At 39.6% G+C, this 72,089-nt stretch overlaps 2 protein-coding genes and 1 pseudogene across 2 annotated transcripts; 1 reads left to right on the forward strand and 2 right to left on the reverse strand.

The window, feature by feature from the left end:
* Nucleotides 1–864: 864 nt before the first annotated feature.
* LOC147368522 (olfactory receptor 7E178-like) lies at nucleotides 865–1,815 on the reverse strand. The gene has a single exon (XM_086413462.1). It carries the CDS (start codon nucleotides 1,693–1,695, stop codon nucleotides 865–867), a length of 831 nt encoding a protein of 276 aa, XP_086269588.1. The 5' UTR covers nucleotides 1,696–1,815.
* Nucleotides 1,816–13,141: 11,326 nt separating this feature from the next.
* Nucleotides 13,142–28,186, reverse strand: LOC147368523 (putative gustatory receptor PTE01; annotated as a pseudogene).
* Nucleotides 28,187–42,600: 14,414 nt separating this feature from the next.
* LOC147368524 (putative gustatory receptor PTE01) lies at nucleotides 42,601–43,562 on the forward strand. Its single transcript, XM_086413463.1, has one exon. The coding sequence runs from the start codon at nucleotides 42,726–42,728 to the stop codon at nucleotides 43,560–43,562; it is 837 nt and encodes a 278-aa protein (XP_086269589.1). The 5' UTR covers nucleotides 42,601–42,725.
* The last annotated feature ends 28,527 nt before the right edge of the window (nucleotides 43,563–72,089 follow it).

Consider the following 72,089-nt stretch of genomic DNA (forward strand, 5'->3'; position numbering starts at 1 on the left):
TTAGGACACCCTAAGTCTAACATTGTGAAGGAATTATCCTCCTTTAAAATAAGTAAATAAATTTAAAAATAAATAAATAAGAATAAAATAAATAGACTCTTTGGCAGTGAGACTCAGTTGTCAGTTTATTTTTTAGTTTATTTTATTGTAGTATAGTTGATTCACAATGTTGCAAAACAGTGAGTATTTTTAAGCCTCCCAGATGATTTTGAGAAAAGCCAAGGCTGAGAAGCAGTGACATGTATCCTAACACAGTGTGTTCATGTGTGCTCAGTCACTACAGTCATGTCCAACTCTCTGTGACCCCATGGACCATGGCCCACCAGGCTCCTCCATCCATGGGATTCTCCAGGCAAGAATACTGGAGTGGGTTGCCATTTCCTTCTCCAGTGATAAAGTATGAAGGGAGTGAAATGAGGGAAGTGAAGTCGCTCAGTTGTGTCCGACTCTTTGCGACCCCATGGACTGCAGCCCACCAGGCTCCCCCGTCCATGGGATTTTCCAGACAAGAGTACTGGAGTGGTTTGCCATTGCCTCCTCCACATAGACTGCATACACAGATTTAAAACATAGTAATCTGTAAAAATGGAGTTGTTCATTTTTCTAGTATGTGGGTCACCACGATAAATGAGAGACTCCTCCTTAAATACAATAAGATTCAGTTATGCAGTATTTTTGACATCTACAGAATCCCAGAAGACCCGTCCAGCCCCATCAAAACATATCTAAAAAGCAATATTCAGGTATAAAACAAGGAGAGGCAAGAAGGCCCTAAGGGCTACAAATGATGTCATCAGAGAGATAGAATTTTCAGATCCAGGTGTTAATTTTGCTACATTTTCCAACCCACACTCCAAATGGAGGTTAGATTGTTTTGTTGAGGAATCTGCACAAGGCCCTTTTGATGTCTTGGTTCCTCAGGCTGTAGATGAAGGGGTTCAGCATGGGGGTGACCACAGTGTAGATAACTGAGGCCAGTGAATCCTTCCTGGGAGACTGTGAGATGGCTGAGCTGAGGTACATACCAAGGCCTGTTCCATAATATAAGCAAACAACTGTCAGGTGAGAGCCACAGGTAGAGAATGCTTTATACCTCCCACCTGATGATGGGACTCTCAAAATGGAGGAAATAATTTTGTAATAAGAGAAAAAGATCCCTGAGACAAGGACAAAAGCAAAAATGGCACCAGAAAAATACAGGATTATATTATTGGTGAAAGTGTCAGAACAGGCAAGCTTAAGGAACAGAGAAGGGTCACAGAAGTAATTATAAATTTCTACATCTTTGAAGCAGGTAAGTTGTAGAACAATCAAATTGTGTACCTGGGAGTCCATAAGGCTACCAAAAAAAGACACAAAAACTAAAGAGAAACAGAGGTGTGGGTTCATGATGACTGGGTAGTGCAGTGGGTGACAGATGGCCACAAACCTGTCATAGGCCATCATAGACAGCAGCATACCATCCATACATCCAAAAAGGATTAAAAAAGACATCTGTGTCAGGCAGCCCCCATAGGAGATGACTCTGCTGTGAGTTAGGATGTTCACAATCATCTTGGGGACTGTGGTGGAAACGAAACCAATGTCAGCCAAGGACAGGTTGGAGAGGAAGAAGTACATGGGGGTGTGGAGGTGGGGGTCAGAGGTGACAGCCAGGATGATGAGCAGGTTCCCCAGCATGGTGACCAGGTACATGTACAGAAACAGGACACAGAGCAAAGGCTGCAGTTCTGCATCATCTGAGAGGCCCAGGAGGAAGAATTCTGAGACACTGGTTAGATTCTGTGTTAGATTTTGTGGTTGTATGTACCTTGGACACCTTTAAAAAAGAAACGAGATTTGGAAGAAAGAAAACAAGTAAATGACATGCAGTACTGTGTCCATATTTTGGATTCAAGCAATTCATTTCTAAGATCATACACCCCATTTCCTTCAGCAATATTTCTCAGTGTGACAAATACTATCTGCTTAGAATTCTTTCTTCATTGGTTTCTGTGTTATTCACATCTGTCTATGCACTCTTTATAAAACTTCACTGAAAAGTGAAAGAAATAAGAACGTCAGAGGTAATATATTCATGACCTCAGTTAAATACAGCCTACTTCTTTAGAGATGATAAGAGACTCCCTTATAGAATAAGAGATCCCCTTCCCAGTCTAAGAAATATATAATAATTCAAATATAAAAAAATTAAGTCATTTATAAAGATCTTATTTTCTCAAATACAATTCTAGATATTTCTCTCACTTTTCTATTTACAAATCTCTATGAAATTCAAGACTATGTCACCTGGATTCTAAATCAAAGATGAATGTTCATAATTGGAAACATTTTTTTGATCTTCAGAGTTTTATTCACCCTTTGTTTTTCTGTCTTCCTTCCTTCATGAAATAGAGATTACTCAAATATCAGAGCTGTCTTTCAGAAGTCATTTAGTATATACTCCATATCTTTGACTTTGGTGGACTTGAAATTCTAATCAACTTTGTTTAATTAAGAGGACAAGATCTAATGTGTTGGTGACTACATAGATAATGTTCATGTGCACAGTATTTTCAATGATTAAATGATAATGAAATTTAAGTAACCCTCTTGAAATTTTTTATCTTATACAGGATTATTTGTTTCGAACCATCTCAGTAAAATGTCTGAAGTATGAGACCACTTTACATTTCTTGAACTCTGTTCTGTACTGACAGGATAATACTACTTCATTGTTTTTCTTTTTTTCAGTTTATTGACGTGATTGACAAAATGGCGTATATTTGGGTGGGTTGTGTGAGATGAAACGTTTTAAAGATATACAAAAGGATGATTTAAATACATATACACACAGGGAATGATTACCACAGTCAAGTTAATTAATATATCTGTCACCTCGCATAGTTTCTTTGCATGTGTGTATGTGTGTGTGTGTGTGTGTGTTAACAGGTAAGCCAACCTCTCTTAGCAAATCTCAACAACACAGTGCAGAATTATTAGCTATAATCAATTATAGCTAATAATTCTGCACTGTGTACATTAGATCCACAGAACTTACTCATTTTATAACTGAAAGTTTATACCCTTTGACCAACATCTCCCCACTTTCTCCACCACCAATCCTCACAACTACAGTTTAAACTATAGTGCTAAGAGCTTGATATTCTTCGCTTCCATACATAAGTGAGATCATACAGTATTTGACTATGTCTGGTGTATATATTTTAATGTGCAAATATTTCTTAGGTCCATCCATGTTGTCACAAATGGCAAGATTTCCTTGTTTTTATGGCTAAATAATAGCCCATCATTTATATATACACAGCATATTTTCTTTATTCATCTGTCAATAGACACATATCCACATTTCACTATTTAAAATAATATCATAAGGGAGGAGCTAAGATGGCGGAGGAGTAGGACGGGGAGAACACTTTCTCCCCCACAAATTCATCAAAAGAACATTTAAAAGCCGAGTAAATTCCACAAAACAACTTCTGAATGCCGGCAGAGGACATCAGGCACCCAGAAAAGCAACCCAAGTCTTCGAAAGGAGGTAGGAAAAAATATAAAAGACAAAAAAAGGGACAAAAGAGAGAGGGATGGAGTTCCGTCCCGGGAAGGGAATCTTAAAAAGAAGTTTCCAAACACCAGGAAACCTTCTAACTGCTGAATCTGTGCCGAGCCTTGGAAGCACAGAGGGCAACATAACAGGGAGGAAAAATAAATAAACAATTAAAACCTGCACATTGCAAGCCCTATGGTAACTCCCCCAGCGGAGAAGCAGCGCAGACACCTGCATCCACCATTAGCAAGCGGGGGCTGGGCAGTGAGGCGCGGCGTGGGCTGCATCGCAAGAATCTGGCCTGAATACCCCGAGCCCTATCTGAGTGAAATAATTTGGACTAGCAAACCAGACTGTGGGATATCTACCACGCGAAAAGCCAGCCCTAACCTATGACACCGCTAGGCCCGCCCACGGAACAAAGGACTGAACAGAGATAGCCGGCAGCAGACCATCCCCCTCCGGTGATAGGCAGCCAGAGCCAGAAGGGGACAATCGCAGCCCCAGAGAGACATTATCTATAAAACTGTAAACAGGCTTCTTTGCTAACTAAAACTTCTTGGGGGTCTGGACGGTCAACATCTGCCTGAGAAGGTGTGCGGGTGCACATCTAGATAAACGAGCGGTGGGGAGGCGATAAGTCGCAGCAATCGCGCTTGCTAAACACCTCATCACCTGAGCTGCTCGGATCTGGGAAGAGCACAAAACGCATGCCCAACTGAGAGTCTGTGCCTCTGAGAACTACCCGAGTGCCTGAACCTGAGCGGCTTGGACCTGGGAAGTACAGGCAGCCCAGGGCCAGCCACAGATGGTTCCAGGCGGAGCAACCTAGAGCCTGAGCAGCGTGGGCAGAGAGGCTACACGTGCCGTGAACGGTGGGGGGGTGGGGGGGTGGGGGGGTGGGGGGGGCGGGGGTGGACCCAGTGTGGCTGAGGTACTGAGAGCACACGCCAGTGTTATTTGTTTGCAACATCCCTCCCTACCTCCCCACAGCGCGACTGAACAAGTGAGCCTTAAAAAAAAAAAAAGTGTCCTCCACCGTCCTCTTTGCGTCAGGGTGGAAACCAGACACTGAAGAGACCAGCAAACAGAAGCTATAACAGAGGGAACCGCCTTGGAAGCTACAGGCAATAGATTAAAACCCTGTGGTTACAACCAACTACATAGGAAGGGGCCTATAGATCTTGAGAAATATAAGTCGGACCAAGGAACTAGCCAAAATGAACTGAACCCACAACACTCACAACAAAACCGGAGAAAGTCCTAGATATATTTTTACTATTTGTATGATCATTCTTTCATTTTTTTAAATTATTTTTTTTTAATTTTTAAAGAAAATTTTTAAGTCATCTATTATTCCTTTAATTCCCACTTTTATAACCGAATACTTTGCAAAAAAAAAAAAAAGACCGTATTTATTTTTAAAGCAAACTTCATATATGTATATATTTTATAATTTTTTGACCTTTTTTTTCCCTTCTTTTCTTTAACATTGTATTTTTGAAATTTCAAACTCTACTCTAGATTTTTAATTTATGCTTTTTCATATTTGTTATCAACTTTGTACCTGTATTTTTTTTATAATTTATGCAACTTTGTTTGTTCTTGTTTGGTTTTTTTTTCTCTCTCTTTCTTTTTCTTCTTCTTTTTTTAACATTGTATTTTTGAAATTCCAAACTCTACTCTAGATTTTTAACTTTTGCTTTTTGTATTAGTTATCAATCTTGTACCTATATTTTCTTTATAATTTTCGTGACCTTGTTTGTTTTTGTTTGTTAGTGTTTTCTCTCTTTCTTTTCCTTCTTCTTTTCTTTAACATCGTATTTTTGAAATCCCATACTCTACTCTAGATTTTTAATTTTTGCTTTTATGTATTTGTTACCAAGTTTGTACCTTTAATAACCCAAACTTCAGTACCCATTTTTCACTAGGGAGCGAGATTACCGGCTTAACTGCTCTCTCTCCCTTTGGACTCTCCTTTTTCTCCACCAGGTCGCCTGTGTCTCCTCCCTAACCCCTCTCTACTCTACCCAACTCTGTGAATTTCTGTGTGTTCCAGACGGTGGAGAACACTTAGGGAACTGATTACTAGCTGGGTCTGTCTCCCTCCTTTTCATTCCCCCCATTTATCCTCCTGGCCACCTCTGCCACCTTCCTCCTTCTTCTCTTCTCTGTATAACTCCGTGAACAACTCTGAGCGGGCCAGTTGTGGAGTGCACATAAAGAAGAGATTACTGAATAGCCCACTCTCTCCTCTATTGATTCCACCTCATCTCATTCGGGTCACCTCTAACTCCCTCCTCCCTCTTCTCTTCTCCATATAACGCTGTAAACCTCTCTGGGTGAAACAAGTTTCAGGGTAAGACATACCAAGCAAATTCTCCAGCAGCAAGGAACACAGCCCTGAGCTCCAAGATACAGGCAGCCCAAAGTCACCCCAAAACCATAGACATCCCATAACTCATTACTGGACATTTCATTGCACTCCAGAGAGAAGAAATACAGCTCCACCCACCAGAACACCGACACAAGCTTCCCTAACCAAGAAACCTTGACAAGCCTCCTGTACAAACCCACATAGAGCAAGGAAACGCCACAATAAAGAGAACTCCACAAACTGCCAGAATACAAAAAGGACACCCCAAACTCAGCAATTTAAACAAGATGAAGAGACAGAGGAATACCCAGCAGATAAAGGAACAGGATAAACGCCCACCAAACCAAACAAAAGAGGAAGAGATAGGGAATCTACCTGATAAAGAATTCCGAATAATGATAGTGAAATTGATCCAAAATCTTGAAATCAAAGTGGAATCACAGATAAATAGCTTGGAGACAAAGATTGAGAAGATGCAAGAAAGGTTTAACAAGGACCTAGAAGAAATAAAAGAGAGTTAATATATAATGAATAATGCAATAAATGAAATTAAAAACACTCTGGAGGCAACAAATAGTAGAATAACAGAGGCAGAAGATAGGATTAGTGAATTGGAAGATAGAATGGTAGAAATAAATGAATCAGAGAGGATAAAAGAAAAACGAATTAAAAGAAATGAGGACAATCTCAGAGACCTCCAGGACAATATTAAACGCTACAACATTCGAATCATAGGGGTCCCAGAAGAAGAAGACAAAAAGAAAGACCATGAGAAAATACTTGAGGAGATAATAGTTGAAAACTTCCCTAAACTGGGGAAGGAAATAATCACCCAAGTCCAAGAAACCCAGAGAGTCCCAAACAGGATAAACCCAAGGCGAAACACCCGAAGACACATATTAATCAAATTAACAAAGATCAAACACAAAGAACAAATATTAAAAGCAGCAAGGGCAAAACAACAAATAACACACAAGGGAATTCCCATAAGGATAACAGCTGATCTTTCAATAGAAACTCTTCAAGCCAGGAGGGAATGGCAAGACATACTTAAAGTGATGAAAGAAAATAACCTACAGCCCAGATTCTTGTACCCAGCAAGGATCTCATTCAAATATGAAGGAGAAATCAAAAGCTTTACAGACAAGCAAAAGCTGAGAGAATTCAGCACCACCAAACCAGCTCTCCAACAAATACTAAAGGATATTCTCTAGACAGGAAACACAAAAATGGTGTATAAACTCGAACCCAAAACAATAAAGTAAATGGCAACGGGATCATACTTATCAATAACTACCTTAAACGTAAATGGGTTGAATGCCCCAACCAAAAGACAAAGACTGGCTGAATGGATACAAAAACAAGACCCCTACATATGTTGTCTACAAGAGACCCACCTCAAAACAGGGGACACATACAGACTGAAAATGAAGGGCTGGAAAAAGATTTTCCATGCAAATAGGGACCAAAAGAAAGCAGGAGTAGCAATACTTATATCAGATAAAATAGACTTTAAAACAAAGGCTGTGAAAAGAGACAAAGATGGTCACTACCTAATGATCAAAGGATCAATCCAAGAAGAAGATATAACAATTATAAATATATATGTACCCAACACGGAAGCACCACAACATGTAAGACAAATGCTAACAAGTATGAAAGGAGGAATTAACAATAACACAATAATAGTGGGAGACTTTAATACCCCACTCACACCTATGGATAGATCAACTAAACAGAAAATTAACAAGGAAACACAAACGTTAAATGATACAATAGACCAGTTAGACCTAATTGATATCTATAGGACATTTCATCCCCAATCAATGAATTTCACCTTTTTCTCAAGTGCACATGGAACCTTCTCCAGGATAGATCACATCCTGGGCCATAAATCTAGCCTTGGAAAATTCAAAAAAATAGAAATCATTCCAAGCATCTTTTCTGACCACAATGCGGTAAGATTAGATCTCAATTACAGGAGAAAAACTATTTGAAATGCCAACAATTGGAGGCTGAACAACACGGTGCTGAATAACCAACAAATCAAAGAAGAAATCAAAAAAGAAATCAAAATTTGCATAGAAATGAATGAAAATGAAAACACAACAACCCAGAACCTGTGGGACACTTTAAAAGCAGTCCTAAGGGGAAAGTTCATAGCAATACAGGCATACCTCAAGAAACAAGAAAAAATTCAAATACATAACCTAACCCTACACCTAAAGCAACTAGAAAATGAAGAAATGAAGAACCCCAGGGTTAGTAGAAGGAAAGAAATCTTAAAAATTAGAGCAGAAATAAATGCAAAAGAAACAAAAGAGACCATAGCAAAAATCAACAAAGCCAAAAGCTGGTTCTTTGAAAGGATAAATAAAATGGACAAACCATTAGCCAGACTCATCAAGAAACAAAGGGAGAAGAATCAAATCAATAAAATTAGAAGTGAAAATGGAGAGATCACAAAAGACAACACAGAAATACAAAGAATCATAAGAGACTACTACCAACAATTATATGCCAATAAAATGGACAACGTGGAAGAAATGGACAAATTCTTAGAAAAGTACAACTTTCCAAAACTGGACCAGGAAGAACTAGAAAATCTTAACAGACCCATCACAAGCATGGAAATTGAAACTGTAATCAAAAATCTTCCAGCAAACAAAAGCCCAGGTCCAGACGGCTTCACAGCTGAATTCTACCAAAAATTTAGAGAAGAGCTAACACCTATCCTGCTCAAACTCTTCCAGAAAATTGCAGAGGAAGGTAAACTTCCAAACTCATTCTATGAGGCCACCATCACCCTAATACCAAAACCTGACAAAGATCCCACAAAAAAAGAAAACTACAGGCCAATATCACTGATGAACATAGATGCAAAAATCCTTAACAAAATTCTAGCAATCAGAATCCAACAACACATTAAAAAGATCATACACCATGACCAAGTGGGCTTTATCCCAGGGATGCAAGGATTCTTCAATATCCGCAAATCAATCAATGTAATACACCACATTAACAAATTGAAAAATAAAAACCGTATGATTATCTCAATAGATGGAGAGAAAGCCTTTGACAAAATTCAACATCCATTTATGATAAAAACTCTCCAGAAAGCAGGAATAGAAGGAACATACCTCAACATAATAAAAGCTATATATGACAAACCCACAGCAAACATTATCCTCAATGGTGAAAAATTGAAAGCATTTCCCCTAAAGTCAGGAACAAGACAAGGGTGTCCACTTTCACCATTACTATTCAACATAGTTTTGGAAGTTGTGGCCACAGCAATCAGAGCAGAAAAAGAAATAAAAGGAATCCAAATTGGAAAAGAAGAAGTAAAACTCTCACTATTTGCAGATGACATGATCCTCTACGTAGAAAACCCTAAAGACTCCACCAGAAAATTACTAGAACTAATCAATGATTATAGTAAAGTTGCAGGATATAAAATCAACACACAGAAATCCCTTGCATTCCTATACACTAATAATGAGAAAACAGAAAGAGAAATTAAGGAAACAATTCCATTCACCATTGCAATGGAAAGAATAAAATACTTAGGAATATATCTACCTAAAGAAACTAAAGACCTGTATACAGAAAACTATAAAACACTGGTGAAAGAAATCAAAGAGGACACTAACAGATGGAGAAATATACCATGTTCATGGATTGGAAGAATCAATATAGTGAAAATGAGTATACTACCCAAAGCAATTTACAGATTCAATGCAATCCCTATCAAGCTACCATCGGTATTCTTCACAGAGCTAGAACAAATAATTTCACAATTTGTATGGAAATACAAAAAACCTCGAATAGCCAAAGCTATCTTGAGAAAGAAGAATGGAACTGGAGAAATCAACCTACCTGACTTCAGGCTCTATTACAAAGCCACAGTCATCAAGACAGTATGGTACTGGCACAAAGACAGAAATATTGATCAATGGAACAAAATAGAAAGCCCAGAGATAAATCCACACACCTATGGACACCTTATCTTTGACAAAGGAGGCAAGAATATACAGTGGATTAAAGACAATCTCTTTAACAAGTAGTGCTGGGAAAACTGGTCAACCACTTGTAAAAGAATGAAACTAGAACACTTTCTAACACCATACACAAAAATAAACTCAAAATGGATTAAAGATTTCAACATAAGACCAGAAACTATAAAACTCCTAGAGGAGAACATAGGCAAAACACTATCTGACATACATCACAGCAGGATCCTCTATAACCCACCTCCCAGAATATTGGAAGTAAAAGCAAAAATAAACAAATGGGACCTAATTAAACTTAAAAGCTTCTGCACAATAAAGGAAACTATCAGCAAGGTGAAAAGACAGCCTTCAGAATGGGAGAAAATAATAGCAAATGAAGCAACTGACAAACAACTAATCTCAAAAATATACAAGCAACTCCTACAGCTCAACTCCAGAAAAATAAATAACCCAATCAAAAAATGGGCCAAAGAACTAAATAGACATTTCTCCAAAGAAGACATACAGATGGCTAACAAACACATGAAAAGATGCTCATCATCAATCATTATCAGAGAAATGCACATCAAGACCACTATGAGGTACCATTTCATGCCACTCAGAATGGCTGCGATCCAAAAGTCTACAAGCAATAAATGCTGGAGAGGGTGTGGAGAAAAGGGAACCCTCTTACACTGTTGGTGGAAATGCAAACTAGTACAGCCACCATGGAGAACAGTGTGGAGATTCCTTAAAAAACTGGAAATAGAACTGCCTTATGATCCAGCAATCCCACTGCTGGGCATACACACTGAGGAAACCAGAATTGAAAGAGACACGTGTACCCCAATGTTCATTGCAGCACTGTTTATAATAGCCAGGACATGGAAGCAACCTAGATGCCCATCAGCAGATGAATGGATAAGAAAGCTGTGGTACATATACACAATGGAGTATTACTCAGCCATTAAGAAGAATACATTTGAATCAGTTCTAATGAGATGGATGAAACTGGAACCTATTATACAGAGTGAAGTAAGCCAGAAAGAAAAACACCAATACAGTATACTAACGCATATATATGGAATTTAGAAAGATGGTAACAATAACCCTGTGTACGAGACAGCAAAAGAGACAGTGATGTATAGATCAGTCTTATGGACTCTGTGGGAGAGGGAGAGGGTGGGGATATTTGGGAGAATGGCACTGAAACATGTATAATATCATGTATGAAATGAGTCGTCAGTCCAGGTTCGATACATGATGCTGGATGCTCGGGGCTGGTGCACTGGGACGACCCAGAGGGAGGGTATGTGGAGGGAGGAGGGAGGAGGGTTCAGGATGGGGAACAGAGGTATACCTGTGGCGGATTCATTTCGATATTTGGCAAAACTAATACAGTATTGTAAAGTTAAAAAATAAAATAAAAAATAAATAAATTAAATTAAATTTAAAAAAATAAAATAATATCATAAGCACAAGGGAACGCATATATGTCTTAAAGCTTTTGAGGTCATTTTATTAGCACGTACTCTGAAGTGCAGTTACTGGGTCCTGTGGTAGTTCTATTTTAGTTCATTGCAGTTTTTTCTTTTTTAGGCCACCTCCATTCTGTTTTTCTAGTGTCTATAAATATTCATTCCCACCAACCAAGTACAAAGATTCACTTACCTCCATATCCTCAGCAACATTTGTGTTTTTTTTTAATATAATACCCATCCTAACAGATATAAGATGATATTTAATTTACATTTGTCCTTGCATGTCTTCATATTAAGTGATGTTGAGTGCCTTTTACCTGGTGATCTTGTTCTCCTGATCATAAACTCTCTTATTTATAGTTGAGGAGTTTCAGGGGAGGTTTCACAGCCAGGTCAGAACTCAACCTACTTATCGCGACGCAACAAATTTCCATGTCAATCCTTCCTGATTCAGGGATTGCAATTCTTACACTTCTGCCTTTAAAAGGTAATTCTGGTTCATTATTTTGGTATTCAAACTATAATTTATTTGTTTAAAAGATCAAAATAGAATAATGAAAACACATCTGGGCAGTTTCGTTATCCATGAAATTATTATAGTAATTGAACCTACCAAATAGGACTATTGCAAGAACTTTTAAAGAAAAATCATTAATGTTGCTTAGACCAGTGGTTTTCAGATCCAGTTGATCTATTATTTATATGTGCATATTTTAAAAATACTCAGTTACCCCAGCCTCAGTCTAGAACCAGTTCCAGGATGTCTACATGTGAATTTCTTGGTCTCCCTTCTGTGAAGCTGGGCTTGATAAACGCCACCTTAGAATACTGCACAACACTGAGAAGAAGGTCCATGACTATTATATCTATTAATACTATCATGAATACTTCACCTACTTTGAAAATATGGACATTAATAATATTCGCTTCAGATGTCACATATTATAAAAATTTAAAACATTGAAATTTTCATGGCATCTCAGTTCAATCCCATCTTCTCCATGCACATCCCCGAAAGCAACCAGTGTTGTGAGGTTGATGGATTTGTTTCCTTGTAAATGTTTCCATAATGTCAGTATTCATTTATGTATCCAAAGCCAGCTTTCATAAAATCTTCTCTAAACAGAATACTATCCATATTGCCCCTGAAATGCACTTCTTTACATGACATTTTGGTTCCATCTCTCTGTAAAATACATACAACTACCTCATTTTCCTGACACACATTTTTGCATAAGGAAAGACAACATTTCATCAGTTCATAAATTTACATTTATAGAAAGCAATATAAATTTAACAAATGTAAAATATATCTTTGACATATGTATTAAAGGCAATAATACATACTTTAATATAGTTTATATATAAAGTGAATATTTAATTTATATTATATGTATTATATTTTTATTCATATCAGTTCTGCTAACAACAATCCTATGAAAATTTTTGTACCTCTCTCTATATCAAACAAATGAAGATTTGTATGTAATATGTGAGTGGTAATTAGTCGTTCAAGTTCTAATAATTGATTCATAATCAGTTTTACTAATTAATATTAGTAATTACTAATATTTGTTTCAATGAAAAAATCATTTTTGACAACTGCACTGTCTTTTAATAAGGTATCTTTTGAAAAGATCTTTGAAGTGTGTCTTGTGATAATTTCACGTTAGCTGCACATTTTCATCTTATATAAGAAATCTTGTCAACCTTAGATTTCAAAACTGGACAGCAAAATGCATGGCTAATCATTGAAAACCCTATAATCCTCCATTTTAGGGTCATTATGGCCTCTGTAAACTGCTGTGTCACTTTCATAATTCACAGATACACCCCCTGAACCAAAAGAAGATGAAACCGTTTATCTTCCCTGTCACTTCTGGGACCCAAGTAGATTTGAGAAGAAACTCTTACTAGGTACAGTGGAGGTGACTGAGAACTTTTGTAAGAATGAGCAGACCAGGGTTTGAGTCCTGGGTCTTTCACCCCCTGTAAGTGGAGTATGTGCAAATCTCCACTCTCTGTGTTTCTGTTCCTTCCTGGAAATTCAGTCCAATATTTGCCTCTACAGTGTACATCACACCTAAAGGGAAGTGTGGAACTTAATAAATAATCAATCATTTGTATAAAGAATTTCAATCATTATTGGGACATCATACTCATTAATAAAATAAACTCCCCCCAGTTTAATGACCTTTCATGGGCTCCAAGGCAAAGAGATCAAAGCCTTTCCTGTCTCAAAGCTGGAGTATAGAAAACACAAAATCCTAAAATACATCTTGGCTCATGCATCAAGATGTGCATGTCCTCTTCTTTTCTGACTCTTTTTTCCCATATGTTCATGAAAATTTCTTCAATGACTTCTCAGAGATTGAATGCTGTAGAGGCTATTGAATAGAAAATGATAGGTCCCAAAGAAAGCCCTAGGATACAGGAAAAAACAAGCAATGTTTTAACTTGTCTCTCGTCCTATGGGACATTCTGAAAAGGATGAAAACACTAGCGTGAATGGTCCACTGTGTGGAAGCTATATTGCCAACACATTGTTTCAATGAAAACTGGACGGGTTTATTCAGCACTAAAATGGGTTTTTCACCTTTGTTGCCTCCACTGTGCTACCAAGATATAGGCTCTGAGGAATCAGAAATAAATAAGCCTCAGTCATTTCTCCTCATTATGAAGAATGTACTTGTACCAACAAAAATCACAATAAACTAAACAATAAAATAAGCAAAAATCTCCAGTCAGGGATGTGAGGAAACCATAGCATAAGATGAAGAGACAATTAAATCTGATGACAGGAGAATTAGCCTTATCATTATTAGTAACAAAATTTAAAAAATGTATTTTTCCTTTTCTTCATCCATCATATAGTTATTGCACAGAGGACTACCATTATTTCTTTAGTCCTAATTCAGTGGGTTTGTATCAATGAGGAATCAAGTCTGTTGACAATCCTAAGTCTCACAGATTCTAAGAAATTTCCCTATAACACACTAAGAATTAGTGGAGCATAAAAGATTCAAAATAAAGTTTTTCTTCTCTGAGTCTCATACCCCAAATTTCACTGTTTTCAGACTTTCTGAAAGTTTTCAGCAAAAGTACAGAGATATAGCAACATATACATCTGGAGTATATTATTTTAAACTGTTTTCATTTACCTGAGTAGGAATGGACCACAAGACTCTGATTTTGTATCTGCTTTCATGACTGAGTCAGCTGATCATCAGTGCAGAGGAAAAAGTGGACAGATGAAGTGAAATCCAGAAACAATGTCAACAGAGAGATCTACCCTGGAGTATCAGGTGGCAATCATTTCTCTGGTCTTTGCCTGTGATCTCATATGTTCTTCCTAAAGCTGACACAGCAATAGCTACCTACTGCTCTCCACTGTACCCTCCAGAAAACTCCAAGGGGAAGGGCACAGTGAGCAGGGAATCTCTGCCGGGACTGACAAGGAAGTGGCACGATGGTTTGAGGTGGCAGAGGGACTTCCCTACCTTGCATCTGCAGTCAGTCTGTCTAAAATCATTGGCTTCAAACTTGGTTTTAACATTGTCTAACTCATGGTCTGGTTGCTGTTGTTTAGTCCTTAAGTTGCATCTGACTCTTTGAGACCTCATGAATCGTAGCCTACCAGTCTCCTCTGTCCATGGGATTTCCCAGGCAAGAATACTGGAGTGGGTTGCCATTTCCTTCTCCAGGGAATCTTCTTGACCCATGATTTGAACCCACATCTCCTGCATAGGCAGGTTCTTTACCACTAAGCCACCAGGAAAACCCCTTGAACTGGTTCATGTTACATAAAATATTTCACTTCTCTATTCTAATTAAAATAATAGTAATGTGCGTACATAAATTGGGGAGAAATTATGCAGATGTACTCAAGCAATAAATATAAAACAATTCCAAACCCATGCAGATTGTTCCCAAACTCCCTTCAGCATCATTATCTCCCTCAGCACTTACTGGGCTGGGCTGCATCTCTGCCGGAACATGACCAAGGAGCACAGACTCACTGCCTCTCTCCTGCCTAGTGTGTGATGAAGTCTCAGGGTCCCTCCTCAGGACGGACAGGAAGACAGACTCAGGCTGGACATTCTGTTGTAGGTTCCTACAAAGGATGGAGATAGAGGTGTAGATTCACAACATGAGAACAGGCAAAGCAAAGAGCTGGAGGCACTGGCCAATTATTTACAAGGATATGACCTTAGGGCTCAATGCATAAAGCTCATCATTAGCTAGTTAGTCTATATTATTCCAATCTCTGGGGACTTGTTAATATTAATAGACCAGGAAAGGAGAAAAGTGAATGTCCTAGGATGAGTCTGTGTCCCTCTTCTCCTCAGGAGGAAATTTCCTGTACTCTTGCTCCTTACTTCCAAGTCACAGGATCTTAACATAAAGTCCGATTTTTTCTCATTTTGCCACTCAGTGTGTGGTTTTGAGAGCTGAAAATCCATGTATCAATCATGAAATCTATGCAGCATGAGGTCCATGCCAAGGATGTGTACACTTTCCATTTTCAGAGTTAATCATTGTTTCTAAGGATAACTTGTTTTCATTTCCTTACTTTAGCTCACACTTGATGTGAGGAAATACCCAATGGAATGAAAACCAGAAGTTGAGATCAGTGAGAGCATCTCAGATCCTGCCCACCACACAAGCCTCATGCTCTGTAAAGACTGTGTGCTCCAAGCCATTCAAGGCTCAGGTCCTGCCCATCTGCTTTGTAATATGTCCCCAGATTCACTGCACCAACATGATCTCAACAAAAATTCCCTGGAAACAAACTAGAAATGGGTAGACTTTCCTCTCTACTGGGTACTGCAGACCCCACTGTACAGCTCAGGTCATGCAGTTTCCAATGACCGCTGGTTTGTGATACACAGGAGAGCCCCTCCATTAGCATCAAGGCAGGTGTGGAGCCACAATATTAGAACTGGCAAACTAATGAGCTAGAGGCACTAGCCAATTATTTACAACGATATGACCTTAGGGTTCAGTGCCTGAAGCTCATCATGAGCCAGTTGGCCCATGTTGTCCCGATCTCTGGAGACTTGTTAATATTAGTGGAACATGAAACAGAGAAAAGTGAATGTCCTGGGAACCATCTGGGTCCCTTTTGTCCTCAGGAGAAATTTTTCCTACATTCTTGCTTATTACTTCTCACTTGCCGGATCTTAACACAAAATTCAGACTTTTCCCCTCAATTTAGCCATGCAATGTGTTATTTTGATATCTATAATTTGATAGTATCAATCATGAAATCTACAAAGCATTAGGTATATACTATGGATATGGCATAATTTGCATTTTCACAGTCTCTGAAATTAAATAACTGCTCCTTGGAAGGAAAGTTATGACCAACCTAGACAGCATATTAAAAAGCAGAGACATTACTTTGCCAACAAAGGTCCGTCTAGTCAATGCTATGGTTATTCCAGAAGTCATGTATCGATGTGAGATTTGGACTGTGAAGAAAGCTGAGTGCCAAAGAATTGATGCTTTTGAACTGTGGTGTTGGAGAAGACTTTGAGAGTCCCTTAGACTGCAAGGAAATCCAACCAGTCCATTCTGAAGGAGATCAGCCCTAGGATTACTTTGGAAGGAATGATGCTAAAGCTGAAACTCCAGTACTTTGGCCACCTCTTGCGAAGAGTTGACTCATTGGAAAAGACTCTGATGCTGGGAGGGATTGGGGGCAGGAGGAGAAGGGGACGACGGAGGATGAGATGGCTGGATGGCATCACTGACTCGATGAATGTGAGTCTGAGTGAACACCAGGAGTTGGTGATGGACAGGGAGGCCTGGCGTACTGCAATTCATGGGGTCGCAAAAAGTCAGACACGACTGAGCAACTGAACTGAACTGAAGGATAGCTTCTCTTATTTTGGCCAATTTTAATGAAACTTCACATGGGGTTACAAGAGTTAAACATGATTTAGCAACTAAATCACCACCAAACAGATGAATCTTGAGTTCTAAGGTTTTTTTTTTCTTTATTGACATTGGCATATTCGAAAACTATTGATCTTTACTTACAATTTAATAACTGATACTTTAATTAAATATTTCAGTATATCTCCCAGAAGGTCGCAATCAAGGTGACAGCCAGGGCTGTAGGCATCTCAAGGCTGGATCAGCAAGTGTCCATTTCCAAGCACATTCATAAGGTTGTTGATAAGAGTCACCTGTTCACACAATATTATCCAGAGAATTCCTTCAGTTCCTTGACACATGGCCTCCTGGTGGGGCAGCTGGGTTTTATCAATGTGAGCCATCAAGAATACCAGAGAGAGGCACCAGGAAAATAGCCAGATTATTGTACTCTGTTCCCTATTACTTCCCAACATTTCTTCCTCATTCTTGTTGTTGGAAGTGGGTCTCTATGTACATCTCACACTCAGTGGCAGGGAAACACACAGGGGTAGGAAAACCAGGAGTTTGGAGGACCTCAGATAGTGCCCACCACACAGAAACCTCACTGTCGATGAGAGGAAGACACTGAATGTTGGGACATCAAAAATAATTCATCCACAGCAAAATGTATTACTATGCATGTGGGCTATGCATGTCCGCTAAGTCACTTCAGTTGTCTGACTCTTTTCAACCCTTTGAACTGTAGCCTGCTAGGCTCCTCTGTCCATGAGATTCCCCAGGCAAGAGTCCTGGAGTGGATTGTCATGCTCTCCTTCATAGGATCTTCCCAACCCAGGGATTGAACCCAAGTGTCCCTCATTGCAGGTAGACTCTTTACCAGCTGAGCTACCCGGGAAGCCCTGAGTTATCTTTGAAGTGAAGTGAAGTAAAATTCACTCAGTCATGTCTGACTCTTTGTGACCCCATGAACTATACAGCTCATGGAATTCTCCAGGGCAGAATACTGGAGTGGGTAGCCTTTCCCTTCTCCAGGGGATCTTCCCAACCTGGGATCCAACCCAGGTTTCCTGCATTGCAGGCAGATTCTTTACCAGCTGAGCCACAAGGGAAGCCCAAATGGTGATTGAGTAGAGTTGATTATAGAGAGATGAGGGGAATATTGGGGCTCTATAAGATATGTGGGCAGTGGTAAAAGTGTTAAACTGAAGTAACAGCATTGTGGGGAGAGGGAATCAGACATTAGAGTCAGTGCTAAGGATGAGTGTAGAATACACGGTGTATATGAAAGATGGATATTGGTCTTTACGTAGTAAATTAGTGATTTGCTTTGCACTTGCCTTGGTTTTCCTTACATGATGACTATCTGTAAAGAAAACAGTAATCTACTCACATTCAGTGTTTGATGTGTCATTGAGAAATTTCTGTCCTCACTTTTTATCCCTTTACTATGTGCACAAATAGTCAAACCCCACTCTTTGTTCTATGAGTCTTAATCTTGCAGTTACCATTAGAGCAAAAAAGATTCTATTGAATGTCCTGATAATAAACGCAAACCATATTTGTATGATTTTAAAGCAAACCATATTTTTTTCTCTCTTTTGCAAGTCTTCCTAGAGTGTCTATAGAAATTTCAAGACAGAAGAAAAATACTGGATGTATAATTGTTAAATTGACTTTACTCTTCCTTATGAGGTACTGGGTAATTTGTTCAATGTTGTACAAAGTAGAGCTGTGCCTAATCTCTGCCCTTGCTGTACTACACAAGAGTACAAATAGACAAATTTCAGTTTCTATCCTCAACCTAATGAGAACATGCTGCATAGCACAGGGAACTCTACTCGATGCTCTGTGGAGACCTAAATGTGAAAGATATCCAAAAAAGAAGGGAGCTATGCAAACATATAGCTGATTCACTCTGCTGTACAGCAGAAGCTAACACAACATTGTAAAGCAAATACTCCAATAAAAATTAATTTACAAAAATCTAAGAGTGTTTTAAGCTCCGTGTGGTTAGCAAAGAAAAATTAGAATGAATGAGAATATTTTAAAAAAAAATTTTTTAAACAGATTGTTTTTCTGAGGAACCTCCACATGGCCCTTTTGCTATCTTGGTTCCTCAGGCTGTAGATGAAGGAGTTCAGCATAGGGGTGACTACAGTGTACACCACCGAGGCCACAATTCTTCCTGGGAGATTGTGAGATGGCTGAGCTTAGATAGACGCCAAGGCGTGTTTCATAAAATAAGTAAACAAATGCCAGGTGAGAGCCACAGGTCAAGAAAGCTTTATACTTCCCACCTGACGTGGGGACCCTTAGAATAGAGGAGACAATTTTATAGTAAGAGAAAAAGATCCCCAATATAGGGAGAAAACAAGAGATGGCACCAACAAAAATACATGATTATGTTATTGGTGAAAGGGTGAGAACAGGCAAGGGTGAGGAGTTGAGAAGGGTCACAAAAGAAATTAGAAATTTTCACATCTTTGAAGTTTTATCACCACATCTTTGAAGTTTTATTTCCACATCTTTGAAGTTTTTCCACATTTATGAAGTTTTATCATGGTGAGTTTTATCACCATGGAATTGTGCATCTGGGAAACCAAGGGACTGATGAAAAGTGATACCAAAACCAATGAGCCATGGAGATGTGGGTTCACAATGTCCAAGTAATGCAGAGGGTGACAGATGGCTACAAACTGGTCGTAGGCCATCACAGTCAGGAGGAGACCATCCAAACACCCAAAAAGCATAAAAAAGGACATCTGTGTCAGGCATCCTGCATAAGAGATGACCCTGCTGTGAGTCTGAATGTCCAGAATCATTTTCAAGATTGTGGTGAAGGTGAAATCGATGTCAGCCAAGGATGGGTTTGAGAGGAAGAAGTACATGGAAGTGTGGAGATGGGGGTCAGACGTGACAGCCAGGATGATGAGTAGATTCCCCAGCACGGTGACCAGGTATATGGACAGGAACAGGATAAAGAGCAAAGGCTGCAGTTCTGGATCATCTGAGAGTTCCATGAAAAGGAATTCTGAGTCAATTGTTAGATTCTGTGGCTCCATATAGCTTTGACACCTTTTGAAAAAGAAGAGAAGATTGAAAGAAAGGAAACAAGTAAATGGCCATGCAGCACTATGTCCACATTTTGGATTCAAGCAATTCACAAACAAAATATTCACTCTTGGTTTAAAAGTCTGTTCTTTATGTCTGTGTCTCCTTTGCTGCCCCTCATGTAGGAGTGTTGGTACCACCTTTCTAAACTTCATATATATTTATTAATAAACAGTACTTGTCTTTCTCTTTCTTTCACTCTGTATAATAGGCTCTGGGTTCATTCATGTCAATAGAACTGACCCAAATATGTTCCACTTTATAACTGAGTATTGAGGCAATATGTCCTGGTACCTCAGCAATATTTCTTTTTTTTTTTAACTTTACATAATTGTATTAGTTTTGCCAAATATCAAAATGAATCCGCCACAGGTATACATGTGTTCCCCATCCTGAACCCTCCTCCCTGCTCCCTCCCCATACCATCCCTCTGGGTCGTCCCAGTGCACCAGCCCCAAGCATCCAGTATCGTGCATTGAACGTGGACTGGCAACTCATTTCTTACATGATATTTTACATGTTTCAATGTCATTCTCCCAAATCTTCCCACCCTCTCCCTCTCCCACAGAGTCCATAAGACTGTTCTATACATCAGTGTCTCTTTTCTGTCTCGTACACAGGGTTATTGTTACCATCTTTATAAATTCCATATATATGCATTAGTATACTGTATTTATGTTTTTCCTTCTGGCTTACTTCACTCTGTATGATAGGCTACAGTTTCATCCACCTCATTAGAACTGATTCAAATGTATTCTTTTTAATGGCTGAGTAATACTCCATTGTGTTTATGTACCACAGCTTTCTTATCCATTCATCTGCTGATGGACATCTAGGTTGCTTCCATGTCCTGGCTATTATAAACAGTGCTGCGATGAACATTGGGGTACACGTGTCTCTTTCAATTCTGGTTTCCTCAGTGTGTATGCCCAGCAGTGGGGTTGCTGGATCATAAGGCAGTTCTATTTCCAGTTTTTTAAGGAATCTCCACACTGTTCTCCATAGTGGCTGTACTAGTTTGCATTCCCACCAACAGTGTAAGAGGGTTCCCTTTTCTCCACACCCTTTCCAGCATTTATTATTTGTAGACTTTTGGATCGCAGCCATTCTGACTGGTGTGAAATGGTACCTCATAGTGGTTTTGATTTGCATTTCTCTGATAATGAGTGATGTTGAGCATCTTTTCATGTGTTTGTTAGCCATCTGTATGTCTTCTTTGGAGAAATGTCTATTTAGTTCTTTGGCCCATTTTTTGATTGGGTCGTTTATTTTTCTGGAGGTGAGCTGTAGGAGTTGCTTGTATATTTTTGAGATTAGTTGTTTGTCAGTTGCTTCATTTGCTATTATTTTCTCCCATTCTGAAGGCTGCCTTTTCACCTTGCTAATAGTTTCCTTTGATGTGCAGAAGCTTTTAAGGTTAATTAGGTCCCATTTGTTTATTTTTGCTTTTATTTCCAATATTCTTGGAGGTGGGTCATAGAGGATCCTGCTGTGATGTATGTCAGAGAGTGTTTTGCCTATGTTCTCCTCTAGAAGTTTTATAGTTTCTGGCAATATTTCTGAGTGTCTCAAATCCAGTTCTGTTTTTGTTTTTTTTTCCTTGTTACTGTTTTTTCAATGGTTTCTATGTTATTCACCTCTTTCATTACACTGGCCTGAAGAATGTTAGGAAAGCAAGGAACTTTTATGATAACAATCTATGATCACAGCAATAAACTTCTCTGGTGGCTCAGATGGTAAAAAATCCACCTGCAATGTGGGAGACCCAGGTTCAATTCCTGGGTCGGGAAGACCCCCTGGAGAAGAACATGACAACCTACTCCAGTATTCTTCCCTGGAGAATCCTCAGAAACAGATGAGCCTGATGGGCTGCAGTCTGTTGCAGGAAGGGGGACACCTTCCAGGGCTCGAAAGCAGACTCTTGTCTAACACAGAAATGAATGATCTGAGGAGACACATTTACTGACAAAGCAAGAGATTGTATTGGGAAGGGGCACCCGGGCAGAGAGCCTCTTGGGTAAGGGAACCCAAGAAAATTACTCTGCCACATGGCTCGCAGTCTCAGGTTTTATGGTGAATGGATAAGTTTCTGGGTTTTCTTTGGTCATTCATTCTGAGTCCTTCCTGGTGGTGCACACATTGCTCAGCCAAGATGGATGCCAGTGAGAAGTATTCTGGGAGGTAATTGGACAAGTGGTGTCACATTTTGAACTTTCCCAAACTCTTCCAGTTGGTGGTGGCTTATTAGTTCCGTGTTCCTTACCAGGACCTCCTGTTGTAAAATAACTCATGCAAACGGTTACTATGGTGTCTGGCCAAGGTGGGCAGTTTCAGTCAGTGTGCTTCCCCTAACAGTTCATGGAGTCACAAAGAGTCAGACACAATTGAGACTAAGCACAAGCACTCTTAATGAAATATATTGAATAAGAAATAGACTTCTCCCTCTGAAATGAAAATATCTCTTGACATATCAATAAACTATAAATGGCACAGACATCAGCAATTTCTTGCCCTCAAATGTGGATGAGGGCTCCCAAAACTGCGATACACCACCACCAACACCCCCACAGTGATTGCTGAGGAGCTGGGAGGGGTTCTGTGCTGTGTTTAGTCGCTCAGTCTTGTCCGACTCTACAACCCCAAGGATGGTAACCCGCCAGGCTTCTCTGTCCATGAGATTTCACAGGCAAGAATACTGGAATGGGAGGGCAGGGAAATGCAAGAAGCAGCCTTCTGCCACATTGCCACTCCTTAAGGTGAACAGAGAAACAAGATTTGGTCCCAGAGGGCTGAGGTGCATATGAAAGGAATGAATTCGCTGATCCTGGAGGCTTGCACCTTCCCATATATAGAATGCTAAATTCCTTAATTTGCTGTCTGATCTCTGATGTTCAGACTGCCTGCTCCCTTTGTTGCAGACTTGTATATAGCCTGCAAACTTGTATTTAGCCTTCCCATCACAATAAACTGTGGAAAATTCTGAAAGAGGTGGGAACACCAGACCATCTGACCTGCCTCTTGAGAAATCTGTATGCAGGTCAGGAAGCAACAGTTAGAACTGGACATGGAACAACAGACTGGTTCCAAATAGGAAAAGGAGTATGCCAAGGCTGTATATTGTCACCCTACTTATTTAACTTATATGCAGACTTCATGGCAAATAGATGGAGAAACAGTGGAAACAGTGGCTGACTTTATTTTTCTTGGCTACAAAATTAACTGCAGATGGTGATTGCAGCCATGAAATTAAAAGACGCTTACTCCTTGGAAGGAGAGTTATGACCAACCTGCTGCTGCTGCTGCTAAGCTGCTTTAGTCATGTCCAACTCTGTGCGACCCCATGGACAGCAGCCCACCAGGCTCCCCTGTCCCTGGGATTCTCCGGGCAAGAACACTGGAGTGGGTTGCCATTTCCTTCTCCAATGTATGAAAGTGAAAATTGAAAGTGAAGTCGCTCAGTCGTGCCCAACTCTTAGGGACCCCATGGACTGCAGCCTACCAGGTTCCTCCGTCCATGGGATTTTCCAGGCAAGAGTACTGGAGTGGGGTGCCATTGCCTTCTCCAATGACCAATCTAGACAGCATATTACAAAGCAGAGACATTACTTTGCCAACAAAGGTCCGTCTAGTCAAGACTATGGTTTTTCCAGTGGTCATGTATGGATGTGAGAGTTGGACTATAAAGAAAGCTGAGCGTTGAAGAATTGATGCTTTTGAACTGTGGTGTTGGAGAAGACACTTGAGAGTCCCTTGGACTGCAAGGAGATCCAACCAGTCCATTCTAAAGGAGATCAATCCTGGGTGTTCATTGGAAGGACTGATGTTGAAGCTGAAACTCCAACATTTTGGCCACCTGATGCGAAGGTCTTTGAAAAGACCCTGATGCTGGGAAAGATTGAGGGCAGGAGGAGAAGGGGATGAGATGAGGATGAGATGGTTTGATGGCATCACCGACTCAATGGACATGAGTTTGGGTGGACTCTGGGAGTTGGTGATGGACAGGGAGGCCTGGTGTGCTGCGGTTCATGGGGTCACAAAGAGTCGGACACAACTGAGTGACTGAACTTGCCTCCTTGGAGCAGTTTTCTCAAGTTACTGGGATGCTGTCTCCCACGCTCAAATTCCTAAACATTCCCACCAAATAAAATAACTCTCTACTTTTAGGTTGTGACTATATTTTTTAGTTTACAGCACAAACAAGCGCTATTTTAGCTTGTCTTTTGTTCTATGGGACACCCCATAGGCATGGACTGGAAAGCACCAGTGCATGCAAGCCATGTTGACTAGTCTCTGTTTCTGTGAACCAAAGAAAGGTTTATTCAATATTTACCATATTTGGGGTTTGTTTTTTGGGGGGGGTTGGAATGGGGGGGTGGGCATTATTGTTGAAGGAAAGCTACACTGCTCAAAATAGCCTGGAGTTAAAACTCCCCTTGAGGTCCTCTCCACCATTCAATACAAAGTTCTATAAAGAACTTTCTCCCCTAAAGATAGGAATGGACAATAAGATTATGTTCAGCTCCCAGAGGATCCCAGTCTCCAACCAGTCTCAGGAATTCCTTTCCCCAGTTGTTTAAAGCTAACTAATCAAAAATAATCATGAGGAAAAACAAACCTCCTCAAAACGATGTTTCTCCACATATATATGTTTTCTATATGTACCTACTCTCTTCTCCATTTAGTGCAGCAGCCCACTAATCTGACTGCTGCCCCTTCTCACCTCATTAAAAGTGATCTGTTCCTGTAAAGTGTGGGTCTTGTTTTTGTTTTGCTTTGTTTTTTTCCTCGAACCTTGCCTTCTCTATCTCCCTTACCTTACAATTGTTGCCTACATTTTGCCAAAGACTAAACTCTGGAGAATCAGAAATAAATGTGACTGAGTCATTTCCTCCAAGTAGTCATTATCCACTTACATAGGGATGAAACTTAAATGCTTCGGGAATTCCCTGGCTGTCCAGTGACTAAGACACCATGCTTTAACTGCCAACGGCCCTTGTTCGATCCTTGGTCAGGGAACTAGGATCCCACAGCCATGCTGCACAACCAAAAAAGAAAAAAGAAAAACTAACATGATTTGTCAGGTATCCATTAAAAACCAAACTGTCAGGTCACAGAATGTTTCAGTCAAATCATATGAACCTTAAATTTTGCCCTTATTGTAAGCATAGTTAAATCATATAAGTAGTATTGTTTATTTAGTTCTTACTCAGTGGAATGGTATTGTAATCACGAAGAGTTAATTTTGAATTCACACCGGATCTGATCTGTGACTTTAACCCTTATCGTGCTGCTTCTGAGTTATATGTACATAATGGCCTGCCTCAGGGAGATAACCTGACCCAACCCACCTGTGAAGGACTGTGACATATTCTTAAATTCTTTGTGTGGCAAAGGGCATGGTGCCCTTCCTCTACTGCTTACAGAAGTGGCCCAGAAATTCACATTTGGGGAGGCCAGAGTCACAGATAGATATGACATATTTGTTGGTTGATATGAGAAGAGATATTTCATTTCATACCACCCGTGAAATGACTTGTAAGGAAGTCAAATTCACACATCCCCCTGCCTGAGGCTTGCCATTCTAGGAGACATTTGCAAGGATTGAACTGTCTTTTTACTTTGTTTCCTCACCACCACCACCACCACCCCCCACCCCTCCACTATCTCTGATCCATAAAAAAACCTGATTTTGAGTTCCCAGCAAGATGGTTGTTTTGAGGCACTAGACTGCCATCTTCTCTGTCAGCTGGCTCACGAATGAAGTCCCCTCCTTGTCCCAACACCTCATCTAGGTTTTATTGGCCTATCATGTGGTGAACAGCTTTCTTCACAGTCCAACAGTCACATCCATACATGATCACTGGAAAAACCATAGCCTTGACTAGATGGATCTTTGTTGGCAAAGTAATATCTCTGCTTTTTAATATGCTATCTAGGTTGGTCATAACTTTCCTTCCAAGGAGTAAACGTCTTTTAATTTCATGGCTGCAGTCACCATCTGCAGTGATTTTGGAGCCCCAAAAAAGAAAGTCTGGCACTGTTTCCACTGTTTCCCCATATATTTCCCATCAAGTGATGGGACCAGATGCCATGATCTTACTTTTCTGAATGTTGAGCTTTAAGCCAACTTTTTCACTCTCCTCTTCCACTTTCATCAAGAGGCTTTTGAGTTCCTCTTCACTTTCTGCTATAAGGGTGGTGTCATCTGCATATCTGAGGTTATTGATATTTCTCCTGGCAATCTTGATTCCAGCTTGTGTTTCTTCCAGCCCAGTGTTTCTCATGATGTACTCTGCATATAAGTTAAATAAGCAGGGTGACAATATACAGGCTTGACGTACTCCTTTTCCTATTTGGAACCAGTCTGTTGTTCCATGTCCAGTTCTACCAGTCCATCCTAAAGGAGATCAGTCCTGGGTGTTCATTGGAAGGACTGATGCTAAAGCTGAAACTCCAATACTTTGGTCACCACGTGCAAAGAGTTGACTCATTGGAAAAGACCCTAATGCTGGGAAGGATTGGGGGCAGGAGGAGAAGGGGACGACAGAGGATGAGACGGCTGAATGGCATTACTGACTTGATGCACATGAGTTTCGGTGAACTCCGGGAGTTGGTGATGGACAGGGAGGCCTGGCGTGCTGCGATTCATGGGGTCCCAAAGAGTCAGACACGACTGAGCGACTGAACTGAACTGATCTGTGGTGAGCAGAGCAAGCTTGGACTTGGGAACCCTTATCAACCAGGAATCAACTCAGATAACAATATGGAGGTTCAGAGGTACTAAGTACTTGTTCCATTTTTCTAGATAGCAAGTAGAGCAGACAGGATTTTAAATTATATTGTGCACAATTTAGTGACAAAGCAACAACAGGGAATCATTAATAAAGGTTCATGATACCAAGTCTATAGCTTGTTGTTCACTTGCTTAGTCATGTCCAGCTCTTTTCAACCCCTTGGACTGCAGCATGCCAGGCTACCCTATTCTTCACTATCTCCCAGAGCTTTCTCAAACTCATTTCCATTGATTCAATGAAGCCATCCAACCATTTCATCCTCTGTCACCTCCTTCTGATTTTGTCTTCAGTCTTTCCCAGCATCAGGGTCTCTTCCACGGAGTCGGCTTTTCACATCAGATGGCCAAAGTATTGGAGCTTAAGCTTCAGCATCAGTCCTTCCAATGAGTATTCAGGGTTGATTCCCTTCAGGGTTGACTGGTTTGATCTCCTTGCTGTCCAAGGGACTCTCAAGAGGCTTCTACAGTACCGAAGTTCAAAATATGTGTAGCTGACATCATTCTCCTCCTCATTTTCATCATCACTTTCATGATCACTGACACTTTGAAATACTTAAGGGACAGTTGTTTGTTCTTGTTTTATGGTTTTTTTTTTTGTCTTGTTTTTGTTTTTGTTTTTGTTTTGGCTATGCCATGCAGCTTAGGCCATGAGTAGGGATTGAACCTGTGCCCCTTCAGCAGAAATATGGACTTCTAACCACTGGGCCCACAAGGGATGGTTTACAGGGACTCATTTCCTGCTCCAGTGAGATAGATGCCAATGGGCACTAGAGTCCATGTGGGAGAAAAACAGAAATCTAAATAAAAGTCCCAGAATCCCCACCAGAACCAATACCATAAACTCCATGGGCCTCTGAGCTGACTGCCTATGGTGCCCTACCATCTTCTACTACCACTGTGCTTCTTATGCTGATGATCAAGATACAACCCTCCACCAGGCCTTCCCGTATCCAGTATCTCCAGTGGCACTCACTGTACTGCACCTCCTTTATGCTGGCTCATCACAAAGGACTAACAATCCGCTGCCCTTCCCATTCTTGGTAAGTGATGAAGGTTCAGGCTTCATTCTCTGGACTGGCAGAAAGACAGAATTAGACCTGAACCCCTTGATGCATACAATGACTCTGGGAATAGAAGACACACATACAGGTGCAACTATACAAGGACTTGCAAACTGAAAGCTTGCACAGCACAGGCTGATTATTTGAAGTTGTGTGGGCTTGAAGATTTGATGCACAGAGCTCCTAATTAGCCAAATTTGTCCATGTTATCTCAGTCTCTGAGGATTTGTTGATGTTAATTGTACTGGATTATAGGAAAAGTAAATGCTCTTTGTAGGGACTAAGGATTTCCACTTCTTAGGAGAAATCTTGCCTGTACTTCTCCTTCTGACTTTCAGGTTTCATACCCCTTAATGAAAAATTCAGACTTACTATATGTGTATGTGTTAGTTTCAGGTATAGTGCAAAGTGATTCAGTTATATACACATATGTGTGATGTATATATATATATATACACACATATATATGTGTATATATATATATGTGTGTGTGTGTGTGTGTGTGTGTATACCCTTTTTCAGATTCTTTTCCATTATAGGTTATTACAAGATATTGAATATAGTTCCCTGTGCTATATACAATAGGTCCTTGGATGTTTATTTAATATATAGTAGTGTGTACATGTAAATTTCAAAGTGCTAATTTATCTCTCCACCCCCACTGCTGTTATTCCCTTTGGTAATGATATGTTTGTTTTCTATGTCTATGATTCTATTTCTGTTTTGTAAATAAGTTTACTTGCATCATTTTTGAGATTCTACATTAAGTGATATCATATGATATTTGTTTCTCTCTGTCTCACTAACTTCATTTAGTATGATTATCTCTAGGTCCATCCATGTTCCTGCAAATGGCATTATTTCATTCTTCTTTATGGATGAGCAATATTCCCTTGAGTATACCACATCTTCTTTATCCATTCATCCGTCAATGGACACTTAAGTTGTTTCCATGTCATGTCTTTTGTAAATAGTGCTGCTAAGAACATTGTATGTATGTATGTATCTTTTTGAGTTAAAGTTATCCCTGGATATTTGCCCAGGAGTGGGATTGCTGAATTATATAGTAAATTTATTTTTAGTTTTCTAAGGAACATTCATACTGTTCTTAGTGTGTCTGCACCAATTTATATTTCCACAGACTTACTTTTTAAAATAACATACATTACTTAAATTGAAGAAGGAAATGGCAACCCGCTTCAGTATTCTTGCCTGGAGAGTCCTCATAGACAGAGGAGCCTAGCAGGCTACAGTCCCTGGGGTTGCAAAGAGTTGGACATGACTGATGCAACTTAGCACATCACTTAAATGGGAAGAGAATCTAAAAAAAGGATATATGTATCTGTATAACTGATTCACTCAGTTATACACTAGAAGCTAACACAACATTGTAAAGCAACCATACTTCAATAGCAATTAATTAACATACATCAAAATATGAGTTTATCATCATCAAATGTATTCAAATGACCAAGAAATTTAGAGAAAATTAGGTCTTCTACATCAAGAATCTGATGGTATATGTCCTGAAATATTAACTGAAAGGTAATGTTCATGTCTCTAAGGACAACTCTTTTTTTATTGTGAAAGGAACACTTACCATGAGATCTGTCTTTTAACAAATCTCAAAGTGTTCATATATTATTGTTAACTGTATGTACAATGTTGTAGAGCAGATCTCTAGAGCTTATCAATTTTAATTGACTGAAGATTTATGCCCTTTAAGTAGTAACTCTCCATTTGCTCCTCCCCTCAGCCCCTGGAAGCCACCATTCTACTCTATGATCTTGTGAATTTGACTCTGTTAGACAAATTATGTAAGTAGAATTAGGCAGTGTTTGTCTTTCTGTGATTAGTTTATTTCTCTTAGCATAATATCCTAAAGTCACCCATGTTGTTGCAAATGACAAGATTTCCTTCTTTTTTCAGGCTGAAGAGTATTCCCATTTCCTAATTCCTTCATCTGTCTATGATGTTAAGTTGTTTCCAGATCTAGGCTATTATGAGTAGTGCAGCAATGAACATAGAAATGCTACTATTTCTTTGAGATCGCAATTTCAAATCTTTTGATAAAATACTGAGAGATAGAATTGCTGGATCATATAGCAGTTCTGTTTTTAATTTTCTAAGGATGCTTCATACTGTTTTCCACAGTGGTTGCCACATTTTTTATTTACACCAACAATACATAAGGGTTCCAATTTCTCCACATCCTTGCCAGCACTGTTGTCTTATGGATTTTGTCTTCTTTTCTTTTCTTTTTTAGCCATACTTACAGGTCTGAAGTGATATCTCTGTGTGGTTTTGATTTGCATTTCCCTGATGAATAGTGATACTGAGCAACTTTTCAGATACCTGTTAGCCATTTGTATATATCCTTGGGAGAATTGTCTATTTAAGAAATTAGTCCATTCAGGGGGGCTTCCCTAAGCAGTCCAGTGGTTAAGACTTCAAAGGACTGTAGGTTTGATCCCTAGTCAGGGAACTTAGATCCCACATGCTGCATAGTGCATCAAAAATAAAGAAATAAATAACAGAGAATCAATACATGTGTGGTGACACAAACAGATGGAGAGATATACAATGTTTTTGGATTGGAAGAATCAATATTGTGAAAATGACTATACTACCCAAAGCAATCTATAGATTCAATGCAATTCCTATCAAATTACCAATGACATTTTACTAGAACTAGAGCAAAAAAATTACAATTTGTATGGAAACACAAAAGATCTCAAATAGACAAAGCAATCTTGAGAAAGCAAAAATAGAGCTGGAGGAATCAGGCTCCCTGACATCAGATCATACTACAAATCTACAGTAATCAAAACATATGGTAATGGCATGCAGGTGCTAAGTCACTTCAGTCGTGTCCAACTCGTTGCAACTTTATGGACTGTAGACCACCAGGCTCCTCTGTCCATGGGATTCTCCAGGCAAGAATACTAGAGTGGGTTGCCATCCCCTCCTCCAGTCGATCCTCCAAACCCAGGGATTGAACCCTGGTCTCTTATGTCTCCTGCACTAGCAGGTGGATTCTTTACCACTAACACCACCTGTACCTCAAAGGAATAGGATAGAAAGCCCAGTGATAAACCCACACACCTATGGTCACCTTTCTTAGACAAAGGAGGCAAGAATATGCAATGAGAAAAGACTGTCTCTTCAATAAGTGGTGCTGAGAAAACTGAACAGCTACATGCAAAAGAATGAAATTAGAAAACTTTCTAACACCATACACTAAAAGAAACTCAAAATGGATTAAAAACCTAAATGTAATGCTGGACACTATGAAACATTCATAGGAAAACAAAGGCAGAACACTCTTTGACATATATTGCAGCAAGACATTTTTGGACCCATCACCCAGAGTAGTGAAACTAAAAACAAAACTAAAGAATTGGGACCTAATTAATCTTTTGCACAACAAAGGAAACCATAAACAATACAATGATACAATCCTCAGAATGGGAGAAAATATTTGCATATGAAGCAACTGACAAAGGATTAATCTCCAAAATATACAAGCAGCTCATGCAGCTCAATTAAAAAAAAAAAAAACAAAAAAACCCAATCAGTAATATGCTCCTGCTAAGTCACTTCAGTCATGTCTGACTCTGTGTGACTCCATAGATGTCAGCCCACCAGGGTGCCCCGTCCCTGGGATTCTCCAGGCAAGAACACTGGAGTGGGTTGCCATTTCCTTCTGCAATGCATGAAAGTGAAAACTGAAAATGAAGCCGTTCAGTCGTGTCCGACCCTCAGTGACACCATGGACTGTAGCCTACCAGGCTCCTTCGTCCATGGGATTTTCCAGGCAAGAGTACTGGAGTGGGGTGCCATTGCCTTCTCTGTCAGTAATATGGGTAGAACCTAACAGACAGTTCTCCAAAGAAGACATGGTGGTGTAGTTGCTAAGTCGTGTCCAACTCTTATGATCCCATGGACTGTAGACTGCCAGGCTCCTCTGTCCATGGGATTTTCCAGGCAAGACTATTGGAGTGGGTTGCCATTTCCTCCTCCAAGGGATCTTCCCAATCCAGGGATCGAACCCAGGTCTCCTGCACTGCAGGCAGGTTCTTTACCAACTAAGCTATGAGGGAAGCCCGAAAATACAGATGGCCAACAAACACATGAAAAGATGCTCAACATCACTAATTATTATGCTAATGCTATGCTAAGTCGCTTCAGTCGTGTCTGACTCCGTGGGACCCCATAGATGGCAGCCCACCAAGCTCCGCCATCTCTGGGATCCTCCAGGCAAGAATACTGGAGTGGGTTGCCATTTCCTTCTCCAGTGCATGAAAGTGAAAAGTGAAAGTGCAAATCAAAACTACAATGAGGTATCACCTCACAGCAGTCAAAATGTCTGTCATTAGAAAGTCTATGGACAATAAATGCTGGAGAAGGTGTGGAGAAAAAGGAACCTTCCTGCACTGTTGGTGAGAATGTAAACTGATAAGCCACTATGAAGAACAGTATGGAGGTGCCTTAAAAAAGTGAAAATAGAACTACTATATAAGCCAGCAATCCCACTCCTGGGCATATATCAGGAAAAAACCATAAGTCAAAAACACACATGCACCCCAATGTTCATTGCAGCACTATTTACAATAGCCAGGATATGGGAGTAAACTAAATGTCCATCAGCAGAGGAATAGATAAAACAGATGTTGCAAATGCACATATATATAATGGAATACTTCTCAGCCATAAAAACAGTGAAATAATGTCAAATATTTGCAGCAATATGGATGAACCTAGAGACTGTCATAGTCAGTGAAGTAAGACAGAGAAAGACAAATATTATGATATCACTTATATGTGAAATCTAAAAAAAAAGGTACAAATGAATTTATCTACAAAACAGATATAGAGTTACAGATGCAGAAACTAAACTTGCAGTTACTATGGAGTAAGGGGGAATGGGTTAAAGGGGAGATTGAGATTGACATATACCCACTACTATATATAAAATAGATAACTAATAAGGACTTACTGTACAGCACAGGGAGCTCTATTCAATATTCTGTAATGATCTATATGGGAGAAGAATTTAAAACAGAGTGGGTGAGATGCTAAGTCACTTCAGTCGTGTCCGACTCTGTGCGACCCCATAGACGGCAGCCCACCAGGCTCCCCCGTCCCCAGGATTCTCCAGGCAAGAACACCGGAGTGGGTTGCCATTTCCTTCTCCAGTGCATGAAAGTGAAAAGTGAAAAGTGAAAGTGAAGTCGCTCAGTCATGTCCGACTCCTAGAGACCCCATGGACTGCAGCCTACCAGGCTCCTCCATCCATGGGATTTTCCAGGCATGAGTACTGGAGTGGGGTGCCATTGCCTTCTCCGAACAGAGTGGGTACATGTTTGTATATAACTGATTCAATTCGTTGTACACCTGACACTATCACAACATTGTAAATCACCTACAGTGTAATAAAATATTGTTAAAAATGAAAAAGATTTTCCTAATAAGGCAACGTAATTCCATTGGAGAAAAACTTAGAAGACAAGACTCATTCAAATTAGAGAAATAAAAATCTATAAATCTTCACAGTACAAAATGCTATCCAAAGCAAGGACTAAAGATGGCAGAAAGTGAAGAGTAACTAAGAAGCCTCTTGATGAAAGTGAAAGAGGAGAGTGAAAAAGTTGGCTTAAAGCTCAATATTCAGAAAACGAAGATCATGGCATCTGGTCCCATCACTTCACGGGAAATAGATGGGGAAACAGTGGAAACAGTGTCAGACTTTCTTTTTTGGGGCTCCAAAATCACTGCAGATGGTGACTGCAGCCATGAAATTAAAAGATGCTTACTTTTTGTAAGAAAAGTTATGACCAACCTAGATAGCATATTCAAAAGCAGAGACGTTACTTTGCCAACAAAGGTTCGTCTAGTCAAGTCTATGGTTTTTCCAGTGGTCTTGTATGGATGTGAGAGTTGGACTGTGAAGAAGGCTGAGTGCCGAAGAATTGATGCTTTTGAACTGTGGTGTTGGAGAAGACTCTTGAGAGTCCCTTGGACTGCAAGGAGATCCAGCCAGTCCATTCTGAAGGAGATTAGGATTTCTTTGGAAGGAATGATGCTAAAGCTGAAACTCCAGTACTTTGGCCACCTCTTGCGAAGAGTTGACTCATTGGAAAAGACTCTGATGCTGGGAGGGATTGGGGGCAGGAGGAGAAGGGGACGACGGAGGATGAAATGGCTGGATGGCATCACTGACTCAATGGATGTGAGTCTGAGTGAACTCCTGGAGTTGGTGATGGACAGGGAGGCCTGGCGTGCTGCAGTTCACGGGGTCGCAAAGAGTTGGACATGACTGAGTGAATGAACTGAACTGAACTGAAGACAATGAAAATAAAAATTTATACTTAGAGACAAATGTTAACTGAGAAAATGGAAAGTGCATCACATTTTTGGTATAGAAGGCATAATACAGCATAGATTTCATGATTAATAAAATGGATTTACAAATATCAAAATCACACATCACATGATTAAACTGAGGAAAAGAAGTCTGAATTTTATGTCATCATCCTACAACTTGGAAGTAGGAAGCAACAAGTACAAGTAAACAACCCCCTGAGAAGAGGAGAGATCTAGACCCTTCCCAGGACATTCACTTTTCTCCTTTTCCTGTTGCATTAATATTAACGAGTCTCCAGAGACTGGGCCAACATGGACCAACTGGTGAACGATGAGCTTTGAGCACTGATCCCTAAGGTCATACCATTGTGAATAACTGTCAGTGCTTCCAGCTCACTAATTTGCCTGTTCTAATATTGTGAGTCCACTCCTATGTCTCCATCCTTTGTAGGAACCCACATCAGAAGGTCCAGCCTGAGTGTGTCTTCCTGACCATCCTGAGGAGGAACCCTGAGACTTCATCACACACCACGCAGGAGACAGGCAGTGAGTCTGTGCTCCTTGGTCATGTTCTAGCAGAGATGCAGCCCAGCCCAGTAAGTAAGACAGGGATGGATGAAGGGAATGTTGAGAACATGAATTTTTCCACTATAAGACAAATGTAACAGTTGGGATAGACAGGTGGGAGGACACCAGTATACAAATTTCAGATTAGAGCCCTGTGATCTTCACGATCTTTGCTCCAGTTAGGGTGTGAGAACTCTCATTCAGAGTCCTGCTTCCACCATCACTGGTTCTGACTCTGGCTGGCACCCCACCCAACAAAGCAGCCAATGGGTCTCTGTAACCTTCCCCTGAGCACTTCAATTCATTATGAAAGCAGTCATGGGGAGACTGAGTAGGATGACATTAATTAAAGTATCAGGTACTGTTATTCAAGGCTTCCTAAGTGTCAGGCTCTGGGGTGTGTTTTTGTGTTTCTTGGTTGATTACATCTGCATCATCTCTTCCAAATTATAAGTGCACATATTATTTTTCTTAATTTTATTTTATTTTTAAACTTTACAATATTGTATTAGTTTTGCCAAATATCGAAATGAATCCACCACAGGTATACCTGTGTTCCCCATCCTGAGCCCTCCTCCCTCCTCCCTCCCCATACCCTCCCTCTGGGTCATCCCAGTGCACCAGCCACAGGCATCCAGTATCGTGCATCGAACCTGGACTGGCGACTCGTTTCATATATGATATTATACATGTTTCAGTGCCATTCTCCCAAATCCCCCCACCCTCTCCCTCTCCCACAGAGTTCATAAGACTGATCTATACATCACTGTCTCTTTTGCTGTCTCGTACACAGGGTTATTGTTACCATCTTTATAAATTCCATATATATGCATTAGTATACCGTATAGGTGTTTTTCTTTCTGGCTTACTTCACTCTGTATAATAGGTTCCAGTTTCATCCATCTCATTAGAACTGATTCAAATGTATTCTTTTTAATGGCTGAGTAATACTCCATTGTGTATATGTACCATAGCTTTCTCATCCATTCATCTGCTGATGGGCATCTAGGTTGCTTCCATGTCCTGGCTATTATAAACAGTGCTGCGATGAACATTGGGGTACACGTGTCTCTTTCAATTCTGGTTTCCTCAGTGTGTATGCCCAGCAGTGGGATTGCTGGGTCATAAGGAAGTTCTATTTCCAGTTTTTTAAGGAATCTCCACACTGTTCTCCATAGTGACTATACTAGTTTGCGTTCCCACCAACAGTGTAAGAAGGTTCCCTTTTCTCCACACCCTCTCCAGCATTTATTGCTTGTAGACTTTTGGATTGCAGCCATTCTGACTGGTGTGAAATGATACCTCATAGTGGTCTTGATGTGCATTTCTCTGATAATGAGTGATGTTTAGCATCTTTTCATGTGTTTGTTAGCCATCTGTATGTCTTCTTTGGAGAAATGTCTATTTAGTTCTTTGACCCATTTTTTGATTGGGTCATTTATTTTTCTGGAGTTGAGCTGTAGGAGTTGCTTGTATATTTTTGGATTAGTTGTTTGTCAGTTGCTTCATTTGCTATTATTTTCTCCCATTCTGAAGGCTGCCTTTTCACCTTGCTAATAGTTTCCTTTGTTGTGCAGAAGCTTTTAAGGTTAATTAGGTCCCATTTGTTTATTTTTGCTTTTATTTCCAATATTCTTGGAGGTGGGTCATAGAGGATCCTGCTGTGATGTATGTCGGAGAGTGTTTTGCCTATGTTCTCCTCTAGGAGTTTTATAGTTTCTGGTCTTATGTTTAGATCTTTAATCCATTTTGAGTTTATTTTTGTGTATGGTGTTAGAAAGTGTTCTAGTTTCATTCTTTTACAAGTGGTTGACCAGTTTTCCCAGCACCACTTGTTAAAGAGATTGTCTTTAATCCATTGTATATTCTTGCCTCCTTTGGAGGACACTAATAGGTGGAGAAATATACCATGTTCATGGATTGGAAGAATCAATATAGTGAAAATGAGTATACTACCCAAAGCAATTTATAGATTCAATGCAATCCCTATCAAGCTACCAACGGTTCTTCACAGAGCTAGAACAAATAATTTCACAATTTGTATGGAAATACAAAAAACCTCGAATAGCCAAAGCTATCTTGAGAAAAAAGAATGGAACTGGAGGAATCAACCTACCTGACTTCAGGCTCTATTACAAAGCCACAGTTATTATTATTTTATTAAGAAGAAAGAAGGACAATATTTTTTTTCACTGCCTGCCCTAGGCTCACCTCCAGGGATGTGTGAGTCTGGTGGGCTGCAGGCAAGGCAGCCAGGCATAGGTCCCAGGCACGGGAGCTGCTGAAGGGCAGGTCCTGGCACATGCCTGAAGCCTGGGCTGGCCAGCTCCCCCCCTGGGTGCGGAGAAACATGGTGAATGCAGGGCAGAGGGGCTGCAACAGTTGAGGGGTGCACTCCTCCACATGTCTTCACAGCTCCTCAAGAAGCACATTTTATGTCACATGTATCACGTCATGAGGTAGAAAATGTTAAAACCTCTTTGAAGCCAGTCACCCTGGGAAGGCTGATTCCAGACACAGAGTACCTGGGCTATTTTTCTGTTTTCACCCAGTCCTGTCACTTCCCTGTCAGCCCTGGTAGAGACTCCCTGCTCATTATGCCCCTTCCCTTGGAGTTTTCTGGAGGACACAGAAGAAGGGAGTGGGTAGCACTTGCTGCATCAACTTTAGGAGGAATGTCTGAGATCACAGGCAAAGGTCAAAGAAATAATTGGCACCTGAAATTTTCAGGGTAGATCTCTCTGTTGATGCTGTTCCTTGATTTCACATCATCTATCCACTTTCTCCTCTGTATTTATAATCAACTGAATCAATCATGAAAAGAGACATAAATATCAGAGTCTTGGTTTCTGGAAACTGAAAACAGTTCAAAATAATATACCCCAGGTGCATCTGTTGTTATACCTCTGTACTCCTGCTGAAAACTTTCAGTAAGTCTGAAAACAGTGAAATTTAGGACAGGACTCAGAGAAGAAAAATGGAATTTTGAATCCTATAGCTCTACCAATTCTTCGTGTGCTATGGGGAAATTTCTTAGAATCTGTGAGATTTAGGATTATCAACTGGGTTGATTCCTCATTGATACAAACCCACTGAATTAGGACTAAACAAATAATTGTTGCCCTCTCTTCAATAACTATGTGATGGATGCATAAAGAAAGTGCAAAATACCTTTTTGATATTTCGTTCCTAATAATGATTATGGTAATTCTCACATCATCAGATTTAAACATTTGTTGATCTGATGTTATGGTTTCCCTATATCCCTGACAGGACATTTTATTTTTGTTTATACAAGTATATCCTTCAAATATGAAGAGAACTGAGTGAGGGTCATTTATTTCTGATTCCCCAGAGCCTATAACTTGATAGCACAGAAGTGGCCCCAAGAATTAAAAAAAAAAAAAAAAAAACTCAGTTAAGTGTTGAATAAACCCTTCCAGTTTTCACAGAAACAAAGTGTGGGCAATATAGCTTTTGCATAGTGCACCATTCATGCCAGTGTTGTCATCCTTTTCAGAATATCCCATAGGACTAGAGACAAAATAAAATAGTATTTGTTTTTATGTCATGGACTTTCTATAGGACCTATTATTTTCCATTTAATCTTCAGATTTCAATGATCAAAACACCATTTCAGAAGTTTTTATAAGTATAGGGGGAAAAGAGTCAGAAAATATGGGGACAGTACATTTTACTGCACTTGCAGAGACATATTTTAAAATTTTCTATCATTCCATGCTCTGGTGTCCTGGCACAGGAAAGGCTTTGAACTCTTCTGTCATATAATCCATTCTGCTGCTGCTGCTGTTTAGTTGCTAAAGTGGTGTCCAGCTCTTTGCAACCCCATGGACTGTAGCCCATCAGGCTTCTCTGTCCATGAGATTTCTCAGGCAAGAATACTGGACTGGGTTGCCATTTCCTTCTCCAGGGGATCTTCCCAACCCAGCGATCGAACCCACAACTCCTGCATTGGCAGGAGGATTCTTTACCACTGAACCACCTGGGAAGCCCAATAGTCCTCTTCAGTTCAGTTCAGTTTAGTTCAGTCGCTCAGTCATGTCCAACTCTTTGCAACCCCATGAATCGCAGCACGCCAGGCCTCCCTGTCCAACACCAACTCCTGGAGTTCACTCAAACTCATGTCCATCGAGTCGGAAATGCCATCCAGCCATCTCATCCTCTGTTGTCCCCTTCTCCTCCTGCCCCCAATCCCTCCCAGCATCAGGGTCTTTTCCAATGAGTCAACTCTTCACATGAGGTGGCCAAAGTACTGGAGTTTCAGCTTTAGCATCAGTCCTTCCAATGAACACCAAGGACTGATCTCCTTTAGAATGGACTGGTTGAATCTTGCAGTCCAAGGGACTCTCAAGAGTCTTCTCCAGCACCACAGTTCAAAAGCATCAATTCTTCGGTGCCCAGTTTTATTCACAGTCCAACTCTCACATCCATACATGACTACTGGAAAAACCATAGCCTTAACTAGATGGACCTTTGTTGACAAAGTAATGTCTCTGCTTTTGAATATGCTATTTAGGTTGGTCATAACTTTCCTTCCAAAGAGTAAGTGTCTTTTAATTTCATGGCTGCAATCTGCAGTGATTTTGGAGCCCCCCCAAAATAAAATCTGACACTGTTTCCACTGTTTCCCCCATCTACAGTCCTCTTAGATAGGTTCAATTATTGTCTAACTGACAGATAAGGAATCTTCCCAGATGTGTTTATATTATTTATTTTGAATGTTTCTCAATTAAATCATGGGAGAAGGCAATGGCAACCCACTCTGGTATTCTTGCCTGGAAAATCCCATGGACGGAAGAACCTGGTGGGCTACAGTCCAAGGGGTCGCTAAGAGTCAGACATGACTGAGCCTCTTCATTATCACTTTTCACTTTTATGCACTGGAGGAGGAAATGGCAACCCACTCCAGTATTCTTGCCTGGAGAATCCCAGGGATGGGGGAGCCTGGTGGGCTGCCGTCTATGGGGTCACACAGAGTCGGACACGACTGAAGCAACTTAGCAGCAGCAGCAATTAAATCATAGTATGGCATGCCAAAATAATGAACCTGAATTACTTTGAGGCAGCAGAATCAAGGGAATTGCAATCTCTTGGTCAGGAAGGACTCACATGAAAATCTGTTAGTAGACATAAGGCAGGTTGTGGGAACTTTCCCAGGTGCCAAATTTGTCAACCATAGACAGGAGGGTTTAGACCAGGAAAGGAAGACCACCTGGTACATGAAAATGGGCTCAACATGGCTAATACCAGGAAACTCACGTCAAAAACCCAATCAAATACCACTTTTCATATGTTGAGATGTTTATTATAAAGAAAAAAAAGACATGTTCCTTGGAGGATGTGGAGATAAGGGAACTGTTGTGTGTGGTTGGTGAGAATGAATATTGGTACAGTCATTACAGGAAAGAGAAGGGAGGTTCCTTAACAACAAAAACTTACTAATTGAAATAGAACTACCATAGGATACAGCAATCCCACTTCAGGATATATGCCAAAGAAGAGATAATCTGCTTTTACATGTCATTATGATATTATTTGAAATAGTGAAACCATGAAAACACTTAAAGTGTCTGTTGAAAGATGAATAAAGAAAATGTAGTATGTATATATGTGTGTATATGTAAGCAAAGAAATATTATTCAGCCAGGAAAAGAAGGAAATTCTGCCATTTGTGACAACATGGGTGGACCTAGAGAATATTATGCTTATTAAAATACATACAACAGACATAGACAGTCAATATCATATGATCTCACTTATGTGTGGAAGTTAAGAAAATCAAACTCTTAGGGCCATAGATTAGAACTGTAGTTGTGAGGAGATGCTGGTGGAGAGAGTAGGGAGATTTTGGTCAAAGGGTACAAACTTTCAGTTATAAAATGAATACATTCTGGGGAGCTAGTACACCGCCTGGTGACTATAGCTAATAATTTTGTATTATATTCTTGAAATATGCTAATAGAGATTTCCTTAACTATTACTATAAACACACACACACAAATAAAAAAGATGTGAGGTGACAGATATGTTAATTAACCTGACTATGGTAACCATTCACAATGTGTACATATATTAAATCACCATTTTGGACATCTTTTAAGAAATTTCCCATTGCACAACCCAAATATATGCAATTTTGTCAGTCAACTTCAGTAAACTGAAAAAAGAAAAACAATGACGTAGTTAATCTGCCAGTACAGAATAGGGTCCAAAAACAGTAAAGTGGTCTCACATATCAGACATTTTACTGAGATGGTATTGGACTGAAACAAACAAGCCTGTATAAAATAAAAAAGTTCAATATTAGTGTATAGGAATGCAAGGGATTTCTGTGTGTTGATTTTATATCCTGCAACTTTACTATAATCATTGATTAGTTCTAGTAATTTTCTGGTGGAGTCTTTAGGGTTTTCTATGTAGAGGATCATGTCATCTGCAAATAGTGAGAGTTTTACTTCTTCTTTTCCAATTTGGATTCCTTTTATTTCTTTTTCTGCTCTGTGGTGGATTCATTTTGATATTTGGCAAAACTAATACAATTATGTAAAGTTTAAAAATAAAATAAAATTAATTTAAAAATAAAATAAAAAAGTTCAAGTAGGTTTCTTAAATTTTGTTACCATTTAATCATTGACAATCCTTGGTACACTGATAACATCTTCATAGTCACGAATGCTGTATTATGTGCACTTAATTAATTATCTTACAATAAATGACTCAACATAAAAAAAATAAACCATACTGATTGAAATTTGAAGTCCACCATAGTCAAAGATATGAAGTATATATTAAGTGGCTTTTAAAATATAACTCTGAGATTTGAGTAATCACTCATTTCATGAAAGAGGGAAGGCAGAGAAACCAAATAATGATAAAACTTTGAATAGCATATAAAATATTTTCTGATTATGAACTTCAGCTTTAATTTAGAATCTAGATGACATAGTCCTGTGTTTCATAGAGATCTGTAAATATTCTAAATAAAAGAAATATCTAGAATTGCATTTGAATAAAATGTAACTATATCTAAGTCTATTTAAATTGAAATTATATTTTTCCTTAAAGGGGGAAGTTTCTCATTCTGTATTATGTCTAAAAAAGTAAGCTGTATTTAACTGAGATCATGGATATGGCTGTATTACCTCTAATGTGCTTGTTCCCTTTCATCTTTCAGTGAAGTCTTATAAAATAAGACTTTGTAGACAGAGGTGAATAACACAGAAATCAATGAGGAAACAGTTCTAAGCAGATAGAAACTGTCATAATAATGACAGTTATATAATGAGAAATATTGCTGAAGGAACTGGGGTGTATGATCTTAGAAATGAATTGCTTGAATCCAAAATATGGACACAGTGTGCAAGGCCCGTTACTTAATTCCTATTTTTTTCAGCCCTCTTTTATTTTTTCCAAAGGTGTCTAATCTACACAGAACTGGAAATCTAACCAGTGTCTCAGAATTCTTCCTCCTGGGCCTCTCAGATGATCCAGAACTACAGCCTTTGCTCTTTATCCTCTTCCTGTCTATGTACCTGGTCACCATTTTAGGAAACCTGTTCATCATCCTGGCTGTCACCTCTGACCCCCACCTCCACACCCCCATGTACTTCTTTCTCTCCAACCTGTCCTTGGCTGACATTGGTTTGGTCTCCACCACAGTCCCCAAGATGATTGTGAATATCCAAACTCACAGCAGAGTCATCTCCTATGAAGGCTGCCTGACACAGATGTCTATTTTTCTCCTTTTTGGATGTATGGATAGTACTCTTCTCACTGCAATGGCTTATGACCAGTTTGTGGCCATCTGTCATCCACTGTACTACATGGCCATCATGAACCCACGCCTCTGCTGTCTGTTAGTTTTGGTGTCTTTTTTTGTTAGTCTTTTGGAGTCACAGCTGCACAATTGGATTGTGCTTCAACTCACCTGCTTCAAAGATGTAGAAATCTCTAATTTCTTCTGTCACCCTTCTCAACTCCTCAAGCTTGCCTGTTGTGACACTTTCACCAATAACATAGTCATGTATACTGCTGGTGCCATCTTCGGTTTTCTTCCTATCTCAGGGATCTTTTTCTCTTACTGTAAAATTCTCTCCTCTGTTCTGAGAGTCCCCTCATCAGGTGGCACGAATAAAGCCTTCTCCACCTGTGGTTCTCACCTGGCAGTTGTTTGTTTATTTTACATAACAAGCATTGATGTGTATCTCAGTTCAGCCATCTCACAATCTTCTAGGAAGTTTGCAGTGGCCTCAGTGATGTACACTGTGCTCACTCCCATGCTGAACCCCTTCATCTACAGTCTGAGGAACAAGGACATCAAAAGGGCCATGCGGAGGTTTCTCAGCAAAATGTTCTACACTTAGTACCTGTGTTATCCATTTGGAGGGTAGGTTGCAAAATGTAGCAAGATTAAATCTAGACCTGAAAATTCTACCTCTCTCATACATCAGTTTTTGTAGCTCTCATGGCTTTACTTCTCCTTTTGCTTAACCTCATAGTTAAATATTACTTTTCTTTTATGTCTTTAATGTGATGGGTGAGATTTCTAGGATTCTTGTGCATCAAAATCATTCCTTGGCTGAATATTTTTTTTTCTTTTTTTTAAATTGGGAGGTGATTGCTTTACAATATTGTGTTGGCCTCTGCCATACATCAACATGAATCAGCCATAGGTATGCATATGTCCCCTCCCCCTGAAACCCACTCCCATCTCCTACCCCATCCCACCTCTCTAGGTTGTCACAGAGAACTGGGCTGAGCTCCCTGTGTCACATAGCAAATTCCCACTTGGTATCTGTTTTCCCTATGGTCATGTATATATTTCCATGCTACTCTCTCAATTCAACCCACCCTCTCCTTCCCCTACTGTGTCCATAAGTCTATTCTCTCTGTGAGTCCATTACTGCTTTGACTGAATCTTACTGCCTCTACAGAGATTATACAGATTATCTTTTGTGGCCCAAGCATCCTCAAAAGATGAATAATTCCCTTTTAGTATATTGAAAATTTATAAGTTTTTCACAGCTCTTGTGTATTTTCTGCAGTAAATTCTATTTTTCAAATTTGTTTACATAGGTTATGTGTGAATATTCGTGTCACTGTTTCTCAGCCTTGGGTTTTATTGAAATCATCTGGGGACTTCAAAATACTGTTCACTGGGTCTAACCACAATCAAATATTCTGATTTAATTAGACTTGGGTGTGGTCTGAGCATAAGGAATTTTAAAAGCACTCAAGTGTTTCTGGTATATGGCCAAGGTTGAAAACTACCAACTCAAATCAGATCTTTCATTCAAAGGTGACCTGTATACCTTGGGTCCTAACTGCTCATGAACAAATGCTGAACATCCAGAAGAGAACAGAGCTCAGAGGGGAAGCTATGAAGACCCTGATGTAGTAATAGGCAATGTGTTTACCATGTTATTTCTGATCATTTTCTTCACTTAGCTTCTCTACATCATACTAGGCTTTGCTTTGGGGTGGGGCTCTTGAAATCACTATTTTTCATCTTCTTCCATCTTACATATATTCAACAGTGGTCAGTAAAATTCTCTTTGCCCTAAGAGCTAAAGTGTTCCCTTCATGCCCCTCAAATCAAGTCTTCCTTCACTTATGATGGCTATGTTATTACTTTACATTTTTTAAATTTTCAGTCTTTCAATATCTCTTTAGCTGACTCTCTGTATTAAATTCTCTTTATTAAAATGACTGATTGGTTTCTCTTTTCTTGACTGAACCCCAACTGATATTGTAGCATGAGTACAAAAGTATATTTTGGGGTCTTCCCAGGTGGTCCTGTGGTTGGGAACCCACCTTCCAATGCAGGAGACACAGGTTCAATCCCTGGTCAGGGATCTGAGATCCCACGTGCCACAGGGCAAGTAAGCCCATGTGCCAGAACTAGATAACCCAAGTGCCACAACTAAGATGTGACTAAAAGGTGACACAGCAAAACATTTTTTTAAAATCAGTATTAATTGTTTTGAAAAAGTGTATTTTGAGGCATCTGAAATTGAAGATGCAAAATGTGCACAGGGAAGAAAGGTTGTCAAAAATATGTCTTAGTCTGGGGTATGCACTTGGAAAATAGGTTGGCGATGTCATATTTCAATTGCTGTGTGACTCCAATGATATCCAAGGTACATTCAGTCACCCCAGTCTTCACAATAAGTTTATCTTCTTTCACATTACTTAGGAGTGCAAATAGCCCAGTTGTCAACAAAGGGGAGTTTATTCCTTTTATTAATACTAGAAACAGCCTGGTTAGAGCTTCATTTGAATACCATGGCTTTCTGTCCAATAACTCGAGTCTTAGTGTTCCTGTTGAGTTCTACAAGATGACTATCCATCACTTCATAGATACATCACACATTGTTTTGTAGTGGTAATATTGGCCATCTGAAAATAATATTATGCAAAACTAGTTTAATTTACTTTGCATTTTACCACTTAAGATCACCACAAGCTCCACTGATGAGTAACTTTGATATTAAAGAAAAGATACACTTGACATAGGATAGATTCCTATTAGATTTTGGGAAGAAATAGCACTCATTAAAAATTACTAAAATAGTATATCAGTATATCCACTTATGCAGATGACATGAGTTTGAGTGACCTCCAGCAGATAGTGAAGAACAGGGAAGCCTGGTTTACTGTAGTTCATGGGGTCACAAAGAGTCGGACACCACTTAACAACTGAGCAACAACAAAGTGATAGTCAACGAATCTTGGAAAAAATCCAAGTAATCCTACTTTGAGTGTATATGTGTATGTGTTTGTGTAGTTTAATTTCTACTTTATGTTCTGTTAAATTTACAACCTCTTATTTTCTTATTAAATAATATTAAATCCTCACATCAAATGATTAAAGGAAATTTAAATCTAAAAATATTATAAATGAAAGTACACACCAGAATACTAATCTAGATGTACTACAACATTCATGAAATGTTTTTCCACAACATTCACAATTGGTCAAATGGGAGTAAATAAACTCTATTTCTATGAGTTCAGTAATTCAGATTCCACAGATAAGGGAAACCATACATTCCATGTCTTTCCTTGTCTGACTTATTTCTTTTAGCATAATGCCCCTAAATTCATCCATATTGTAATGAATGTAATTCATCCATATTGTAATGAATAGCATAGTTTTCTGCTTTCTCATGGCTGAATAATATTCCATTGTATGTGCTGAATATTTATCACATTTTCTTTATCCTTAATTCATTCATGGATACTAGGTTGTTTCCAGTTTTTGCTCTGGTGAATGATTCTTCAGTGAGTATGGGGATGCAGTTATCTCTTTGAGATAGTTATGTCATCTCCTTTGGACACACACCCAGGTGTATTATGCGATATTATGTCCATATTATGTATGGACACACAATCGCTGTATTATGCGATAGTTCTATTTAAGATTTTTGAGGAACTCTGCTCTGTTGTTGGTAGTGGGCTGCACATTCCCATAAACAGTGCATGAGGATTCCTTTTTCTGCACATATTTGCCAGCATTTGTTAACTTTTATCTTTTTGATAATAGCCACTTTAACAGGTGTGAGGTGAAGATTTCGCTTCCCAATGTCAGACCCCAGGCTCGGGTGCCCAAAATGTGGTTCAAACCCCTCACTCCCCAGGAAGGATACCCCAGCCTGTGTTATATCACACTCCTTCTCTTCTGTGTCACATCCTAGAGGCACAGATCCCAACCTGAACACTTCTCCCACCTTCCTACCCAACTCCATGTGGGTATTTCTTTAAATTCTTTTTTCTTCAGAAGTATGTTTCTTTTTTTTTCTTGCCACAAAACATTATTTTTGTTTGTTTGTTCTTTAAATTTATTTATTTTTAATAGGAGGATAATTGCTTTACAATATTTTGTTGGTTTGTGACATATAGCAACATAAATCAGTCATAGGTATATGTACGTCCCCTCTTTCTTGAACCACCCTCCCACCTCCCATCCCGTCCCACCCCTCTAGGTTGTCACAGAGCACCAGATTTGAGCTCCATGCATGATACAGCAAACTTCCACTGGCTGTCTAGTTTTACATATGGTGTTACATGTTAGTTGCTCAATCATGCCTGACTCTTTGCGACCCCATGGACTGCAGCCCACCAGGCTTCTCTGTCCATGAGATTTTCCAGGCAAGGATACTGGAGTGGGTTGCCATTTCTTTCTCCAGGGGATCTTCCCAACCCAGGGATCGAACCCGCATTTCCTACACTACAGGCAGATTCTTTACCAACTGAGCTACAAGGGAAGCCCTTACGTATGGTAGTGTAGATGTTTTAATGCTACTGTCTCAGTTCATCCACCCTTCTCCTTCCCCCCATGTCCACATGTCTGTTCTCTATATCTGTGTCTCTGTTGCTGCCCTGCAGATAGGTTCTAGATATTTCTAGGTTCCATATATATGTGTTAATATACAATATTTGTTTTTCTCTTTTTGACTTACTTCATTCTGTATAACAGGCTCTAGGTTCATCCATCTCATTAGCTAGCACTGACTCAAATGTATTCCTTTTTAAGGCTGAGTAATATTCCATGGTATATATGTACCAGAACTTCTTTATCCATTCATCTATTGATGAACAATTGCAAATAGTGCTGAGATGAAGACTGGGGTACATGGGTCTTTTTCATTTGGTTTCTTCAGGGTATATGCCCAATAGTGAGATTGTTGGGTTATATGGTAGTTTTATTCCTAATTTTTTAAGAAATCTCCATACTCCTCTCCAAAGTCACTGTATCAATTTGCATTCCCATCAACAGTGCAAGAGGGTTCCCTTTTCTCCACACTCTCTCCAGTATTTATTGTTTGTAGATTTTTTCAATTATGGCCATTCTGACTGGTGTGAGGTGATACCTCATTGTAATATTGATTTGCATTTCTCTAATAATGAGCAATATTGAACAGCTTTTCATGTGTTTATTAGCAATCTATATGTCTTCTTTGGAGAAATGTCTGTTTAGGTCTTCTGCCCACTTTTTGATTGGGTTGTTTTTCTGGTATTGAGCTGAATGAACTACTTGTATATTTTGGAGATTAATCCTTTGTCAGTTGTCTCTTTTGCTATTATTTTTTCCCATTCCAAGGATTGCCTTTTTACCTTGTTTATAGTTTCCTGCACTGTGCAAAAGCTTTTAAGATAGAAGTGTGTTTGTGAAGTTTCCAGTTTGGTTTTTGTAAGAATATCTCCACATTTTTGATGTGTTCCATGGGGAAGTGTGTTCACGGTTCTCCTATGCACCATCCTCATCGCCTCCTGATAATGAAGGTAATTTTCAGTGAACATCTTGGAATTCATAAGTTACCTGATTTTGCAAATTGTGACCTTGAGTATAAAAGAAAACATCTTTCTGTTTAACTTTCTCATTTGTAGAATAGTGATAAGAAGTTCTTAACTGAGAAGGTGCTAGAAAGGAGGTAACCTAAAGTACTTGTTACAATAATGTTTTGACCTACTAATAGATCAATAATTGTACACTATCATATTCACCACTTTAATAGGTCAATGTGTCATTTCAACTTATGTGCTTTTCAGGCAGAAAAGTTGATTTTCCCCATCAGGTCCTCTAAATCTTTAACCCTGTGGAACAGTCATTTTTTTACTCTGGGGCATTCTGATTCCTCCTTTTTAATCACATACAGCTTAAAGCACTTGTGGATTAAGCAGATAATACGTGCACATGGTAATATGTAAATGAATGTTGACATCCCTCCTGTCATCTACTCTGAGGTTGATGTGTTTCAAATTAATTAATTGTGTACCATTAGCCCTTTATCCCAGATGCCTGACTGACCTTGACATTTTCTTGTTTACACAATAAGACCTTTACCAGGTTGAGGGCAGGGGCTGAATATCATTTGTTTGTACACTCAAATGTAACACATAAATGGCAGAGATTAGACATGGCTCTACTTTGTATAACATTGAACAAGTATTCTACTATGTTATAAGAAAAAGTGAAGGCAATTTAACATTTATTCTTCCTCTTAGGATCCCTTGACTTCTACAGACATATCTAAGAATTCCTGAGAGAGAGGGGGGAAAGTATGGTTTGCTCCTATTTATTATCAAGAACTTCACTGGGATCTGTTTCTCTCTCATAGTTACTGTAAGATTAAGACTCACAGAATAAAGTTAGTGTTTGAAATTTACTATAAATAACAATGAATAAGGAATGAGATAGAAATTTCTCAATTTCACATCAAGCAGTGAAAAGATTTCTGTTTCCTTAAAAGGTACTCATCATGTGAGGAGAAACTGAAAAAAGCTCATCACTAATTTTTACTACATAAACATCAGTATCTATGTTTGTCATCCACTGTGTCCTGTACACACATCTTTGGCCCTAATATCAGATCTCCTCTACACAATATGCCATGAGGTCAGTTAATATTATTTTTTCTATTGTACAAATATTTTAAATGTCCCCAACACTTACCTCCACTTTCTCCAATCCACCTCTGCTCATTTTCCACTTAGTAAAGGATATTCTCCGAGAGCATTGGGAAAAGGACAAAGCACATGTCACATTCATGGGACAAACATAACCACCACTGGTTTTCATATCCCATTTCCTGGAAATCATGTTTGCCAATGACCCTAGTACCTTATCCCTTCTATTCACGTGAAACAACTTCTGATTAGTAGAGCATTTTTGCCCTGCACTCATTATTTAAATGGCTCAACATTCAGTCTCTCCCTCTCCTATCCACCCCCAGATATCTGCCATGTGATCTCCTCTAAAAATACCCTTTTTCACTTATCACCACACAGGTAAATCACATCCTTTCCTCTATACTCCATTTGATTTTTGTATAAATTAAAGTTTTCTCATGTCACCTAATGATAAAGCAATCTCTGCATTCTCAGCAGAGAGGTCTCTGAGTCAAGAAGGCTTCATGGACAGGGTTTAGATGGCTCCATCACAACACTATCCACTTACATCCCACCTTATCCACTAGAAAAAAATACATAAGCCAAAATCACATTTTATTAACATCTTCAAGAGTTTAATAACACAAAGAAATCTGAAAAATATATATATTCTGGAGTGAGTTGATTCATCTCTGCTGCTGCTAAGTCGCTTCAGTCATGTCCGACTCTGTGCGACCCCATGGACTGCAGCCTACCAGGCTCCTCCGTCCATGGGATTTTCCAGGCAAGAGTACTGGAGTGGGTTGCCATTGCCTCTACTTAGAAACAATCAGATTCACTGGGAATATTTATTATTATACATTTATCTATGGAATGGCTACAGGTTGTTCTGATGTTGATGGAGGGGCTCTCCAGGTATATCAGAAATCAAGGGTCTACTTGAGACTGCATGACCTGAAGCTGCAGAGTAGATTCTGCAGAAGTACCCAGTGAAGGGGAAATTCTCAGTTCAGTTTAGTCACTCAGTCGTGTCTGACTCTTTGCAACCCCATGAACTGCAGCACGCCAGGCTTCCCCATCCATCACCAACTCCTGGAGTCCACCCAAACCCATTTCCATTGAGTCAGTGATGCTATACAACCTTCTCATCCTCTGTCATCCCCTTCTGCTCCTGCCCTCAATCTGTCCAAGCAGCAGGGTCTTTTCAAATTGGTCAGCTCTTTGAATCAGGTGGCCAAAGTATTGGAGTTTCAGCTTCAACATCAATCCTTCCAATGAACACCCAGGACTGATCTCCTTTAGGATGGACTGGTTGGATCTCCTTGCAGTCCAAGGGACTCTCAAGAGTCTTCTCCAACACCACAGTTCAAAAGCATCAATTCTTCGGCACTCAGCTTTCTTTATAATCCAACTCTCACATCCATACATGACCACTGGAAAAACCATAGCCTTGACTAGACAGACCTTTGTTGGCAAAGTAATGTCTCTGCTTTTGAATATGCTATCTAGGTTGGTCATAACTTTCCTTCCAAGGAGTAAGCATCTTTTAATTTCATGGCTGCAATCACAATCTGCAGTGATTTTGGAGCCCCCCAAAATAAAGTCAGCCACTGTTTCCACTGTTTCCCCATCTATTTGACATGAAGTGATGGGACCGGATGCCATGATCTTCATTTTCTGAATGTTGAGCTTTAAGCCAACTTTTTCACTCTCCTCTTTCACTTTCATCAAGAGGCTCTTTAGTTCTTCTTCACTTTCTGCCATAAGGGTGGTGTCATCTGCATATCTGAGGTTATTGATATTTCTCCCGGCAATCTTGATTTCAGCTTGTGCTTCCTCCAGCCCAGCGTTTCTCATGATGTACTCTGTATATAAGTTAAATAAGCAAGGTGACAATATACAGCCTTGACATACTCCTTTTCCTATTTGGAACCAGTCTGTTCTTCCATGTCCAGTTCTAACTCTTGCTTACTGACCTGCATACAGATTTCTCAAGAGGCAGGTCAGGTGGTCTGTTATTTTTTTTTTTCTAATTTTATTTTATTTTTAAACTTTACATAATTGTATTAGTTTTGCCAAATATCAAAATGAATCCATCACAGGTATACATGTGTTCCCCATCCCGAACCCTCCTCCCTCCTCCCTCCCCATACCATCCCTCTGGGCCGTCCCAGTGCACCAGCCCCAAGCATCCAGCATCGTGCATCGAACCTGGACTGGCAACTCGTTTCCTACATGATATTTTACATGTTTCAATGCCATTCTCCCAAATCTTCCCACCCTCTCCCTCTCCCACAGAGTCCATAAGACTGTTCTATACATCAGTGTCTCTTTTTATTCCCATCTCTTGAAGAATTTTTCAGTATTGTGATCCACACAGTCAAAGGTTTTGGCATAGTCAATAAAGCAGAAATAGATGTTTTTCTGGAACTCTCTTGCTTTTTTGATGATCCAGCAGATGTTGGCAATTTGATCTCTGGGAAAATTCTACCCATATGCTAACTTTTGTCCAGGGAATTTTTGTTGAGATCATAGTTGTTTGATGAATTTGGAAATATGCTGGAAAACAGATGGACAGGACCTGAGGCTTAAGTTGCTTGGAGCACAGTCCTTACAGAGGATGAAACCTCTATACTGAGCAGTATCAGAGATGTTCTTACCGACCCCAGCCATGGTTTCATGACCTGTGTATTTCCCTCTCATTGAGTGTGAGATGTACATAGAAACCCACTTCCTACAATGAGGATGTGGAAGAAATGTTGGGAAGTCACTGGGAACAGAGTAAATAAAATTCTGGCTTTCTTCTTGCTGACTCTCTCTCTTGCATTCTTTTTTTTAATTAATTTATTTATTTTATTTATTTTAATTGGAGGCTAATTACTTTAAATATTGTAGTGGTTTTTGCCATACGTTGACATGAATCAGCCATGGGTGCGTTCTTGATGGCTCACATTGATAGAACCCAACTGTCACACCAGGAGGCCATGTGTTGAGGAACTGAAGGAATTCTCTGGAAAATATTCTGTGAATCCTGCCAACAGCTTCATCAGTGTGCTTGAAAGTGGACAGCTACCAATCCAACCTTGAGATGCCTGCAGCCCTGGCTGACACCTTGATTGCAACCTTCTGGAAGGCCCACTGACATTTAATTTAAAAATCAGTCATTAAATGATAAGTGAAAATCAATAGTTTTCTAATATGCTATGTAATTCATTTATAGAAAAAAATTAGAAATGAAGATTCATTCAAATTAACAACAAAAACTTAATAATGTCTACCATATCTAATGCAGATGAGCAAGGCAGGGAAATGAAAATAAAAAGTTATCCTTAGAGACAAATATTAACTGTGAAAATGGAAAATGTATCACATTCTTGATACAAAAACCTCACGCTGCATAGATTTCATGATTGATACAATGGATTTGCAGATATCAAAACCACATATTGAAAGGTTAAATTGAGGTGGGGGGGGGAGTCTGAATTTTGGATTGAGAGCCTGCAAGTTAGAAGTAAGTAAGAGTCCAGGTGAACTTCCTCCTGAGGGGAAGAGGTACCCAGACCCTTTTCAGGATATTCACTTTTCTCCTTTTCTTTTTCTGTTAACATTAACAAGTCTCCAGAGGTTGAGACAATATGGACCAACTGGTTAATGATGAGCTTTGGGCATAAAATTGTAAATAATTGACCAGTTCCTCCAACTCATTATTTTGTCAGTTCTAATATTGTGAATCCACACCTATGTCTCCATCCTTCATAGGAGCCTGCATCAGAAGGTCCAGTCTGAGTCTGTCTTCTTGCCCATCCTGAGGAGGAACCCTGAGACTTCATCACACTTGAGGCAGGAGAGGGGCAGTGAGCTCCTTGGTCATGCTCTGGCATAGATGCAGCCCAGCCCAGAAAGTGCTGAGGGAGACAGACATGGATGAAGCGAGTGTTGAGAAAATGATCTCTTCCTCAACAAGGCAAACATGACAGTTGGATAGACAGGTGGGAGGGCACCAGTATACAAATTTCGGATGAGAATCCTATGATCTTTATGTTCTTTACTCTGGTCGGTGTGTGAGAACTCTCATTCAGAATTCTGCTTCCACCATCACTGTTTATGGCTCTGGCTGGCATCTCCACATCTGTAGTAGTAAATAGGTCTCTGTAAACTTCCCTCTAAGCACTTCAAACAGTTATGAAAATGATTACAATGGTGAGGAGGACGACATTAACCATAACATCAGATACTATTATTCAAGGCTTCCTAAGTGTAAGGCTCTGAGACACGTGTTAGGCTCTGAGACATGTGTTTTATGTTTCTTCTTTGATTGCATCTGCATCATCTCTCCCAAATTGTAAGAGCCCACATTATCATAATTTTAATAAGAGGAAAGAAGAATGGCATTTTATATCACATGTATCAGGTTATGAGTTGCTGCTATTCCTAAGTCGCTTCAGTTGTGTCCGACTCTGTGTGACCCCATAGACGGCAGCCCACCAGGCTCCCCCATCCCTGGGATTCTCAAGACAAGAACACTGGAGTGGGTTGCCATTTCCTTCTCCAATGCATGGAAGTGAAAAGTGAAAGTGAAATCGCTCAGTCGTATCTGACTCTTAGCGATCCAATGGACTGTAGCCCACAGATTATGAATTAGAAAGTATTAAAGCCAAGTTTGAAGTCAGTCATTCTGGGCAGACTGATGCCAGACACAGGGCACCCAAAGCAGTCTTCCTTTTTACCCAAACAGTCCTGTCCACCTCTCCACTTTCTCCTCTGTACTTATGATCCACTGAATCAATCATGAAAGTGGACATTAAATCAGTCTTGGGTTTTTTCCTACTCAAGAAAATAAAAAATTCAAAATAATGTATGCCAGATGTATCTGCAGTTATACCTCCGTACTTTTGCTGAAAACTTTCAAGAAGTCTTAAAACAGTGACATTTAGGGTTTGAGACTCAGAGAAGAAAAACTTGATTTTGAATCCTGTGTGCTCCACGAATTCTTAGTGTGTTATGGAACAATTTCTTAGAATCTGTGAGACTTAAGATTGTCTACTACCTTGACTTTTCACTGATACATGCTGCGTGCTCCATTCCATAGTCGTGTCCAACTCTTTGCAACCCCATGACTTTAGCCCACCTCTGCCCAGGCTTCTCTGTACATGGGATTTCCAAGGCAAGAATATTAGAGTGGGTTGCCATTTCCTCCTCCAGGGGATCTACCTGACCCAGAGATCGAACCCATGTCTCCTGCAGCTAATACATTCAGAGGCAGATTCTTTACTGCTGACCTGCCTGGGAAGCCCTCTTGTTGATACAAACCCACTGAATTAGGACTAAATAAATAATGATCACCCTCCATGCAACAACTATGTGATGGATGAGTATAGAAGACAAAATACATTTTTGACATTTTGTTACTAATAATGATAAGGCTTATTCTCATGTTATTAGATTTAAATATCTCTTGATCTGATGCTACATCCCTTACAGGGCATTTTATTTTTGTTTATACAAATACATTCTTCACATATGAAGAGAAATGACTGAGACTCATTTATTTCTAATTCCCCTCATTTATATCTTGTGGCCACAGAGGAGGCACCAAGGATTAAAAAAAACTTAAATGCTGAATAAATCATTCTCTTTTTCATAGAAACAATGTCAGAGCAACATGGTTTCCACACAGTGGACCATTCATGCCAGTATTTTCCATCCTTTTCAGAAGATCCCAAAACACCAGATAAAAGATAAAATACTGCTTGTTTTTGTCTGTATCATGGGCTTTCTTTGGGACATATTATTTTCCATTTGATAGCATCTGCAGCATTCAATCATTGAAAAGCCATTGCAGTAAGTTTCATAAACCTTGGGGGGAAAGTCAGAAAAGAAGGGGATGGCATATCTTAATACATGGACTAAGATACATTTTAAGATTTCATGTTATCCCTGCTCCAGCTCTGAGACAGGAAATGGCTCTGATCTCTCTGCCATATAATCTATGAAAGGTCACTAAATTGGGGGAACTTTATTTTATTAATAAACATGCTATCTCAATAATTATTGAAGCTCTTTATACAAATGATTGCATATTTATCAATCTACAAATATTCCTTAGGTGTGACATATGCTGTAGAGGTGAATATTGGACTCTGTTTCCAGGAAAGAACAGAAACACAGAGAGATGGAGAGATTTGCACATACTCCACTTTTGGGAGTGAAAGACCAAGACTCAATCATTGATCTGCTTCAGTTCAGTTCAGTTCAGTCACTCAGTCGTGTCCGACTTTTTGAGACCCCATGAGTCCCACCACGCCAGGCCTCCCTGTCCATCACCAACTCCCAGAGTTCACTCAGACTCACATCCGTCAAGTCAGTGATGCCATCCAGCCATCTCATCCTCTGGAGTCCCCTTCTCCTCCTGCCCCCAATCCCTCCCAGCATCAGAGTCTTTTCCAATGAGTCAACTCTGCGCATGAGGTGGCCAAAGTACTGGAGTTTCAGCTTTAGCATCATCCTTTCCAAAGAAATCCCAGGGCTGATCTCCTTCAGAATGGATTGGTTGGATCTCCTTGCAGTCCAAGGGACTCTCAAGAGTCTTCTCCAACACCACAGTTCAAAAGCATCAATTCTTTGGTGCTCAGCTTTCTTCACAGTCCACTTCTCACATCCATACATGACCACTGGAAAAACCATAGCCTTGATTAGATAGACCTTCGTTGGCAAAGTAATGTCTCTGCTTTTGAATATGCTATCTAGGTTGGTCATAACTTTTCTTCCAAGGAGTAAGCGTCTTTTAATTTCATGGCTGCAGTTACCATCTGCAGTGATTTCTGCTTATTCCTGCCCAACTCTCAGTCACCTCTATCTAGCTAAGAAGTGTTTGTTTTCTAACCTACTTGGGTACAAGAGGTGAAAGAATGGTAGAGAACTGTTTTATCCTCTTTTGGTTCAGGGGATGTATCTGTAAATCATGAGAACAAGCCAGGAGTTTAGAGAGGCTCTAATGGCCCTGATGTGGAGGATTATAGGGTTTTTAATGAATAGCCATGCATATTGCTGTCTAGTTTTAAATCTAAGGTTGAAAAATTTTCCTATATAAGATGAAAATGCTCAGCTATTATGAAATTTTCACAAGACAGATTTCAAGGATCTTTTTTTTTTCAGTTTAATTAATTAATTAATTTTACTTTACAATATAGTATTGGTTTTGCCATATAGTGACGTGAATCCATCACAAGTATACACGTGTTCCCCATGCTGAACCCTCCTCCCACCTCCCTCCCCATCCCATCACTCTGGGTTATCCCAGCGCACCAGTCCTGATCACCCTGTATCATGCATCGAACCTGGACTGGCAATTCGTTTCACATATGAAAATTTACATGTTTCAATGTCATTCTCCCATATCATTCTGCCCTCACCCTCTCCCACAGAGTCCAAAAGACTGTTCTATACATCTGGGTCTCTTTTGCTGTCTTGCATACTGGGTTATCATTACCATCTTTTTAAATTCCATATATATGCCTTAGTATACTGTATAAGTGTTTTTCTTTCTGACTTACTTCACTCTGTATGGTAGGCTCCAGTTCCATCCACCTCATTAGAACTGATTCAAATATATTCTTTTTAATGGCAGAGTGATATTCCATTGTGTATATGTACTACAGCTTTCTTATCCATTCATCTGCTGATGGACATCTAGGTTGGTAAAAGATACCTTCTTAAGGATGCAGTTGACAAAAATGATTTTTGCATTGAAACAAATACAGGCAGTTACTAGTATAAATTAGTAAAACTGATTATGCACCAATTGTTAGAATTTGAACAATTAATTATTACCCCCATATTATATACAAATTCCCATTTGTATTATACAGAGAAGAATTTTCATAGATTTGTTGTAATCAGAACCTGATATAAATAAAAATATAATACTTATAATGCAAATTAAATATTTATTTAATAAATAATAAAATGCTATTAAAATATACTTCCCCTATAGTTCAGCAGATAAGGAATTCGCCTGCAATGCAGGAGCTGCAACACACACAGATATGATCCCTGGGTCAGGAAGATACCCTGGAGAAGGAAATGGCAACCCACTCCAGTATCCTTGACTGGAAAACCCCATGGACAGAAGAGCCAGCAAGCTATAGTCCATGAGGTTGCAAAGAGTCAGACATGACTGAGTGACTAACACTTTGCTATCAAAGTACATACTATTTCATTTAAGATACATATGAAAGATATATTTTAAGTTTGTTAAATTTGTATTAGTTTATATAAATATAAATTTATGAACTGATGAAAATATTTTCTTTCCTTTTGTAATAATGTGTGTCAGGAAAATTTTGAAGTAGTTCTTTTTTTTTTTTTTTTTAATAGTGGAGTGCAGTTTATTACACTGGCATGCCCAAGGCAGAGTCTCCTCCTAGCCAAGAACCCCGACCAGTTTTTGTGAAAACCTTATATACCCTAAGTGCACGTGCTCAAACCCACCTCCCCAAATTCTCTGAAACTAGTCTGAACAGTGGACAAGAAGAATACAAACAAAGTTAACCTGTGATTTGTATGCCTTAAACCTGTGATTCGTATGCCTTAAGCCTAGGTAGCTAACCGTGGACAATTATCAATAGGCCTGTGGTCATACCCCAATAAGCATAATAGAATTTCTGATTCTATTCGGTTACACAGATAATTAGGGTATTCTTTTAGGTGGTGGAGAGTCTACCTACGAGCCCTGGGGCTCTTCCATCCGGGGGGGGGGTCTGGTTTTCCAGTTGGTTTGTCATTTCCGTAGATACTGAGCATATAGCTCAAACTCCACAGTCTGGCCCAAGATGGAGTCCTGCTTTCAAGATGGAGCCTGTTCTGTTTGTTTCCTCCTTCAACATATGTTCAGTCCCAGCTTCCTTTTATAAAGGTGGCAGGTCCAGAGCATCAAGCCTGGTATCCAGTTCTTGGGCACTTACTGTGTGCCAGATACTGCATTAAATGATTTTCTAGATTCACTACATTTAATCCTCACGACAATCTCTGAGAAGTCTTTTTATGATCCCTATTTACAACAAGGACTTAAAGCTTGGAGAGTTTAAGAAACTTTTGACACAGATAATGAATTTCAGAACTGAATTCATCCTGTGTCGTTGTGAGGCCTAAGATCATATTCAGAAAAGGCCTTGGTGATGACACTAACTTGGGAAGCAGAGTTGTTAAGTCAGAAGGTCTTGAAGTCCTGAAGTGTGTGTCCTGCTTTATCTCAATTTTATGACTTTCAACAAATAACCTGGCCCCCCTTGATTTCCTCTTTTGTTTTTTTTTTAATCTTTATCTTTAGTTCTTATTTTTTTACTTTACAATATTGTATTGGTTTTGCCATACATCAACATGAATCTGCCACGGGTGTACACGTGTTCCCCATCCTGAACAAAGTAGTTCTTTGTATTTCACAAAGAGTCTTCACAAAAACATTGTGCTAAACAAGTTCATTTCAGGGGCGATATGGATAGTAATCTGTTTAGAGAAGATTTTATGAAAGCTGGTTATGGATACATAAATGAATATTGACATTAGCAATGACAAGGAAACATACCTATCCAGTTCATGACACTAGTTGTTCTTGGGGACATGTATTCAGTGGAATGGGATGAAGCTGAGACACCAAGAAAAGTTAAATTTTATTGTAATGCTTCAAATCTCTTTAAAAATATGAGATTTGAAGCAAATATTATTAAATGATTATGTTTTAAAAATAAATATGGTATTCATAACTATATTAGTAGATGATATTCATGGAGCTTTTTCCAAGTGTTGGGCAATATTCTAAGGCAGTGCTTATCAAGCCCAGCTTCATTAAAGGTAGACCAAGAAACTCATGAATAGAGATCCTGGAACTGGTTCAAGGCTGAGGCTGGGCTAACTGCATTTTAAAATAAATATACTTAATCAGTCAACTAGAACTGAAAACCACGGTTTAAGGAATATTAATGATTTTTTAAAATTTTTCTTGAAATAGTCCTATTAGGTAAGTTCAATTACTATCATAATTTCATTGATAAGGAAACTGTCCACAGATTTTCCATTATTCTATTTTGATCTTTTTCATAATTAAGTCATAGTTCAACATGCCAAAATAATGAACCAGAATTACTTTTAAAAAGCAGAAGTAAAAGAATTGGAATCCCTGTATAAGGAATGTTTGACACGAAAATTTGTTAACTCAACATAAGACTGGGTCCTGATCTGGCTGTGGGACCTTCTCTCATGTTAAACTCCTCCCTTTAAATAAGGGTATTTATGATCAGAAGAAAAAGACCACCAGGAATAGGGAAAGACATTTAACATCAATTAGTATCAGGAAATTCTAGTCCAAATCTAAATCAAATATCACCTCACATCTGTTAGAATGGCTACTATATAGATATAGATGGTAAGGAGAGACAAGAAGGCCTTCTTTTTTTAATTTTTTTAACATAAATTTATTTATTTTAATTGGGGGCTAATTACTTTACAATATTGTATTGGTTTTCCCATACATCAATATGAATCCACCACGGTGTACACATGTTCCCCATCCTGAACCCCCCTCCCACCTCCCTCCCCATCCCATCCCTCTGGGTCATCCCAGTGCACCAGCCCGGAGCATCCTGTATCATGCATCAAACCTGGACTGGCAATTCATTTCACATATGATATTATACATGCTTCAATGCCATTCTCCCAAATCATCCCACCCTCGCCCTCTCCCAAAGTGTCCAAAAGACTGTTCTATACATCTGGGTCTCTTTTGCTATCTCCCATACAAGGTTATTGTTATCATCTTTCTAAATTCTATATATATGCATTAGTATACTGTATTGGTGTTTTTCTTTCTGGCTTACTTCACTCTGTATAATAGGCTCCAGTTTCATCCACCTCATTAGAACTGATTCAAATGTATTCTTTTTTAATGGCTGAGTAATATTCCATTGTATATATGTACAACAGCTTTCTTATCCATTCATCTGCTGATGGACATCTAGGTTGCTAAGAAGGCCTTCTTTAATGAACAATGCAAAGAAAAGGAGGAAAACAACAGAAGGAGAAAGACTAGAGACATCTTCAAGAAAACTGGAAATATCAAAGAAATATTTCATCCAAAGATGGGCACAGTAAAGGACAGAAACAGAAAAGATCTAAAAGAAGCAGAAGAGATCAACCAGTGATGTAAAGAGTACACAGGAGAACTGTACAAAAAAGATCTTAATGACCCAGATAACCATGATGGTTTTGTCACTCACCCAGAGCTGGACATTCTAGAGTGTGAATTCAAGTAGGCTTTAGGAAGTGCTGCTGTCAATAAAGCTAGTGGAGGCGATGGAATTCCAGTAGAACTATTTTAAATCCTAAAAGATGATGCTATCAAAGTGCTGCACTCAATATGTCAGCAAGTTTGCAAAACCTAGCAGTGGCCACAGGACTGGAAAAGGTTAATCCTCATCCCAATTCCCAAGAAAGACAGTACTAAAAAGTGTTCAAACCACTGGACAATTGCACTCATCTCCCATGCTAGTAAGGTTATGCTCAAAATCCTGCATGCTAGACTTCAGCGTTACATGAACTGAGAACTTCCAGACATCCAAGCTGGATTTAGAAAAGGCAGAGGAACCAGAGATTAAATTGTCAACATTCACTGAATCATAGAGAAAGCAAGGGAATTCCAGAAAAACATCTACCTCTGTTTCATTGACTATGCTAAAGCCTTTAACTGTGTGGATCATAACAAACTATGGAAAGCTCTTAAAGAGATGGGTTTACAAGATTATCTTACCTGTCTCCTGAGAAACCTGTATGAGGGTCAAGAACCAACAGTTAGAAATCCTGAATGGAGTAACAGGGCTGTCTGCTGTCACCAAGTTTATTTACCTTATACGCTGAGCACATCATGAGAAACGGCAGTCTGGATGAGTTACAAGCTGGAATCAAGATTGGTGGGAGAAACAACCTCAGATATGTAGATGATACCACTTTAATGGCAGAAAGTGAAGAGGAACTAAAGAACCTCTAGATGAGAGTGAAGGAGAAGAGTGAAAAGGCCGGCTTAAAACTATAAGCATTAAAAAAAAAAAAAAAACAGATCATGGCATTTGGCCCCATAACTTCATGGCAAATAGAAGGGGAAAAGATGGAAGCAGTGACAGATTTCCTCTTCTTGGGCTCTAGAATCACTGTGGATGATGACTACCACCATGAAATTAGAAGACAATTGTTTCTGGGCAGGAAAGATAGGACAAACCTAGACAGTGTGTTAAAAAGCAGAGACATCACTTCACTGACAAAGGTCCATATAGTCAAGGCTATGGTCTTTCCAGTAGTCAAGTATGGTTGTGAAAGTTGGACCGTAAAGAAGGCAGAGCACTGAAGAACCGTCGCTTTCAAATTGTGGGGCTGGAGGAGACTCCTGAGAGTCCCTTAGACAGCAAGGAGATCAAACCAGTCAATCTTATAGGAAATCAACCCTGAATACTCTTCAGAAGGACTGATGCTAAAACTGAAGTTCCTAATTTGGTCACCTGATGTGAACAACTAACTCATTGGAAAAGACCTTGATGCTGGGAAAGACCCAAGGCAGAAGCAGAAGAGGGCATCAGAGGATGCAATGGATGGATGGCATTGCTGATGCAATGGACATGAACTTGGGCAAACTCCAGGAGATGGTGAGGGACAGGAAAGCCTGGAATGCTGCAGTCCATGGGGTTGCAAAGACTCAGACATGATTGGGCAATTTAACAACAACAACAACAATATATATATATATATATATATATATATATTAATGAGGATGTGAAGTTTAAGGGAACACTTGGTTGGCAGGAATGAATATTTGTACAACCATTATGGGAAACACAATGGAGGTTCCTTTAAAAATTAAAAACGGCAATAAATTGAAATAGAACTACCAGAGGATCCAGCATCCCACATCAGGGTATATGCCATAGAAATGGAATCAGAACCTTAAGGAGATATATTAATTCCCTTGTCATTGTGATATTATCTGAAATAGTGAAAGATGGATGTGTCTGTTGACAGATGAATAGGTAAAGAAAACATGGTGTGTAAATAAACAATGAGATATTATTCAGCCACAAAAACAAGGAAATCCTGCCATTTGTGACAATATGGATGGAACTGGAGAATATTATGCCTATTAAAATACATACACCAGACATAGTCAGATACTGAACTATTTCACTTACGTGTGGAAACTAAGAATATCAAACTCTTAGAATCATAGATAAAACTGTACTTGTGAGGATTGGTGGTGGAGAAAGTAGGGAGATGTTTGTCAAAGAGTACAAACTTTCAGTTATTAAAATGAATAAGTTCTGGGAATCAAATATACAGCCTGGTGACCACAGCTAATAATTCTGGTTGTGTTCTTCAAATCTTCTAAGAGGGATCTACTTAATTGTTACTATGCATACACACACATGGAATTTAGAAAGATGGTAATGATAACCCTGTATGCGAGACAGCAAAAGAGACACAGATGTATAGAACAGTCTTTTGGACTCTGTGGGAGAGGGCGAGGGTGGGATGATTTGGGAGAATGGCATTGAAACATGTATAATATCATATGTGAAATGAATTGCCACTCCAGGTTTGATGCATGATACAGGATTGGGGAGGGAGGTGGGAGGAGGGTTCAGGATGGGGAACACGTGTACACCTGCAATGGATTCATGTTGATGTATAGCAAAACCAATACAATACTGTAAAGTAATTAGCCCCCAATTAAAATAAATAAATTTATATTTAAAAAAAGAAACTACGTGAGATGACCTAAATGTCAATTAATTTAATTGTGCTAATCTTTCACAACATCTATGTGTATTAAATCATCACTTTGTACATCTTTAAAACTCTTCATGTGGCGCCATCCAAATATTCTATCTTGTCAGTCACTTCATTAAACTGAATAAAAGAAATACATTGAAGTAGTATTATTTCACAGTACAGAATAAAGTCCAAAAAAAGTAAAGGGATCTCACATGTAAAAAGTTTCACTGAAACAGTATTGAAACAAATATCCACATAAAAAATTTAAAAATTTCAAGTAGATTCCTTGAATTTTGTTGTTTAATCATTGATAAAATGTCTGTATACAATGCCACTTTGTAATCATCAATGCTATATGATTATGTGCACCTAACTAAACAATACTTATTGAAATTTAAAGTCCACCAAAGTCAAAAGTTTTTCTGGAGCAGCCGTGAAGAGATACCCCACGCCCAAGGTAAGAGAAACCCAAGTAAGAAGATAGGCACTGAGGGAGGGCATCAGAGGGCAGACAGACTGAAACCACAATCAAAGATAACTAGCCAATCTGATCACATGGACCACAGCCTTGTCTAACTCAATGAAAGTAAGCCATGCCATGTGGGGCCACCCAAGATGGACAGGTCATGGTGGAGAGGTCTGACAGAATGTGGTCCACTGGAGAAGGGAATGGCAAACCACTTCAGTATTCTTACCTTGAGAACTCCATGAACAGTATGAAAAGGCAAAAAGATAGGACACTGAAAGATGAACTCCCCAGGTTGGTAGGTGCACAATATGCTACTGGAGATCAGTGGAGAAATAAATCCAGAAAGAACGAAGGGAAGGAGCCAAAGTAAAAACAACACACAGTTGTGGATGTGACTGATGATAGAAGCAAGGTCCGAAGCTGTAAAGAGCAATATTGCATAGGAACCTGGAATGTTAGGTCCATGAATCAAGGCAAATTGGAAGTGGTCAAACAGGAGATGACAAGAGTGAACATTGATATTCTAGGAATCAGCGAACTAAAATGGACTGGAATGGGTGAATTTAACTCAGATGACCATTACATCTACTACTGTGGGCAGGAATCCCTTAGAAGAAATAGAGTAGCCCTCATAGTCAACAAAAGAGTCCAAAATTCAGTAGTTGGATGCAGTCTCAAAAACAACAGAATGATCTCTGTTCGTTTCCAAGGCAAACCATTCAATATCACAGTAATCCAAGTCTATGCCCCGACCAGTAATGCTAAAGAAGTTGAACAGTTCTATGAAGATCTACAAGACCTTCTGGAACTAACACCCAAAAAAAAAAGATGTCCTTTTCATTATAGGGGGCTGGAATGCAAAAGTAGGAAATCAAGAAACATCTGGAGTAACAGGTAAATTTGGCCTTGGAGTACAGAATGAAGCAGGGCAAATGTTAATAGAGTTCTGCCAAGCGAACACACTGGTCATAGCAAACACCCTCTTCCAATAAAACAAGAGAAGACTCTACGCATGGACATCACCAGATGGTCGACACTGAAATCAGATTGATTATATTCTTTGCAGCCAAAGATGGAGAACCTCTATACAGTCAGCAAAAAACAAGACTGAGTGCTGACTGTGGCTCAGATCATGAATTCTTTATTCCCAAATTCAGACTCAAATTGAAGAAAGTAGGGAAAACCACTAGATCATTCAGGTATGACCAAAATCAAATCCCTTATGACTACACAGTGGAACTGAGAGATAGATTTAAGGGACTAGATCTGATAGACAGAGTGCCTGATGTACTATGGAATGAGGTTCGTGATATTGTATAGGAGACAGGAATCAAGATCATCCCCAAGAAAAATAAGTGCAAAAAAGCAAAATGGCTGTCTGAGGAGGCCTTACAAATAGCTGTGAAAAGAAGGGAAACAAAAAGCAAAGGAGAAAAAGAAAGATATAAGCATCTGAATGCAGAGTTCCAAAGAATAACAAGGAGAGATAAGAAAGCCTTTCTCAGTGATCAATGCAAAGAAATAGATGAAAGCAATAGAATGGAAAAGACTAGAGATCTCTTCAAGAAAATTAGAGATACCAAGGGAACATTTCATGCAAAGATGGGCTCAATAAAGGACAGAAATGGTACGGACCTAACAGAAGCAGAAGATATTAAGAAGAGACGGCAAGAATACACAGAAGAACTGTACAAAAAAGATCTTCATGACCCAGATAATCATGACAGTGTGATCACTCACCTAGAGCCAGACATCCTGGAATGTGAAGTCAAGTAGGCCTTAGGAAGTATCACTACGAACAAAGCTAGTGGGAGTGATGGAATTCCAGTTGAGCTATTCCAAATCCAGAAAGATGATGCTGTGAAAGTGCTGCACTCAATATGCCAGCAAATTTGGAAAACTCAGCAGTGGCCACAGGACTGGAAAAGGTCAGTTTTCATTCCAATCCCAAAGAAAGGCAATGCCAAAGAATGCTCAAACTATCGCACAATGGCACTCGTCTCACATCGTAATAAAGTGATGCTTAAAATTCTCCAAGCCAGACTTCAGCAGTACATGAACAGTGAACTTCCAGATGTTCAAGCTGGTTTTAGAAATGGCAGAGGAAGCAGAGATCAAATTTTCAACATCCGCTGGATCATGGAAAAAGCAAGAGAGTTCCAGAAAAATATCCATTTCTGCTTTACTGACTATGCCAAAGCCTTTGACTGTGTGGATCACAATAAACTATGGAAAATTCTGAAAGAGAGGGGAATACCAGACCACCTGACTTGCCTCTTGAGAAACCTGCATGCAGGTCAGGAAGCAACAGTTCGAACTGGACATGGAACAACAGACTGGTTCCAAATAGGAAAAGGAGTACGTCAAGGCTGTATATTGTCACCCTGTTTACTTAACTTATATGCAGAGTACATATTGAGAAACGTTGGGCTGGAAGAAGCACAAGCTGAAATAAAGATTGCTGGGCGAAATATCAATAACAGCATATATGCAGATGACACCACCCTTATGGCAAAAAGTGAAGAAGAACTAAAGAGCTTCTTGATGAAAGTGAAAGAGGAGAGTGAAAAAGTTGGCTTAAAGCTCAACGTTCAGAAAACGAAGATCATGGCATCCGGTCCCATCACTTCATGGGAAATAGATGGGGAAACAGTGGAAACAGTGGCTGACTTTATTTTCGGGGGCTCCAAAATCACTGCAGATGATAACTGCAGCCATGAAATTAAAAGTCGCTAACTCCTTGGAAGGAAAGTTATGTCCAATTTAGATAGCATATTCAAAAGCAGAGACATTGCTTTTCCAACAAAGGTCCATCTAGTCAAGGCTATGTTTTTTCCAGTGGTCATGTATGGATGTGAGAAGTGGACTGTGAAAAAAGCTGAGCACTGAAGAATTGATGCTTTTGAACTGTGGTGTTGGAGAAGACTCTTGAGAGTCCCTTGGACTGCAAGGAGATCCAACCAGTCCATCCTAAAGGAGATAAGTCCTGGGTGTGCATTGGAAGGACTGATGTTGAAGCTGAAACTCCAATACTTTGGCCACCTCATGCGAAGAGTTGACTCATTTGAAAAGACCCTGATACTGGGAAAGATTGAGGAGGAGAAGGGGACGACAGAGGGTGAGATGGTTGGATGGCATCACCAACTCAATGGACATGGGTTTGGGTGAACTCCATAAGTTGGTGATGGACAGGGAGGCCTGGCATGCTGAAGTTCATGGGGTTGCAAAGAGTCAGACACAACTGAGTGACTGAAGTGAACTGAGAGCTTTATCCTGTATGCTTGACTCACATTTTATGTTTACACCATGAGACCTTGAATAGGTCGAGATCAGGGACCAAATGTCATTTATCTGTATACCCAAATGCAACACAGTAAGGGTGGGCTGAATTAAACACAGCTCTGCTTTGTATCAGATCAGATCAGATCAGTCACTCAGTCGTGTCCGACTCTTTGAGACCCCATGATCGCAGCATGCCAGTTCTCCCTGTTCATCACCAACTTCAGGAGTTCACTCAGACTCATGTCCATCGAGTCAGTGATGCCATCCAGCCATCTCAGCCTCTGTCGTCCCCTTCTCCTCCTGCCCCCAATCCCTCCCAGCATCAAAGTTTTTTCCAGTGAGTCAACTCTTCACATGAGGTGGCCAACGTACTGGAGTTTCAGCTTTAGCATTATTCCTTCCAAAGAAATCCCAGGGCTGATCTCCTTCAGAATGGACTGGTTGGATCTCCTTGCAGTCCAAGGGACTCTCAAGAGTCTTCTCCAACACCACAGTTCAAAAGCATCAATTCTTCAGCACTCAGCCTTCTTCACAGTCCAACTCTCACATCCATACATGACCACAGGAAAAACCAAAGCCTTGACTAGACGAACCTTCATTGGCAAAGTAATGTCTCTGCTTTTGAATATGCTATCTAGGTTGGTCGTAACTTTCCTTCCAAGGAGTAAGTGTCTTTTAATTTCATGGCTGCAGTTACCATCTGTAGTGATTTTGGAGCCCAGAAAAATAAAGTCTGACACTGTTTCCACTGTTTCCCCATCTATTTCCCATGAAGTGGTGGGACCGGATGCCATGATCTTAGTTTTCTGAATGTTGAGCTTTAAGCCAACTTTTCACTCTCCTCTTTCACTTTCATCAAGAGGCTTTTTAGTTCCTCTTCACTTTTTGCCATAAGGGTGGTGTCATCTGCATATCTGAGGTTATTGATATTTCTCCTGGTAATCTTGATTCCAGCTTGTGCTTCCTCCAGTCCAGCGTTTCTCATGATGTACTCTGCATATAAGTTAAATAAACAGGGTGACAATATACAGCCTTGACGAACTCCTTTTCCTATTTGGAGCCGGTCTGTTGTTCCATGTCCAGTTCTAACTGTTGCTTCCTGACCTGCATACAAATTTCTCAAGAGGCAGATCAGGTGGTCTGGTATTCCCATCTCTTTCAGAATTTTCCACAGTTTATTGTGATCCACACAGTCAAAGGCTTTGGCATAGTCAGTAAAGCAGAAATAGATATTTTTCTGTAACTCTCTTGCTTTTTCCATGATCCAGCAGATGTTGACAATTTGATCTCTGGTTCCTCTGCCTTTTCTAAAACCAGCTTGAACATCTGGAAGTTCATGGTCCACATATTGCTGAAGCCTGGCTTGTAGAATTTTGAGCATTACTTTACTAGCATGTGAGATGAGTGCACTTGTGTGGTAGTTTGAACATTCTTTGGCATTGCCTTTCTTTGGGATTGGAATGAAAACTGACCTTTTCCAGTCCTGTGGCCACTGTTGAGTTTTCCAAATTTGCTGGCATATTGAGTGCAGCACTTTCACAGCATCATCTTTCAGGATTTGGAATAGCTCAACTGGAATTCCATCACCTCTACTAGCTTTGTTCATAGTGATGCTTTCTAAGGCCCACCTGACTTCACATTCCAGGATGTCTGGCTCTAGGTCAGTGATCACACCACCGTGATTATCTGGGTCGTGAAGATCTTTTTTGTACAGTTCTTCTGTGTATTCTTGCCATCTCTTCTTATCTTCTACTTCTGTTAGGTCCATACCATTTCTGTCCTTTATCAAGCTCATCTTCGCATGAAATGTTCCTTTGGTATCTCTAATTTTCTTGAAGAGATATCCAGTCTTTCCCATTCTATTGTTTTCCTCTATTTCTTTGCATTGATCGCTGAGGAAGGCTTTCTTATCTCTTCTTGCTATTCTTTGGAACTCTGCATTCAGATGTTTATATCTTTCCTTTTCTCCTTTGCTTTTCGCTTCTCATCTTTTCACGGCTATTTGTAAGGCCTCCCCAGACAGCCATTTTGCTTTTTTGCATTTCTTTTCTATGGGAATGGTCTTGATCCGTGTCTCCTGTACAATGTCACAAACCTCATTCCATAGCTCATCAGGCACTCTATCTATCAGATCTAGGCCCTTAAATCTATTTCTTACTCCACTGTATAATCATAAGAGGTTTGATTTAGGTCATACCTGAATGGTCTAGTGGTTTTCCCTACTTTCTTCAAATTAAGTCTGAATTTGGGAATAAGGAGTTCATGATCTAAGCCACAGTCAGCTCCTGGTCTTGTTTTTGCTGATTGTATAGAGCTTCTGCATCTTTGGCTGCAAAGAATATAATCAATCTGATTTCGGTGTTGACCATCTGGTGATGTCCATGTATAGAGTCTTCTCTTGTGTTGTTGGAAGAGGGTGTTTGTTATGACCAGTGCATTTTCTTGGCAAAACTCTATCAGTTTTTGCCCTGCTTCATTCCGTATTCCAAGGCCAAATTTGCCTGTTACTCCAGGTGTTTCTTGATTTCCTACTTTTGCATTCCAGTCCCTATAATGAAAAGGACATCTTTTTTGGGTGTTAGTTCTAAAAGGTCTTGTAGGTCTTCACAGAACTGTTATAACATTAAATAAGTTATTCTCTATTTTATCAGAAAAAGTGAAGACAATTTAACATTTATATATCCACTATTTGCCTTCTTTCCTGGAGCCCTTGCTTCATATAGATATCTCTAAGAACTCCTGAAAGAGAAAAAAACTATGATTTGCTTGGTTTTATTATCAGGACCTTCAATGGGATCTATTTTTCTCTAGTGATCACTGCAAGATTAAGACTCTTAGATTAAGATTGAGGGCTGAAAGTTCTACAAATAATAAAGGAACAAAAAAGGGAGTAGAGAATTTCTCAACTATACATAAAGATATTCATCATGTGTGGAGAAATTGAGAAAAGTAAAAAGAAAATCATTCATTTGACTATTAATTATATGAACATCAGTATCTATGTTTTTCAAGCACCATGTTCTCATTACTCATCTTTACCAGTAACCCTAAGATTTGATTCCCTTTACTATGATATGACCTCAGTTTAATGTTATTTTTGCTACTGCCCACTATATTAAAGGGCTTCAGTACCTGCTTTTCCTCTCTCTTTAATCAACTCTGCTACTGCTGCTGCTGCTATGTCGCTTCAGTCATGTCCGACTCTGTGCGACCCCATAGATGGCAGCCCACCAGGCTCCCCTGTCCCTGGGATTCTCCAAGCAAGAACACTGGAGTGGGTTGCCATTTCCTTCTCCAATGCATGAAAGTGAAAAGTGAAAGTGAAGTCGCTCAGTCGTGTCTGACTCTTAGCAACCCCATGCACTGCAGCCCACCAGGCTCCTCCGTCCATGGAATTTTCCAGGCAAGAGTACTGGAGTGGGTTGCCATTGCCTTCTCCGCTAATCAACTCTACTGACTTGCTATTTGGTTATGGATATTCATCATAGGGGGCTCCCTGGTAGCTCAGCTGGTAAAGAATCCACCTGCAATGCAGGAGACTCTGGTTTGATTCCTAGGTCAGGAAGATCCCCTGGAGGAGGGCATGTCAACCCACTCCAGTATTCTTGCCTGGCGAATTCCCATGGACAGAGGAGCCTGGTGGGCTACAGTTCATGGGGTTGCAAAGAGTTGGACATGACCAAGTGACTGAGAACAGCACAGCACTCGTCATGGGAGGGGACACTGGGAACTGGGGAAATAACAAAATATACATTACATTTTTTGGTAGAAACATACCGTTCTTGGGTTTTCATGTCTCATGTCCTATAAATCCATCTTTGCCATTCATTCTAGAATCTTATTCCCCAAATTCTTTATGAAATCATCTCAGCCTAGTGATACATTTTTGGTCTGAATTAATTAATTTAAATACTCCAGTACCCAGTCTCTCACTCTCATATCCATCTGTGCATGTCTACCATGTGCTCTGCCCTAGAAATACCCTCTGGCATTTATCCACACACTGGTGAATAGCATTCTTTCCTCCATATCCAATTTGACTTGATTTACATTCAAGTGTTCTTCATATCACTTAATGACAAACCAATTTATGCATTCATCAGGAGAGACCTCTCTGTTGGGAAGGCTGCATGATGCGATTGAGAAGGTTTCATCACATCACTATTAACAATCATCCCACTTTATCCACTACACACACACACACAAACAAGTGAACCGAAACCACATTTTTAAAAACTCTTTAAGAGATAAGACCACGAAGAAACCTAAAGAAAATAGATTTTGGAGTGAATGGATTCTGCTCTAGTTAGTAGAAATCAGAAATACAGGAAACATTTGCTCAGTTTGTCCATGGAATGGCTGCAGGTTGTCCTGATGTTGATGGAGGGGTTATCCTAGTGTATCAGAAACCAGGAGTCTACTTGAGACTGCATGACCACAGTAGTATAGATAGGTCTGCAGATGTACCCAATGGAGAGGAAGGTCTACCCATTTGTGAGACTATATCTGGGATATTTTATTAGATCATGGTGGTGAGATTAATTTAGGACTATGTTGGAAACAGATGAACAGGACCTGAGTCTTAGAACACAATATCCTTATAAAGGATTAGGCTTGGCTGATAAGCAGTCTCTCAAATGTTTCCAATGGTCCCAAATCCTGGTTTTCGTGCCCTTGCAAATTTCCCTCTCATTGACTATGAGGTGTACATAGTGATGTGATTACAAGAGAGAGAATGTGGAAGAAATATTTGGAAGTCTCCTCAGGAATTGGAGTAAAAAAAATCTGAATTTCTTCTTGCTGCCTCTCTCTTTAGGTTGATAGAATCCAACTTCCATGTTGTGTGCTGTTCCTTCAGAGGCCCACATACCAAGGAACCTTGAGAACTCTCTGAATAATATGCTGTGAATGCTACCAAAAGCCCTGTGGGTGAGCTTGA

The sequence above is a fragment of the Bos grunniens genome, chromosome 7 (assembly GCF_055505025.1).
Source record: "Bos grunniens cultivar Pamir isolate PY7600 chromosome 7, Bosgru_T2T1.0, whole genome shotgun sequence".
NCBI lineage: Eukaryota > Metazoa > Chordata > Mammalia > Artiodactyla > Bovidae > Bos > Bos grunniens.

Coding starts and splice junctions, on each gene's coding strand:
- LOC147368522 (XM_086413462.1), bottom strand. CDS start 1,695: ATGTACCTGGTCACCATGCTGGGGAACCTGCTCATCATCCTGGCTGTC.
- LOC147368524 (XM_086413463.1), top strand. CDS start 42,726: ATGTACCTGGTCACCATTTTAGGAAACCTGTTCATCATCCTGGCTGTC.